The 72089-nt window shown below is 42.0% G+C and overlaps 2 protein-coding genes across 2 annotated transcripts; both read left to right on the top strand.

The window, feature by feature from the left end:
* Window positions 1-1584: 1584 nt before the first annotated feature.
* On the top strand, window positions 1585-7621 carry cnga1a (cyclic nucleotide gated channel subunit alpha 1a; the record flags this gene model as incomplete). The annotated part of the gene is made up of 9 exons (XM_084155650.1): window positions 1585-1619; window positions 4400-4453; window positions 4561-4701; window positions 4863-4967; window positions 5297-5403; window positions 5541-5845; window positions 6062-6367; window positions 6588-7199; window positions 7379-7621. The coding sequence occupies exons 3-9, from the start codon at window positions 4691-4693 to the stop codon at window positions 7619-7621; spliced, it is 1689 nt and encodes a 562-aa protein (XP_084011776.1). The 5' UTR covers window positions 1585-1619; window positions 4400-4453; window positions 4561-4690.
* Window positions 7622-26806: 19185 nt separating this feature from the next.
* Window positions 26807-57951, top strand: tacr3a (tachykinin receptor 3a; the record flags this gene model as incomplete). Its single annotated transcript, XM_084155031.1, has 5 exons — window positions 26807-27180; window positions 32886-33074; window positions 35725-35875; window positions 54057-54253; window positions 57511-57951. 5 exons carry the CDS (start codon window positions 26807-26809, stop codon window positions 57815-57817), a joined length of 1218 nt encoding a protein of 405 aa, XP_084011157.1. The 3' UTR covers window positions 57818-57951.
* Between the last annotated feature and the right edge of the window lie 14138 nt (window positions 57952-72089).

Raw genomic sequence — 72089 nt, 5'->3', positions numbered from 1 at the left:
TGCCCTGACTAATTGAGGCTGTTCTGGGGGCAAAAGGGGGTGAAATTACAATATTAGGAAGGTGTTCCTTATGTTTTGTACACTCAGTGTATGTTAGAATTGAAAGAAGAGTAATCTGATCCTAGATCTGTGGTTGAAGGCAACTTCTACCCAGCTGGCTTGTTTTAATAGGATCATGGGGATAGAATAGAAAGTGCTGACAAAGCAGGAGAGAGGGTAAAAGCCGGCCCCTACTGAGACTAAATCCTACTCCACTGTCTGTTCCCCACTTTTCAGGGACTCAAGGTGAGCTAACCAACACACAGGTGTGGTATAGTAGGAGGCATGTAAAAGCAACCCGACCGTCTGGTTTGAATCAATTGTAAAGCCTGTGGTTGCATCTCAATACTCTTGTGTCCTCCTCTTGACTCCTTTCCTTCATCTGCTCTAAAATGAACTGGGGGAGCTAAAAGCACAGGCTCACCGACGGTATCCGACACACGGCTTTACCTTCTTTGTTTTCAGACAAGGGATGGGGATAGGATGCCACTTTAGACTATTGAGATGCCCCCTGTGTATCAGCAGCAATCCCAGAGTTTCCAAACATCACACCCCCACTGTTGTGTTATTATGACAGCGTGAGAAGCTGTGAAAGGCAAGGTCAATTTCTGTGTATTGTTGGATGGATGAGGCAACTTTATATGTATATTTCTTTACATTGTAAAATAAAATGCATTCATTCTGTAGAGGCGCCGTAAAGGTCCCTGAACATAGAAAGGGAGTGGAGGAGGGAGACTTTGCCACCACAGCCACTTTCAATCCATTTCCATAATCCTCAAATCCCACTCAGGGTCAGGAGGATGCCAATGATACCGCTACTGAACCATGCTTATTTTGTATCCATTCATCAAATTAGCTGTATTTCGGTGTGATATATCACTTTATAGGCTGTTTATATTAAGTGTCTGTGTGGAGTGGGGACTATAGGACTGCTTATCTTGAGATCTATGAGGACTATGGACAGTGCACTACACTGACTAGAGGTAAAGGTAAGGCTACATGAAACTGAATGTAGTATTTTATTCAGTAAACAAAGTTGTGTTCCTTGTAATTGTGATATTTTTTGTCTGTTGTCAAGATAAAACCATAACAACATTATCAGTAATGTATGGATATCTATTATGCCTCTATAATTCATAAAATTCTTTTTTTGATCTACATTGTTGTCATTATGTAAACCCTGTTGTATTGAATATATTCATATCTAAACATGCAGTTTTACATTGCAAGAACATTGATGTTTTTGGCATAAGGACAATATGTCTCCACTTGCTTTGTGTTTGACAGGCTACACAGATTGGCTGCCATGATCAGCACATCAAGCACTCGTCCGTTCTTTGTGGTTGTGCCTCGCATTGCCCCAAATATGGCCACAGACACAGAGGAGGACAGCGAGGATGAAATGTAAACAATACATATATAGCTACCTGTTGGTCCAATCCTAGTTTGATACTGAACTTTATTGATGTCGTCATGTTTTTATTGGCTGTATTGTAAATATTGTTTGTTGTTTCCAGAGATGAAACCCCTCCTGGCCCAGGACGTCTGTTCAATGTGAACAACAGTAACAACAATGAGGAGTGAGTCGGTCCAGATATACTGTGTGTGTGTAGTGTGTGTAGTAGTAGTAGTAGTAGTTTTATTACATTACCTGTAGACTGTACTTGGCAGCTAAAAGCTGAATTAGATACACAGCACATACAAGTGAACACAAATAGTATCAGGAAGTCAGGATGGGAGCTGAAGCAGTTAAACCTCGATCACACCGACAGCATCGACAGCGTCATTGCGTTTTGGTACACCAGAATTACATTAACTTCTAATGGAACGCTGCGTTTGCCTTGCAGCATTGCGTTGCAGAGGCAGTTGCAGTGCGTTTTGTGTGGTGCGTACATTGGATTTATCTAACGTGTGCGTCAAACTGTATGCGCAGACTGCTTGACAGAAATGGTAGCAGAAGATGAATGTTGAACTTTTGTTGCACACATATCCAGATGCATACCATTTTGTGCAATGACGCTGTAGGTGTGATCGAGTCGTTAGTTTTGTAAAGTCAATGGCCTGAGTGGTGGGAGGCAGCATCACAGTCAGAGGGATAAAGCATGACGGCCACAGCCAGGAGGGAATCGTGGGACAGGATCAGATAGATCCGGAGTCGTTTAGCAGCGCACTTCACCGTCCCCGCCGTCCACAGCCGTCCACAGCCGTGCGTAGCGTAGCCGCTTGACTACTCCTCCACTACCAACAAGTAGCACCCACCTGGGTGATGTCCCGGCAGCCGCACGAAAGCTCACCGCTCATCAGTAGTCCAGAGTAGGCTATTACAGTCCTCAAGCCTCTGCCATCACCGCAAGCCATCTCAACTGTCCTTCCGCTTCAGACTTCTCCTCAACCTCAAGCCCTGGCATTTTAAAACAAAATACGGCTACTTAGTCAGTTAGCTAGCTAGTAGCTACCCAGGAAATGTCCACAATGGCACGATGTGGGCCCAATGCAGGCAAAAATATTGGCCCCACTTAGGTTACCCACATTGGGCTTATGCACCTTTGCTCAGGCCCAGTGTGGGCAGTCCATTTCTGGTGGGGGCATCTTTTCTCAGAAAACATTAGAACGATGTGGGCCCAATGCGGGTTAAAACATTGGACCCATGTAGGCTGACCACATTGGACCGATGCGCCTTTGCTTATCGGCTCCACATTGTCCCCAAGGCAGGTGGCCCCAAGGGAAACTCTCACTTTGCCTGAAATAAGTCCACCCTTTTGGATCTCCTGTCTGTTACATTGTTTCAGAAATAATTTACAGAGAGACAGCAGCCCAGGTTGCTAGACATTATGGCTGCCATGGCAACTCTCAGTAGGAGGATGGTCAGTGGCACCACTGGTTTGGTGCGAGGAGCAGGCACGGGCCGTACCGGGCTGTGGACATGCACCACTGGTCTGGTGCGAGGAGCAGGCACGGGCCGTACCGGACTGGAAACACGCACTACTGGTCTGGTGCGAGGAGCAGGCACGGGCCGTACCGGACCGGACACACGCACCACTGGTTTGGTGCGAGGAGCAGGAACGGGCCATATCGGACTGGAGACACGCACCACTGGTTTGGTGCGAGGAGCAGGAATGGGCCGTACCGGACTGGAGACACGCACCACTGGTTTGGTGCAAGGAGCAGGCACGGGCCGTACCGGACTGGAGACACGCACCACTGGTTTGGTGCGAGGAGCAGGCAAGGGCTGTACCGGACTGGAGACAAGCACCACTGGTCTGGTGCGAGGAGCAGGCACAACCCATCCTGGCTGGACGCTCACTTTAGCCTGGCAAGTGCTGGAGACACAGTGCGTATCACAGCATAACAGGGTGCCTGAACGGTCCCGCGCTCCTTAAAACGAGTGCGGGGAGTTGGCTCTGCTCTGAAACCTGACTCCGCCAGCCTCTGCTCTAAGGACTGAGCTCTCTGCTGCTGTAGGGTTAACTCCTCTCTCAGCTCCTCCTGTTGCCTGGCCAGCTCCTCTCTCAGTGCATCCACTGACCCCTTCTCCCTGTGGGCCTCCTGCAACGCCTCCCTCTGAATGGAGATCTCCTGCTCCCTCTTAGCTATCAGCCCCCGTAATGTGGTGGTCTCCTCTCTCAGAGTGCCGAGCTGCAGGTCTTGGAGGGCCTCTATCATAGCGGCCTCCTCCTCCTCCACAGTCAGCCCTTTCAGGGCCTCCTGCTGCTTCGCCAACCACCCGTGTGCCCCCCCAAATAATTTTATTGGGGCTGCCTCTCGGGCTTCCTTCGTCGTCGTGAACTTCGGAGTCGCCGTTTATCCTCCCTCGCTGCCTCCGTCTGCTCCCATTAAGGCGATCCATTCCTGCCTGGATCTCCTCCCAAGTCCAGGATCCCTTACCGTCCAAAATATCCTCCCATGTCCAGGATGTCTGCTCTTCCTGCCACGCTGCTTGGTCCGTTGGTGGTGGGATCTTCTGTCACGCTCGTTGATAGACGGATCAGACCAAGGTGCAGCGTGGTATGCGTACATATTCCTTTATTAACTGAATACAGAATCAAAAAAACCAAATACAAACGAACGTGAAGTTCAACAGGCTACACAAACACAAGACAAAACAGAAACAAGATCCCACAACGAAGGTAGGCAAAAATGGCTGCCTAAGTATGATCCCCAATCAGAGACAACGATCGACAGCTGCCTCTGATTGGGAACCACTCCCGGCCAACATAGAAATACAAAATCTAGAATTCACGCCCTGACCAAACCAACTAGAGAAAACAGGGCTCTCAAGGTCAGGGCGTGACAGTGTGTGTGTGTGTGTGTGTGTTTGTATGTGTGTGTGTGTGTCATAAGATGTGTCTTTTTACCCCAGGGAGGAGAAGAAAAATAAGAAAAAGGAGAAGAAAGAGAAGAAAGAGAAAAAAGAGTAAAAACCTAATTTACATTGTCCATCATTTCCATGAATGCTGCATAGTTAGATAGAAGAGAGGATACATGCACAAAAGCTTCGAAAACGTTTATTTGTTTTCTCAGGAAAAAGAAAGAAAAGAAGAAGCAAAAAGAGCAGGAGGAGAAAGAAAAGGAGGAGAAAGAAAAGGAGGAGAAAGAAAAGGAGGAGAAAGAAAAAAAGGAAAAAGAGGAAAAGGAGAAAAAGGAGAAAGAGATGAAGGAGGGGTGTGTATGATAGTAACATCTCACCCGAAGCAATATATCTATCAGTATTGATATCTGTATATGACTCTGATTAAATGTAATATTAAGTATATTATAATAATGAAGTATAATATATTAAGAGTAAGTATTACATTGACTTCTCCATCCTCCTTTCCTTGCAGGCCCAAAGAAACGTTTATCATCAACCCAGCGGGGAGTCTGTACTACAACTGGTTGTTGATCATCACAATACCAGTCATGTACAATTGGACCATGATAATAGCCAGGTAAAAATTAACTCTTTAAAATATATAGTTTTAAAAAATATATATAGTTAGTTAGTGGCATGGCTTTGATTCTGAGGTTATAAAATAACCAAGTTTCCCTTTTTATATATAAACGAAGTGTCATACTAAAATTGCTTTTCCAGTAAATTCTTCTTTTGTCTAACTTCATATTATCCTCTTACTCACCTGCAAGTAAATTCCCACTCTAAGTACTGAGTGCATTTCCTTTTAAAGACGGTCACAATGCACATAATGGGTGTAAGAGATGCTTGTATTAAAGCATGATTGAGCATCTAACAGTTTGCTCTGCTCTGTCTCCTGTGTGTCAGGGCCTGCTTTGAGGAGCTGCAGGATAATCACCTAGTCACCTGGTTGATTCTGGACTACACCTCTGATGTCCTCTACCTGGCTGACATGGCCTTCAGGACCAGGACAGGTGTGTGTGTGTGTGCATGTGTTTTATTTCCCTTTCATTTAATGTTTATGTCCGCTCATTCAAATTGATACATCACATGTCGCAGTTCTATTATTACGCATGATGTTTTTATTATTTCTTATAATATAATTTCTCAGGCTACCTGGAGCAAGGCCTGCTGGTCAAAGACGAGAAGCTGCTGCGGGAGCGTTACATCAGCAGCCTCCAGTTCAAGCTGGACGCCGTCTCCATGCTGCCCACCGATGTGTTTTACATCTTCCTGGGAATCAACTACCCCGAGATCCGTCTCAACAAACTCCTCCGAATCACGCGTATGATGGAGTTCTTCACCCGCACCGAGACCAAGACCAACTACACCAACCTCTTCCGCATCTCCATCCTGGTCATGTACATCATCATCATCATCCACTGGAACGCCTGCCTCTACTACTCCTTCTCTAAGGTGTTTGAGTTTCTCAGCTGCTGGAAGTATTTATTGTGATGTCGAAATCTGCTTATCATATGCATTTCTTAGACCTGTTTTGTCCTATACCCAGGACCACATTGGAAATAATACTTGTTTAACGCTTTCATTTATAATTCTCTAGGATTTCTTTGTACTTTTATGTTGTACATTTATTATACAAAAATCAGGTAATCAATTAATCAATTAATCCAGTCCATCGGCTTCGGCTCTGACCCCTGGGTCTACCCGGACCTGAATGACCCGGAAGAGCCAGAGTTCGGCGAACTGGGGAGGAAGTACTCCTTCAGCCTCTACTGGTCCACGCTGACGCTGACCACCATCGGCGAGACGCCGTCACCGGAGCTGGACTCAGAGTTCTTCTTCCATGTGCTAGACTTCCTGGTGGGTGTGCTTATCTTCGCCACCCTGGTGGGCAACATCAGCTCCATGATCTCCAACATCAGTGCCGCGCGGGTCGAGTTTCAGGCACGCATCGACAACATCAAGCAGTACATGCAGGTGTGTGTGTGGGGTTCGGAAAGGCTACTGACTGTCTGGAGCCATCAAAGTACTGAGGATTTGTTGATGCAAATGTTGGTGCGCTATTACCCTTCATAGAAATTATGTTAGCGCCCATTGTGGGGTTGGGGTTGGAGGGGCAAGCGGTGCGTCACAACAGTAGGTAGTTGTCTTACATATCATGAATACGAGTCAATTTCTCCCTATAACACCTCTACAGAAGTGGAAGGTGGACAAGGAACTGGAGCTGCGCGTCATCACGTGGTTCGACTACCTGTGGACCAACGACAAGGCTCAGGACGAAAGGGAGACGCTGCGCTACCTGCCCGACAAGCTCAGGGCCGAAATCGCCATTAACGTCCACCTAGATACTCTCAAGAAGGTCCGCATCTTCGCTGACTGCGAAGCGGGCCTTCTGATTGAGCTGGTGCTCAAGCTGCAGCCCCAGGTTTTCAGCCCCGGCGACTACATCTGTAAGAAGGGCGACATCGGCCGTGAGATGTATATTGTCAAAGAGGGCAAGCTGGCGGTGGTGGCTGACGATGGCGTCACGCAGTTCTGCGTGCTGGGAGATGGCAGCTACTTTGGGGAGATCAGTATCCTAGCGATAAAGGGTTCTAAGGCAGGGAACCGGAGGACAGCCAACATCCGCAGCATTGGCTACTCAGATCTCTTCTGCCTGTCCAAGGATGACCTGATGGAGTCGTTGACCGAGTACCCGGAAGCCAAGGGCATGCTGGAGGAGAAAGGTCGTCAAATCCTGCTGAAGGACGGCCTGCTGGAACTGGACCCTTCCAAAATTATCCCCGAAACCACAGAAATCGAGGAGAAGGTGGGATCTTTTAAAACTTGCTTTAAAATGCATTACCTTTACAGAACTGCCTTTATGTAGCGTTAGCTGTGTTCCTTGTTTTTAGTATTTTAATGCACAAACTGTAGGACTTTAAGATTGTTGTACAATGGAAAGTGCATTCTAAATGTGATGTTTTATTATAATTATTTTTATTTAAGGTGAACCGCATGTACAGCAACCTGGAGCTGATGCAGACCAAGCTGAAGAAGCTGCTGGGAGACTACAGCACCAGACAGAGGGCCTCGAGGGAACGCATCGCTGAGATAGAGCGGCTGACTGGAGAGGATGTGGCAGAGGAGGACCTAGATGAGGAGGAGAAGGAGATAAGGGAGGAGGAGAAAAAGGAAGGGGAGGCAGAAGAGAAAAAGGAGGAGAAGAAAGAGGAAGAGGAGAAGAGGTAGACAAGGAGGTTTTGTGAAGAAAAAACATTTTGACCCCAGATAAATATTTTTTTGCATATCCCAAAGTTAGTTTATTAAAATCTTCAAATATTTCATGACTTTTTCAATCAATGTTTTCTTAATAAATCTATATCATTGGTTAGTGTTTCTGTATCAAAATGGACTTTCAAATTTCAAGTATTTTGGGGTCATTTTGACCCCAGCCATAAACAGCTAATTCCACTTATATTAAATTGATTAATAGGACCTTTCTTGGAAACTAGGTTTATCCGGAGACATAATAACAAGTTATCAATACCACCAGAGGCTGGAGGGGGACCTGTATCAGTGATTTTGACCAGATAGACAGATCATCTGCAGAGATATAGCTCCCCATGTACTCACCTAAGAATGTACTTTTCTATACCACGTATCATATGACTGTGTACAAAACCAAAATTATCATATGGTATACGAAGTCTTCCAATGGTATACATACTTTTTCCCAACCTACACTGTGAATGTTTAAATTATTCAATATAGACAAGAAAAATACAACAATTTGTATGCTATTAGTTTAAGCACACTGTGTTTTTCTATTGTTGTGACTTTTATGACCAATTTATGCAAAAATCCAGGTAATTCCAAAGGGTTCACATACTTTTTCTTGCCAGTGTATATTATTGATAGAACTGCAATACAGAACTCGAATATGCTCTGAATCTACACAGAAAGCTGTATTGATGTGTATTCTCTGAAAACGAGTTATTCTAGGGCAAATCTAAAAAAGTGTTTATTTGAATCCAGGTTTCTTTGGAGACATAATATTAAGTTATACATATCCTCAGAGGGTGAAGTGGGATCTGTTGGAGTGATCTCGACTTGATAGACAGATCACCTGCACAGATGGAGCATCTTATGTACTCACCTATAGTTATAATTAGGTATGTTCAAAATTACCTTAGAAATATGCTTAGTTGCAGTCAATGGCCTAAATACTTGGTAGAACTGTAATATAATAACTATCTACTCTCTGAATGTGCGCATAGTGCTGCATTGGTGTGTATTCATAAAATAAATACCAGAATTCCTATTACCCTTCAATATTCTATATGTGCAACTTGTTGTGGTATTTTGGTTGCTATAACATTTGGTTTAAAGTGACTTTGAGGATTTGGGCATGCTTTTTGAAGCATCCTGCCATAGACCCTACTACTCCCATTGTTTCACTAGCAATAAAGAAAACTAAGATATATATTTGGTCATTGTCTTGAGGGATTAATCATTTTTTTACATTTTGGTGTACCGCTCCTTTAAATGGCAGTCGATTTTACCACATAAATATGACAAAATGTGTATTTACATCACAATTCTAAAAACTAAATGATGATACAATCAAATGATGGTAAATCTTTTTTTTTTGTATTTACGTGGATTGAGGTTTTTAGAAATGTTTGTAAATGAATTACAAATAAAAAACTGAAATGTCACATTTACATAAGTATTTAGACAATTTACTCAGTACTTTATTGAAGCACCTTTGGCAGCGATTACAGCATTGAGTCTTCTTGGGTATGACGCTAAAAGCTTGGCACACCTGTATTTGGGGAGTTTCTCCCATTCTTCTCTGAAGCGATGGTGCCAGGTTTCCTCCAGACGTGACACTTGGCATTCAGGCCAAAGAGTTCAATCTTGGTTTCATCAGACCAGAGAATCTTGTTTCTCATGATCTGAGAGTCTTTAGGTGCCTTTTGGCAAACTCCAAGTGGGCTGTCATGTGCCTTTTACTGAGGAGTGGCTTCCGTCTGGCTATCTACCATAAAGGCCTGATTGGTGGAGTGCTGCAGAGATGGTTGCCCTTCTGGAAGTTTCTCCCATCTCCACAGAGGAACTCTAGAGCTCTGTCAGAGTGACCAGATGTTTTAAGGTATCTGGGACCAACAGATGCATATCTGGCTAATACTTCATATGTCTTTTCTTTTGTGTCTAAATTATATTTTTGTTAACAAGAAAATACATTTAAACAAGGTTTCAACCCTATCTATCTCCATGGATTGGACGCCAGTGTCATTATCCTTCATTCTTTTCAGCTCAATGCTGCATTAGGAAGACCTGACCTGCTCCTATCTCTGTAAATAGTCAGTTGACGTATGCATTATGCAGACCTCCTTTTTAGTATTTTCCCTTTCAAGCTCAACATTATCATTCATATGATCCCAAATAAAAATAGTTCATATGGAGGCCACCTTTAGATTGAGTGTATGTGGTTCCTGGAAGACCCATATGCCTCCACTGAAAAGAGCAGGGTCATGTTCAGTAATGCACACGTAGCAAAACTTTTTAAGAACAAAAATGAAAATGAGCGTTTCTTGTTAAGTCCAGGTAGTCCCTCCCTATTTCAGTCCACTTTCTTCTGTTTGGTGCCTGATGAACACAACCCTGATGCTTGACTACCTCTTTAGTATAGGACCAACGCTATCATAGATACTGTATGTAGGCCTACAACTGGGCTATACAGCATACATGCCCACATACAGTACACACAAAATAGAAAGAGGTAATTAGCTGGCTCTGTTCTAGCCTATTTTTCAGCCCTTATTCTCATCAAGCTAAACTACTTTTTCTCAGCCCTATGATGCAAAGGACCCAAACCATTTATATAATTTTGTTTGTTGGTTAGTTAGCTAAAAAATGTTTTGTTCACATACTCCTGAGTGGCGCAGTGCATCGCAGTGCTAACTGTGCCACTAGAGATCCTGGTTCGAATCCAGGCTCTGTCGCAGCCGGGCCGCGACCGGGAGACTCATGGGCAGCGCACAATTGGCCCAGCGTTGTCCAGGGTAGGGGAGGGAATGGCCGGCAGGGATGTAGCTCAGTTGATAGAGCATGGCGTTTGCAACGCCAGGGTTGTGGGTTCGATTCCCACGGGTGGCCAGTATAAAAAAATATGTATTCACTAACTGTAAGTCGCTCTGGATAAGAGCGTCTGCTAAATGACTAAAATGTAAATGTAATACTCCTTGTGGAAAGGAACTGTAGCCTTTGTGTTGGTAATAGAGAAATGCCCCTGTAGACCAGCATCTATCTAACCCATGGTGAGTGAATCATGGCTTTTCTAGAGTGTGGATAGGATAAATGGTATATACAAGGTGATTTCCCAAAGGAGACCTAATCGCGTTCTCCTACAGTATGGATATGATTGGGTTTTGAGAGGGTGTGTTGGGTCTAGAGCAGTACCACAATATTGGCAATTTTCATTGAGGTAATACAGTATTTAACATCACATATCCAATATCCATTGAGGAATATCTGTGAGAAAACCATAGTTAACACACACCACTTCACAATATGGCCTTGGGTGTGTTATCTGTCTTACATGTATTGAATGAATATAACATGACCGTAGCATTTGGGAAGTGAACTTGTACTGAAAATCTGACCTTTGCAGTGGGGTGCAAGACCTGTAGTTTTAATGGTATCTCAAGACCAGATAAGCCTTGTTCACACTGCAGGCCTTAATGCTCAAAACAGTTTTGTTTTTCAAAAACGTTTTGGAATACTGACTGTCCAAACAGCAAGTTACAAGTGACCAAATCGGATTTGTGTGTGTTCAGACAGCAGTAATTTGCTGACATGGCTACGCTAGTTGTCATAGTAACAACGGGTTTGTGTGCAGTGGTGTAGGCTGATTGGTGGTGGTGCTCATGCTTCCTATCACACAGAAGTTATGTAGCAAGCTAAGGTGACAACAATGCCTGCCAATGTTTCCCAGTTGCTTTGTATGTTCAAAATCATAGTGTAAAAACACTTTTAAAGCCTCAAAGTATAAGATGATACAACTTTCAAAACAAGTCCTTTTGGGACAGCCACAGCAGTCAACTAGCTATCTAGGTAGCTGTTTAGCTTTCTAGCACATTCACTTATTTGTTTGTAAACAATTAACAAGCTAGTTTAGCTACCACATGTTCTTATCAAAACTGTCAACAGAGTAACTAGGAAGAAACAAGATATGCTAAAAACCACTTGAGGGCAAATAAATCAGATTTGACTGTTCAGACACAAGTCATGTGGCCAGGAATCAGATTTGTATGAAGGTGGTTTGAAATGTGGCTTGAAATATCGGATCCTATGTGCTGTTCAGACCATAGGAAAAATAACAGATTTTAATCAGATTATTGTATTGTCCCTGCTATACGCAAATACAGCATGGCTTCTTCCAAGGGACCTGGTCCTTTATGGACTACACATTGACCCTGAAGGCATGGGTTCAAACCCGACTGCACCACTGCAGCAAAGTAAGTGGATAATAGATCAGGAGGATTTAAGCAATTATCCTCCTAACTCCCCTCCACTTTGGCGATATCCATTTTGGGCAGTCAGTGCTTAACGAACAAGACAGAGAGGGAGAAAACTCTTCGCCTCATCAGAACCCCGAGTGACAGCCATGAAATCTCTGCCAATGCCGCTGTCACTTGCATTTACCAGAGCGTTTCAGAAAGGAGGGGAAGTTCCCGACGCGCGCTGCTCGGCATAAGCCCTTGCTCACAGGTCGTCATGGCGATAAACCTTCCACCCAGCTAGTCCCGGGCAGCGCAGATGCGCTGCTTTACTAAAGTGCTTGATGATTGGTTTTCCTCTTACAAATCATGTAGCTCATGGTTCAAATCATTACCATCAAACTGTTCCCCAGCAATTACTTTGGATACTGTTCAAAAAGGCAAAAAACATTGATCCCTCTTGTGTAATCATTAAATTCATGTGAGCGTCACTCCTGGTATGCTGAATGTTAGATTGTAATTATGGTAGGCTACTCAGTATTGCATTAGAAAACAGCTGATGCATTTTTTACGAATTCATTAAGTAATCAATTTATTGGTTCTGACCTGTTACGCCCTCTATAAACACTGTGATTATTATTTGACCCTGCTGGTCATCTATGAATGTTTGAACATCTTGAAGAGCAATCTAGCCTTAATGACCATGTACTCTTATAATCTCCACCCGGCACAGCCAGAAGAGGACTGGCCACCCCTCAGAGCCTGGTTCCTCTCTAGGTTTCTTCCTAGGTTTCAGCCTTTCTAGGGAGTTTTTCCTAACCACCGAGCTTCAACATCTGCATTGCTTGCTCTCTGGGGTTTCAGGCTCGGTTTCTGTATAAGCACTTTGTGACAACTGCTGATGTAAAAAGGGATTTATAAATACATTTTATTGACTGATTGATTGGTGGGGAGAGAGAAGGCGGGAAAAAGAGATGGAAGTAATGGAAAACATAATAGGCTTGACTTCAGACACAGAGATTATTATATTTTTTCTTGTGAAACAAACAAGGAATAAGACAAAAAAACAGAAAACTTGAGCGTGCATAACTATTCTCCCCCCCAAAGTCAATACTTTGTAGAGCCACATTTTGCAGCAATTACAGCTGCAAGTCTCTTGGAGCTTGGCACATTTTATAGCTCACCAACTTTCTTCTAATTTCTAATTGTCTTTTTGGTAACACTTTACTTGACAGCCAGCTTCATAACATGTTATGACACGTTCATAACACATATATTTAGCCCTGTTGAGACATATATTGCGTTATTTTATGGCTGGTTATGACACCTACATAAGAGTGTAAAAACTAACAAAACCTACCATGGTAGTTATTTTACGGCTGGTTATGACATATACATAAGAGTGTAAAAACTAACAAAACCTACCATGGTAGTTCTTTTACGGCTGGTTATGACACCTACATAAGAGTGTAAAAACTAACAAAACCTACCATGGTAGTTATTTTACGGCTGGTAATGACATCTACATAAGAGTGTCAAAACCCACAAAACCTACCACACAAGGCAAAACATTCCATTACACCATAGCCTACTTGTCAACAGTATGTTTATGGTATATACAATTTAATGAAATGTACCATATTAAATTATCATTGTAATTGCACACACATTGAAGGTATTCTGGATTAGTACCTCTTCTATTAGTGAGAAAGCCATTTGAATAAGTACGCTGGTAGAAGTACTTAGAAAAAAATATGTTCTTGTTCTTAGGCTAGGCTCCTTAATGTCACAACTCCTCAGAGAGAAAAGCAGGAGATTCAGGTATGAACAGGGAATAGTATTACTTTCATCGTAAATGTACCTCAAAGTCACGGTGTTGTTACTGTAATATACTATATTGTCTATAGGAACAGATAACATTCATTTAGTGGAGAAGCGCCATACTGTGTCTGGACTGGTGTACATGTTATGGAATTCTACAGTACAAATGCATTATCTGTTTTCAGAGGGAACAATTATGTTATTAAGTTAACTGCACCAGTTAATTGCAGTAATTGCATAGGCCCACAGGTTTTTGGGACACTAATGTGAAGTGTGATTGAAATCCACAGTACAAGAAGATTCTGCTCTTTCAAAACCAGATTCCAGAAACTTCACATGCACACACGCACACACATGCATGCACACACACTTTCCTCACCTGGCATAGTTGCACTACTCTTCTAAGGATTACTCTTGGATGAGTTTGTGTTCAGTATTCACATACCATCAAATGTTATTTTGGGTTTCGTTATCAGGCAATTAAACAGCAAAACCCCATTCATTCTGTAAATCATGAACAAATCTTCTGGCATCAACTATTCCTATGTCTAAACCTGGGTTCAAATAGTTCTTATTTTCTTTCAAACACTTTATCTGTGCTTTAATTGGTTTGGCCTCTTTTTGAAGGCCTCAGGGTCAACTTGAGGGTTAAACTAATGCATTCTGGGAAATTTAGTATTTTCCCCATATTGAACAAAATTGAAGCAATTCATGAAATATAATAACTTAGAATATTCACATGCAGGTTTTTTTTTCCTTGAACATTCATTTTAAGAGTTTGTCCTGCAAATCAATTGTTTCAACAATATTTTATGTGCATGTATATAACGACGTTTGATGTTTTATTTCCAAGATGTTTGTCTGTATAGACTACGCCTAATAAAGAATAGAAGAGGCATTTAAATTTCATTGAATTTCACTGAATTCAATTCTATTTCATTTAATTAAAAATTGAATTGCAATTCTGTATACTGTTTACTACTTCAATTCAAATTCAATTCAACACTATTTCGACCCCACATGTGAACTTGCAATTTCCCATGTGAAAGTTATATTTTCACATGTGAATGATTCTTACATTATTATTTATATCCAATGGCAGGTTGTGAACATGTTGAGAAATATGTCAGTCTTAGTTTTATTATCCTTATACAATAAATACGTAGGACAAATCATCAGAAATAGGGGTATTGGAAAGCAGTTGGCTACTGTAAAAACATAACACTGTGTGGTATTCCATTTCTGTCCCGTGCAACATTGTACAAGATCACCTTTTCTATGTGATGTGTCAACTGATAAACTATCGCTTGTCTCTGTTTGAAGTTAATCAGCTTACAGTGTAACGATGAAATTCAGAAATTGAGTGGAATACATTGTTAAATACAACCCAGGTGTTTCAGCAGTGCATTGTACACTACACAATAATTCCAACATCATCTGGTCTCCCATCCAGGGACCAACCCTGCTTAGCTTCAGAGGGAAGCCAGCAGTGGGATGCAGGGTGGAATGCACCCGGAATATACTGTATGGATGTTGTATTTACTGCCTAATCCATATATGATTTAGTTTTACCTTCCAAAATAAATGTCAAATTGATACATTTATGAGGTAAAAATATAGACATTTACAGTGTTCAGCAGTTATCAAACGATATATGTTAACTAGGCACTACATCATTTTGGTTCAGTAGTTATACATTTTGAGCAGTTTGATTAAGTGATAGCTAATTGCATTGTTAATATATCAAAAGTAAAGTAGATATTGCATTTTGAAAAGCAGATACTTAGGCTGTGTTTATACAGGCAGCCCAATGTTCATAATTTTTCTCACTAATTGGTCTTTTGACCAATCAGATTAGATATTTTGCCAATAATTGAACAAAATATCAGAATTGGGCTTCCTGTGTAAACACAGCCTTTGATTGAATATATATCCAAATTGAAAGAGTGATTTGGTGCAGTGAACAAGTGACTTTGTGAATTTGTTTGTTGTACTCAGTCAATTGAAAATGTGCTTATAGTTTTGAAACATGAGCCATTTTGATGCTCTGTTAAGATCTTTGTGCTTAGAGTGGTGAAAATGTACCACATACTTGTAAAAATTGCACCAAAGTGATTGAAAAAAACTGTAAGATGTCTAAACCTGGGTTCAAATAGTTTTGGTTATCTTTCAAACACTTTATCTGCATTTGGTTGAGCATGCCTCCTGCAATTTAACCAATTGAATCCTCCCAAAAGTGCAAAGCCCTCCCATCTGGCACTCCAGGCAGGCTCAATGAAACTCTCTCAAAGTATTTAAAAGAAAACAAATAATTGCTTGAACCCAGATCATATTCATCACGTGCACTCAAACCTTGTGAACCTAAATCAGTCCCCCCCCATCCGCTCTGTTGGACTTCTTGACGATGTTGGAATAATGCTGGGTAATTGACCCACAACCCAGCGGGTTTGACCGGTGGCATGCAACCAGGCAGACAGTGAGGGAAATGCATTCCTGTGATACACAAACATTTCAGTTTCTCTGAACCTTATTTAGCCTCCAGTATCTAAGCTGCAAAGTGGCCTTGGTTGTGTTGTGTTGAGAGCCAATCAAAGGCCAACTGGGAAGTACTGTAGACACTTGATAGACAGGTGGACTGTCAACTCAATTCATAGTTTGAGTTTTATGTGTTTCGGGGGCTGTGTATGCACTGAAATGTGTTTGATCTATGTGTTTTTAATTGAGCTGCCCTCTTGGCCAGGTCTCTCTCATAAAATAGGTATTCTGACCTCAATGTGACTTAGTATGCATGCCTATGCAGACCTGTATATACAAGGGGAGACTCTCAATTGCATTTCCTTGTTTCCATGCGTCCTCTCTCCTCATCTCCTCAAAACCCATTGGATAAGAAGGTCAAAGGTTCCTCCTGTTTGACCTTTTCATCCAAAGGGTTTTGAACAAGAGGCAAGGAGAGAGGACGCAAGGAATGCTATGGTGGATATTGGAACAGAGCCACAACAGTTAACATCCTTCGTAGCAAATTTGGGTGGTAGCCCCGGCCGGGAAATGATCCCAGGTCCAGCGACCGACAGTCAACCCAACACCTTGGCCCAGGGAAATCATTTTTCAAACACCGAAACCCACTTTTTCCAGCATTAGAGCCATAATCATTATGCTGAATCCTATGTCAGAAATATGTTTATTTTTCTGCATATATAAGCATACCTCTTGAGCGTACCTATCTAAGACTACCTATTTAAGCATACCTCTTAAACAGATGCTCTTATCCAGAGTGACTTACAGTAGTGAGTGCATACATTTTCTAAAGTCTACCAGCAGGTATGCCAGCTAAGATAGTTAGACAAGCTAGCTACAGTACTCTAACTTGATTGATAGCCTGAAATTACTTTTTGGTAGCTACTTATGAGGTTGGGAGATTGGGACCCTATCTGGGCTAGCTACAGCCAACTTCATAAAATTGCTAGGTGGATAGTCATATTATGCTAGCAGTATTGCAGAGAAACAACAATAACAAAGAATTACAATTACTCTGTGAAGCATTTATTTGGGCTGCAATTTCTGAGGCTGGTAACTCTGAACTTATCCTCTACAGCAGAGGTAACTCTGGGTCTTCCATTCCTGTGGCGGTCCTCATGAGAGCCAGTTTCATCATAGTGCTTGATGGTTTTTGCGACTACACTTGAAGAAACTTTCAAAGTTCTTGAAATGTTCCATATTGACTGACCTTCATGTCTTAAAGTAATGATGGACTGTTGTTTCTCTTTGCTTATTTGAGCTGTTCTTGCCATATTATGGACTTGGTCTTTTACCAAATAGGGCTATCTTCTGTATACCCCCCTACCTTGTCACAACACAACTGATTGGCTCAAACACATTAAGAAGGAAAGAAATTCCACAAATTAATTTTTAAGAAGGCACACCTGTTAATTGAAATGCATTCCAGGTGACTACCTCATGAAGCTGGTTGAGAAAATGCCAAGAGTGTGCAAAGCTGTCATCAAGGCAAAGGGTCTCTATTTGAAGACTATCAAATATAAAATATATTTTGATTTGTTTAACACTATTTTGGTTACTACATGATTCCATATGTGTTATTTCATAGTTTTGATGTCTTCACTATTATTCTACAATGTAAAAAATAGTAAAAATAAAGAAAAGCCCTTGAATGAGTAGGCGTATCAAAACTTTTGACTGGTAGGGTATATATCAATCAATTCAATCCATTTTATTTTATATAGCCCTTCTTACATCAGCTAATATCTCGAAGTGCTGTACAGAAACCCAGCCTAAAACCCCAAACAGCTAGTAATGCAGGTGTAGAAGCACGGTGGCTAGGAAAAACTCCCTAGAAAGGCGAAAACCTAGGAAGAAACCTAGAGAGGAACCAGGCTATGAGGGGTGGCCAGTCCTCTTCTGGCTGTGCCGGGTGGAGATTATAACAGAACCATGCCAAGATGTTCAAAAATGTTCATAAGTGACAAGCATGGTCAAATAATAATCAGGAATAAATCTCAGTTGGCTTTTCATAGCCGATCATTAAGAGTTGAAAACAGCAGGTCTGGGACAGGTAGGGGTTCCATAACCGCAGGCAGAACAGTTTAAACTGGAATAGCAGCAAGGCCAGGCGGACTGGGGACAGCAAGGAGTCACCACGGCCGGTAGTCCCGACGTATGGTCCTAGGGCTCAGGTCTCTCAGTTGGCTTTTCATAGCCGATCATTAAGAGTTGAAAACAGCAGGTCTGGGACAGGTAGGGGTTTCGTAGCCGCAGGCAGAACAGTTGAAACTGGAATAGCAGCAAGGCCAGGCGGACTGGGGACAGCAAGGTGTCATCATGCCCGGTAGTCCTGACGTATGGTCCTAGGGCTCAGGTTCTCAGAGAGAAAGAGAGAACGAGAGAATTAGAGAGAGCATACTTAAATTCACACAGGACACTGGATAAGACAGGAGAAGTACTCCAGGTATAACCAACTAACCCCAGCCCCCCGACACATAAACTACTGCAGCATAAATACTGGAGGCTGAGACAGGAGCGGTCCGGAGACACTGTGGCCCCATCCGAAGAAACCCCCGGACAGGGCCAAACAGGAAGGATATAACCCCACCCACTCCGCCAAAGCACAGCCCCCGCACCACTAGAGGGATATCCCCAACCACCAACTTACAATCCTGAGACAAGGCCGAGTATAGCCCACAGAGGTCTCCACCACAGCACAAACCAAGGGGGGGGCGCCAACCCAGATATACATATCTACCTCAATTACCTCGTACCCTGGCACATCGACTCAGTACTGGTACAGCACCTCGTGTGTAGCTCAGTTGGTAGAGCATGGCGCTTGCAACGCCAGGGTTGTGGGTTCGATTCCCACGGGGGGCCAGTATGAAAATGTATGCACTCACTAACTGTAAGTCGCTCTGGATAAGAGCGTCTAGTAAAATGTACATTGGCAAGTTATCGTTACTCGTGTATTTATTATTTCTCTCTGCACTGTTAGTCTGCACCTGTTTTTTACAAAGCATGTGACAAATAACATTTTATTTAATTAGAAACCATGTATTTTTTTAAACACTTCACATGTGATGATATTTCACACGACGTTTCACATGTGGATTTTCATATATGAAATCAGGTGAACTAAGTGTTTTTGGAACACTTCACATGTGATGATATTTCACATGAAGTTTCACATGTGGATTTTCATATGTGATCATATAACCTTTCACATGTGGATTCAAATGTTCAATATATTTCACAGGTGATGCCCTGCAAACAAAAATGAGTCGTTGGGATACACACACAAACAGTGCTTTTAACATACAGTGTTTTCAACTTACATACTGTATTTGACACATTTTGACAATCATGATTACATTGTGTATGTTTATTTATACAATCATTATCATTCAGCATGTCCTCACCTGGGATTGGAACTCACAATCTCTTGGTTCACGGCATAATGATCTTCTTGCTACTCCACCATGTCTGTGCCAATGATTGATTTCACCTGGATTCCTACACTTTGGACGTAAGTAAAGTAAATCTCATCTTTGTTCAAATACACTCAAGAAAAACTATTATATTTATCATGGTGATTCAGGACTCATATTAAAACAGAATAATATACCCCACCAGTATTAGACAACTATGCAGAAACCCCCTCAAATTTCTGAAATAAGTAAATGAAATCAATGATGAGAGAATAATCAGTCCAGAGATGTATTATATATCATTAATGTGTGGAGGAATGCTTCAGACTTTGCGGCGAAGCAGAAAAATCAGCATTTTCCAAATCCAGAGGTCGTGAGTTTGAATCCCAAGTAGGGTCAAATTTGAAAAATCATGTCAAATGTAATTAGTAGGGTATTGCAAAATTTTAGCTGAACAGCGTACCACTTACTTTAAACACCCCATATAATTTAATTCCGTTACAAAAAAACATGACATTTGCAGTTTCACATGTGAAAATCTAATTTTCTCAATTTGGAGTGTGTGGCAGGTTGTGGCTAGAAGCAATGAATAATGTATTAGAATGGCAGCGGTGCATTTTGAACCCACAACCCAACCCCTCCCTGTTTTTCAAACTGGTTGTTCAGAACAGTACCGTTTCCGTTTAATTGAACGTTGCATTACGCTATTTTGTACTGAACGCAGCCTTGGTGACTTTTCTAATCCCAAATTAATTAAATAAAATGATAGTGACACCATTCAAATAAAAATGTCATTCCCAAAAATGAGCCTAACAACATAATGGTCCATATTATCAGGCTCGTGTGTTATTTAGCAATAAGCATTATCACCTGTAGCCCAACTAATGGAGCATAGTGGCTATAAATAAATAGGCTGGAGCATGGGGTTGCCCATCTGTATTTGTGCTAATCATTAGCTAGACCAGTGCTTCCCCATGCTCCTTTTTATCATACGGGAGCATCCTAGGGGAACGCTCCCCCATGCCCCCTCACCTCCCTCAATTGAATGAACTGCTACAATTGTTAAACAAAAATATGATTTAAGAATACCTTTTCAAGAAACAATACATACAAACACTGGTACCTGGTTTCCCTTACGTATTGAAATCAATAAGAAAAGATTCATGAAGGAGAAATGAACCAGCTTACTGCTGTGCAATGTCACATGCATCTCTATGAAAAAAGAATAATTGAGTAGTACTGTGTAGTGTAAAGCCACAGAAAGCCAGTGGGAAATTAATTTCCAATCTATAAAATTCATCATGGTATATTATTGAGGGGATCAAATTGAGGGGATCATGACCCACCTGTCCCCCCGCAAGTTACATGTAAGTTATTGATTAAATGAACCGCTAGGTGGTTGTGTAACCATTAGAGGTGTGAAGTAACTAATTACAACTACTAGATTTTTATTTTTTATCCTATGCTACAGACGGCTATATCGGTCCGCTATTACAGAACTAGTAAAAGCCCAGTGCACTACTTTTGTAAAAAAAAATATATATATATATATATATATATATTTTTATATTTTTTACAATTATTAATACTTTTTTTATTCTGATTTTTCAGAGGGTACTGCAGCACCCTACTTCCCGTGGCTATGCTAGTGGAATGGGAAGCAGTTGGACATAACATACAACATATTAATATGATTGAACTATTGAACTATATGTATCTTTAGATACTCTCGTGCCAGAAGAGCACATAATTTACAGTGCCGTGAAAAAGTATTTGCCCCTTTCTGATTTTCTCTATTTTTGAATATGTTTATACGGAATGTTATCTGATCTTTAACCAAAACCTAATAATAGATAAAGGGAACCTGAGTTTACAAATAACAAAAAAAATGGATACTTATTTTATTTATTTCATTAACAAAGTTATGCAACACCCAATTCCCCTGTGTGAAAAAGTAATTGCCCCCTTACACTCAATAACTGGTTGTGCCACCTTTAGCTGCAATGACTGCAACCAAATGCTTCCTGTAGTTGTTGATCAGTCTCTCACATTACTGTGGAGGAATTTTGGCCACTCTTGAATTCAGAACTGCTTTAACTCAAATCAAATCAAATCTAATTTTATTGGTCACATACACATATTTAGCAGATGTTATTGCGGGTGTAGCGAAATGCTTGTGTTCCTAGCTTCAACAGTGCAGTAGTATCTAACAATTCAAAACAATACACACAAATCTAAAAGTAAAAGAATGGAATTAAGAAATATACAAATATTAGGATGAGCAATGTCGGAGTGGCATTGACTAAAATACAGTAGAATAGAATACAGTATATACATTTGAAATGAGTAAAGCAGTATGTAAACATTATTAAAGTGACCAGTGATTCCATGTCTATGTATATGGGGCAGCAGCCTCTAAGGTGCAGGGTTGAGTAACCGGGTGGTAGCCGGCTAGTGATGGCTATTTAACAGTCTGATGGCCTTGAGATAGAAGCTGTTTTTCAGTCTCTCGGTCCCAGCTTTGATGCACCTGTACTGACCTCGCCTTCTGGATGGTAGCGGGGTGAACAGGCCGTGGCTCGGGTGGTTGATGTCCTTGATGATCTTTTTGGTCTTCCTGTGACATCGGGTGCTGTAGGTGTCCTGGAGGGCAGGCAGTGTGCCGTACCAGGTGGTGATACAGCCCGACAGGATGCTCTCAATTGTGCATCTGTAAAAGTTTGTGAGGGTCTTATGGGCTGTTGCACCTTCTTCACCACACTGTCTGTGTGGGTGGACCATTTCAGATTGTCAGTGATGTGTACGCCGAGGAACTTGAAGCTTTTCACCTTCTCCACTGCGGTCCCGTCGATGCGGATAGAGGCATGCTCCCTCTGCTGATTCCTGCAGTCCACAATAATCAGCTCCTTCATTTTGTTGACGTTGAGGGCGAGGTTATTTTCCTGGCACCACTCCGCCAGGGCCCTCACCTCCTCCCTGTAGGCTGTCTCGACATTGTTGGTAATCAGGCCTACTACTGTTGTGTCGTCTGCAAACTTGATGACTGAGTTGGAGGCATGCGTGGCCACGCAGTCATGGGTGAACAGGGAGTACAGGACGGGGCTGAGCACGCACCCTTGTGGGGCCCCTGTGTTGAGGATCAGCGAAGTGGAGGTGTTGTTTCCTACCTTCACCACCTGGGGGCAGCCCTTCAGGAAGTCCAGGACCCAGTTGCACAGGGCTGGGTTCAGACCCAGGGCCTCGAGCTTAATGATGAGCTTGGAGGGTACTATGGTGTTGAAGGCTGAGCTGTAGTCAATGAACAGCATTCTTACATATGTATTCCTCTTGTCCAGATGGGATAGGGCAGTGTGATGGTGATTGCATCGTCTGTGGATCTATAGGAGCGGTATGCAAATTGAAGTGGGTCTAGGGAGTCAGGTAAGGTGGAGGTGATATGATCCTTAACTAGCCTCTCAAAGCACTTCATGATGACAGAAGTGAATGCTACAGGGCGATAGTCATTTAGTTCAGTTACCTTTGCTTTCTTGGGTACAGGAACAATGGTGGACATCTTGAAGCAAGTGGGGACAGCAGACTCTGATAGGGAGAGATGTAATATGTCCGTAAACACTCAGCGACATGAACTGCTCGTTTCAAGTCCTGTCACAACATCTCAATTGGGATTAGGTCTGGTCTTTGAATTAGCCATTACAAAACTTCAAATGTGTTGCTTTTTAACAATTTTCATGTAGACTTGATTGTGTGTTTTGGATCATTGTCTTGCTGCATGACCCAGCTGCGCTTCAGCTCACAGACGGATGGCCTGAAATTCTCCTGTAGAATTCTCTGATGAAGAGCAGAATTCATGGTTCCTTCTATTAAGGCAAGTCGTCCAGGTCCTGAGGTAGCAAAGCATCCCCAAACCATCATGCTTGATCGTTGGTATGAGGTTCTTACAGTGGAATGCAGTGTTTGGTTTTCGCCAGACATAATGGGACACATCTCATCCAAAATGTTTACTGAAGTTTGACAAAAAGCACCTGGATGATCATCAAGACTCTTGGAAGAATGTTCTATGGACAGATGAGTCAAAAGTATAACTTTTTGGACGACATGGGTCCCATTATGCCTGGTGAAAACCAAACACTGCATTCCACAGTAAGAACCTTATACCAACGGTCAAACATGGTGGTGGTAGTGATAGTTTGGGGATGTTTATCTCGCGTCCTCTGTCTTGTAATCACGTGACTGCCCGCTTCACAATGTCTTAGCCACTAGCCAGCTGTGCCACCAAAAAGCTAGGAATTCCATAGCACAGGAGGAGACATTTCAAGCTGGGGAGTGAGGTTACGAATCCTGACTCCTAAAGATTCTCTGTTCCAATGGTAAAAAATTATTGGTAGCACTTTACCAGATAGCCTACGTGAGACTTAGTGAGCCCATAATATTCAAACCTACCCGGAATTCAAAACGTATAATCACAGTCTTGGTTATCATATTCATAATCATCTCCCCTCTTTTTTCCATTATTTAAATCATTCTAATCATACACTTTTCAAACAATTATGACAACCTGAACCAAACTGTGCTGGCTTGGGTAATTTCTTTTCACAGTATACTTTTGTTGTATCCCTGTGTTTTGTCTGTTATACTGTATGTCACACAGGAAGACAAGCTGCGGCATATAACCCAATCCTAATTAAATCAGCTAATTGAAGCACCTGTTGCTCATCTGTTGTGCACTAGTTGTCTATATCAAATGTGCTGTTTTACCAAACTACTATTGAACCTACACACTGAAGAAGACTTGTTAGCCGAAACATCTGTGTATGCTATCCCCCTGCAGTAAAAAAGTATTTTACAAATCGAAAAGGAACAAAGAGCTTTGTAAATCTGTACTCGCTGGTTTTACTAACCCTTCGGAAGATTATGATGGTTTACTTTTGATTAAAGGCTACATTATCTTTTTCAGCACGGTTACCGCAACTATGGTGGATGCATAACCAGGCCAGGTCATAGGCCAATTATTACCTTAGTATTACAGTACAAACTGTATCTTCTTTATGTGATCAGTCTATGTGATGGAAAGAGCATCTTAATGTTTTGTACACACAGTGTATATGCAAATTATATTCAGTTCCAGCTGTCACTGTGGTGTCATCACATATTACATTTGTTTTAGGCCTATTTGATGACTTTATTATTTCATTCCAAGAGCTGCTGCCTATGCTGTCTGACAAAAATCTCCTATTTTAGTAGTTCTTTAAAGTAAATAAGGCATACTTTTATGACTGCTGAATACCAACTATCAATCTTAGATTATGTATTTTCAGGCAGAGATACCTCACGAAGTAACTATTCTATCCCTCTCGATCTAGCATTCTTCGGCTTCTTCTCTCCGTCTCAGACTGGACAAGTAGGGGTGCAATGGGTTATGGTCATTGTAATTAATTACCATGTTTTCTGCGTTACTCTATGTAGAATATTGGCCTGTTAGAAACTACAACTCCCTACTACATCGCACAGTTCGGGCTTGATCTGATTGATCTCTAGAGAAACTGTGCATTGCGGTCACAGAAAAAAAACGAGCGACATGGAATTCAAATAATAGAACTGACATCGGTTCATTAGTTGTTTAAAAACCTAAAAATAACCAACATTTCAGGTAATTGCTCAGCACTACATTTTTGTGCACTCTTTTTGTTGTTGTTGTGATTAATCGCATGGTCTGAAAGCATTCAAAATACACTGAAAACGTCTAAAATACATAATCTATACAGCAAAAAACAACAATGCAATGTCAAAACAAATTGACATTGAGGTTAAAGAAAGTGTGCTTTATCAATTTACCAGATTTCGCTAACCCTTACTTCAAACAAAGTCAAGATGTCAATATTATTGTAATGTTTTCATATACAATTTTTTAAAATTACGCTCATTTCGAGCTAATTCTGAATTTGCGATTAATTGTGATTAATTACAGCAAATCCTGCGATTAACTGAATTTAAATATACATTGGAAGAGAAACCCATTGTTGGCCCCCTTGGTCTAATGGTCAAGACATTGACTTCTCCAGTGGGAGACCTGGGCGCTAATCCCGCCATTTACAAAAGTGCACATAGAATATCACATTTGAAATGTTGGGAAAGCACCTCTGAGTCATGTGAAACTTCACAGGTCTCTGAAAACCATGTCTTTTTTTTCACATGTGAAATTTTTCATGTGATTTGTTAATGTGAAAAATAAATGTGAAAAATGTACATGTGAAAGTCCATGTGAAACTTCACGTGTCCGAAACTCGTGTCTGATTGGTGACATTTTTCACGTGATTTATTCAAACATGTGTCTTCAAAACAACATGTATTTTTTTTCACGTGATTTTTTTGTTGACGTTTTTTTTGTAAGGGTTGGGCTGCATCAACCTAACAGGAGATGCATGCAATGGTGTAAACATTTAAGGTATATGACTAACAGGCTACTGTTTTCACTTTGATTTGAACTTTTAAACATCAATATCTATGCAAAGTAAATATTTGCAGAAATATCAGTAGCAAATCAAAGCTATAATTGTTTGACAGAATTAATAAAATATGGTAAGAAGATAAAACATGAAAAATACGGATATGCTGTCTGATATTTGAATGGATGCGGAGTGATTGCAGAGTGATTCCCAAATACTCAAACATCATCTTGTCACTCGGGATTGTGTTTTTTGCTTCACTGAGCGTAGGCAGACGCCTGATCCGACCTATTTGTCACTCACCGAGTTTAAAAGCAGCAGTGCCAGAATCAATCGAGCTTTCTAGCCTATTTGTGCCAGCTGCTACTGGTGGTACGTCATTATGTGCGCGCACAATTTATACTGTAGATGCTTGGGACAATCGCGCTCACATTCAACAGGAGGCAAGTGATGGATGTGGTTGGAAACTTCTACTTCGCATCTTGCCATCTTCACCGAAGTAGAGGCATGCACTCAAAGCTAAAATTCTAAATGGGATGCCCTCAGGCGACTGCGGTGGAGTAGAAGCTGACAAGTCGTTTTATTCAAAGTTGAGAGGATTTTTACTGGTGTATTGCGGAGAGGAGAGGTGCGTTCCGCGCAGTGGTGCAGATATCTACTCTGTTTCTCTAAACATTTCAAAGACACAGACTGAAATAACAACTTGTTCCACAGTAGGAAGTGAACAATATAGTCAGAATGGCAGCTGTGGCACTCAATGGATCGAACATAACTACGGGGAACTTTACGAATCAGTTTGTTCAGCCGCCATGGCGCATTGCACTGTGGTCGGTCGCCTACAGCTCCGTTTTGGCGGTGGCTGTGTTCGGAAACCTCATTGTCATATGGATAATTCTCGCCCACAAACGAATGCGGACAGTCACCAACTATTTCCTTTTGAACTTGGCATTTTCGGACGCATCCATGGCTGCCTTCAATACTTTAATTAATTTCATATACGCTGCCCACGGAGACTGGTACTTCGGAGAGGCTTATTGCAGGTTTCACAACTTTTTTCCCGTCACCTCCGTGTTCGCAAGCATCTATTCGATGACTGCAATTGCCGTTGATAGGTAGGCAACTGATGCTGATCATGCTTACTTTTTAAATCAATAATGGTATTTATTTATTATTAATTATTATGATTATTATTCAGCACTTGTCATGATTCTTTACATGCATTTTCCACCTGTAAAAAAACCCCATAGGATTCACTCTATCTACATGGTGATGCTGATGAGGTTGTAGGGGATTGGTATTCTATCCAGGCAGTAGGTTGTGTGTGTGTGCATACCTGCGTGTGTAGGATGACAGTGTGTTGTGTGAGTGCATGCCTGCGCGTGTGTGTAGGGTATATATTGGGTGTAAGCGTGTGTCTGTGCATGCATACATGCGTGAATGTTAATTTGTGTGTGTGTGCATGCCTGCATGTATCTATGCTGGGGAGGGCAGTATATTGCGTGTGTAATCATGAGTTTGCGTGTGTGCGCATGCGTGTGCCTGTTTGTGTGTCTGTTTGTGAATGCCTGCATACATGCATGTGCACACATTTATGCCTTTATGTGTGTGTGGAGTGGATGAGTGTCAGTGGAGGGGTTCAAAGCAGCACCAACCACAGAAGATAAAGAAAATATTAAAAAGATGAGTAACCGTGAAATTAGCAATGTTTTTCATCTTATTCATGGCAGTCATATCAAGAGACATGGAATATCCAGACTACTGATGTCAATCCAGACCACCAGAGCACAGCTATATTACAGGTTCTATGCTGTGAATGTCCTTGTGATTCAAACTGTACATCTAGATGGAGCTGGTGTCAGACTTCTGTAGCATGTTCTGGCATATCAGTAACTGCAGGTTTGTCATCATTATGGCCCTGCTACACTATAGCCATACGGCATCTGGCATTGTCGTCAGTCATCAGCCATTGAGGGAACACTTCTTTGAAATCAATGAAAGCTGCTATACTGTCCATCTTGTGCTCACGTTGCATCACGTCCAATGGCAGCGTCCAAGCTCAAGAATCTCTGAGGTTCAGTTCTCGATGGATGACGCACGTGTTAATTCTATCTTGTGAATTTAAATAATTATAAATAAAGTTGATTTTGGTTGCATATGGCCTCCACTAGACACCATTGGTTATTTTACTAAGATTTATGAAACCAAGAAGATGCTAGTGAGAAGAAACTCTAGCTAGGTAGCTACATTGATTATTTTCACATTGAATACAAAAGCAATTTGTGTAATTAGAGGATCATTTAGTACAACCACTAGCAACAATTTAATGAGTACTTGCGAAAAACTGGACTAAAGCTATTGTACTTACGCATAATCGATTAATATGGTACAGTAGGGAAAAATACAATAAGGACCCTTTTCCCCTCTGCTCCTCCACTCTCAAAACAACACGCTCTGTGTAGCAGGTAGAATGTCACATTGACACTACGCTGATGACCTGCTTGCATGTGGGGTGGCAGAGTGTCACAAGAATTTCTATCTCAATGTTTCAAACTGAACTCTTATATTACTCATCTGTATCCCAGAGGTTGTAAATCTCTAATAAACAGACAGTCTCCCAGTTTACAATTATCAGGTCTTTATTCAGAGAGCGCTCTGCCCCAAAATGGGTGCACAGTCTTTTTATACTCACTCACACACACACACACACACAAGTTCTTATCATAGGCTACTCCTTGCTCAGGCAGGCTGCATTTTTTCACTATTCCCATACATAGTTATCGCGTTCTCACAATATTCTGCAAGCCTCTCACTCCCCCTCTCTGTGTGGGGACATCTGTTTTTGAAACCAGTCTCCTGTTATTGGTTTCAAAGTTTGCACTTCTGCTTGCCTAACTACAAGACACAAATACTTTGTTGTTGGGCAAATATGCATCTTATATAAGCATATGATTAACTCTCTAAGCTCTAGTCTTCTAATAGTCATACATTATTAGTTTAACTGAGGGTGTGACTTTTTAGTCATATCTTACTCACACATTTCTTTAGCACAGAGTATTATGTGTGTGTGGGTGTCTGCGTGCGCATGCTAGGAAATGCTTGCATCTGTGTAGTGGGTGGCAGTGTAGTGTGTGTGTGTGCGCACATGCTCATGAGTGCGTGCGTGTGTTTGTGTGTGTAGGTATACACTCATATGACCAAAAAGGAAGAACACATTTTTGAACACAGAAACACCAGTATCCACTCTTCGCTGGGCTTTACTTATACTCAAGGAAACCAAAACCTACATTTGGAAAACGCCCCGCCAAGACAGCTTGGAAATAGCTAATTACAGTCGTTTGACAAATTGGCGCAAGCCAGCAATATTATTGCTAATTTTCAGACGCTAATAACTTATTAATGGCGTCTTCAGGGGGTGTCACTGGGGAAGCCTACACACATCCATTCCTGTGATGGAGGTACCTATGAGGGTTGTGTTATTGTGCTTCCACTTCACATCAGTTGACCATGCAGAGAAACACTGCCCCTTAGGTAAATGGGTAGTTAAATATTTATAGTATGTTTGGATCTGTGCTGTCTTGCCAACTCCTATGGTCATTGTTATACCTTGTCATGCAAAACATGGCTTGATTATGCTCATAGGAGCTGGCTATAGCGCAAACGGATCTGGTGTTAAGTATGAAGTGCATTGATATACAGTGTATGCACCGAGTCTCCCGAGTTGCGCAGTGGTCTAAGGCTGTGCCACTAGAGATCCTGGTTCGAATCCAGGCTCTGTCGTAGCCGGCCGCGACCGGGAGACCCATGGGGCGGCGCACCATTGGCCCAGCGTCGTCCAGGGTAGGGGAGGGAATGGCCGGCAGGGATGTAGCTCAGTTGGTAGAGCATGGCGTTTGCAACGCCAGGGTTGTGGGTTCGATTCCCACGGGGGGCCAGTATGAAAAATTAAAAAAATAATGTATGCACTCACTAACTGTAAGTCGCTCTGGATAAGAGTGTCTGCTAAATGACTAAAATGTAATGTAAAATGTATACACAGAGAGTAATCTCGTCTCTCCTCTTATTTCTATAAGAAATTGATTGGTTGGTTGATTGGTTGCAGTGAATTTAAATTATTCCCTCATTTGACAGCAGATTGATTGGAATTGGCATTTTAACTGAATAGTATTCAGTCAATGGGGTGTCAGTCAAACACTATGAGTTGCTGTTCTACTGCTGACACCATTCTCCGATGGTCTGCTAAAGAGATGAGACAGACAAGACAGGACTTGTTGTTTTGACCTCAAAGTGAATTGTTTCCCGACACCACAGGCCTAAAGCGTTGTTTATACCCTAGCCAAAGCCAGATGCCAGGCTTTGCTTATAAAAATAACACACACACACGCTTGCACTGACTACACACACATACGCACAGGCACACACACACACACCCACACGCACTTCCATCAAAGGCATGCACACACACGCACCCTTGCATCAAACACAAGTGGCTTGGCTTAATGAGATTATCATATCAAATGGGACCCGGGCTGATTTGATATTGATCAATATCCCCATGTTACATCATATTCTGTAGAGCTATGGTGTGATAATGGAGGAGAAGTAGTGAGTGTGAGGCACTGGTATCTCCTGCAGCTCTGCGACAACACAAAAGGAGCACCCTTTAGGCTCTGCTCTCCATAATGACCTTCCTACAGCCGAGACAGACGAATTCCATATTTTAAAGTGTCCCTTCGATTTCATCCCCCAAGGCCAGAGATAAAGAGAACAAGAGGACAAGAGAACATAGACTTGACCCAGATTGAAACACATAACCTCCAGTCCTACTTGTTGCATGGCTGAACTGATGCGCAGCGTAATCCAGACAGTCTGTCGCCTTGGAAATGTCACAGGGTTGCAATGTGGTGGCCAACCGTAAATGTGCCCCCCTTCCACCCCTCCATCCCTATTTCCTGTGGAAGTAAAACACATTTCCTGTGTGAACAACACTTCAGGAAAGACTCCTACACACACACCTTTGATAAAAACGGCAAGACATCCTTCCACACACACACACGTTTGGCGGGAAGAGTGTGACAAGAGGTGCCAGTCTTGTCAGCGAGTGTATTGTTTTGAGATGGGACTGATTAGATGTACCATTGTTGGTAGTTGACACTCTTCAAGCAAGTCCCTCACTTCATTATTCTTCGTTATTCTTAGATGGTAATGTTAGGCGCAGTACCACATAACTGATGTTACCGGCTGAGACTATGCAAGTTACAACTCTGAGAATTGTTAAAGATCCAATGCAGACATTTTTATCTCAATATCAAATAATTTTTGGGTAACAATTATTTTCAATTAAAATGGTCAAAAAGAAACAAGAATAGCTTCCTAGCAAAGACCAATTTCTCAAGCAAGTTAGCTTTTATTGGCAGATAGCTGGTGTCACCAGGCAGACCAAAACTCCATCCCACCAAACCAGGCTGATTTCAGGCGGTCTTTTCAAACAGCTCTTACACTTAAAGGTAATTATCATAATTTTCACAATTTCACAGTATTATTCCAACCTCATAGTGTGGAAATATATATCAAACACAGGAAAATCACGTTTTTGACTGCACTGGGCCTTTAATGAATGGAATGCTCAAATTCGTTCATTGCTAATGCGAAGGGAGAGTAACACATTTTGGAAGACTGATGTGTAGGCTAATGCAGTATTTTCACCCTCTACCCTTCCCATGCATTACTTCTACCCTTTACCCCTTTTATGCCTAAAGAAATGACGAAATGTCTCATTGCAAGTATCTATTTTGGTCTTGTCTTGCTTTGTGGTACTTTTTACCTCACCTAAGAAAAGGACCTCAGGAAAACACCATAATGAGATTTCTGTGATGAAATACAATGAAGCCCTGAAAGAGCAGCCCCCTGTGTGGTTTGGCTCTTTTAATCAACCTGTAGCACTGCACACACACACACACACACACACACACACACACACACACACACTTCATTCACCTGTACTGCTACTGAAGCCCAAGTGCCACTCAGACTAAATGCCAAGTGATTACAGATGAGTTGAGGGACTGCACGGACTGCTCTCTGGCGACGGCTCTTTGGGGGATTTCCGACCGCCATTGAGATGGCAGCCAAGGCTCTGAAAGTTATCAGAGTCCGGAGGGGAACTTGTCTGTTAGCGAGGCGCTTCATTCAAGGAAAGGAGACGCTAATTATCATTAGCATCAACAAGCCGTGGCTCTCAGTAATGGACAGTCATAAAGTGAGACAAACCAGAGGACATAGCAGCATAATAAAGTGTGTCCCCAGGCTTACAGCGTGTTCAGAGTAATCTCCTACTAATTTGGACGATCCATTGTTTCAGCTTTGTCCGTGGCTTTGTCCAAAAAGCCTCTTGTTTGATATGAATGAATCCATGTTATAATAGAAACCGCCAGACCACAAGTGGATTTCTGAACGTCTTTGTGTTTTGGAAACACAGGAGACAAAGACAGGAGCAAGGTTGCAGTCAATTCCTTCTCAATTCAGTACAGGAATATACTTAAATAATTCAAATCAAATGTAAAAAAATTAAAATAACATTCACACATTCATTTATGTAATTTGCCACTACAAAAACTAAATTCATGAATGGGACTTCCAATTTATTCCTTGACTCCACACACCCTGAAAGAGAGGACTTCCTCTGATTCAGAGGGGTTGGGTTAAATGCAGAAGACACATTTCAGTTGAATGCATTCAGTTGTACAACTGACTAGGTATCACCCTTTCCCTTTTCTTATGTTTGACCTTTGACCCCATTTCGACGTCTTGACCCCTGCAGGTACATGGCCATTATCCACCCTCTGAAGCCCCGGCTGTCAGCCACGGCCACCAAGGTGGTGATTGTGTGTATCTGGGCGCTGGCCGTGGTGCTGGCCTTCCCCCTCTGCTTCTACTCCACCATCCGCATCCTGCCCCGCCGGACCATCTGCTACGTGGCCTGGCCCCGCAAGGAGGACGACCCCTTCATGTGAGTAACGACACCTTTAGCCCAGTAGCCTCCTTTGTAGACTAGCCTCCTTCAAGCCTTAAAAAAAATATATAGTATATATCTTTAAAGTATTTTGTATGTTTATTGGCTAGAGAGAAAGAGGTGAAAGGTAGGAGAGAGAGTGCTGAAAGAGCAGTAGGCCAGATTTGAACCCCATGCTGGTAGCGGTACATTGTACCAGGGCATCTCATTCTAGACTTCTATATGACTATTTCATGAGACAATTCTATCACCCTAAGCTTCTTTCATCATCATAAGCCTCTTTATTTCACTCAGTTTTACATGGTTATAGTTTGTGGCAGCTTATGTATTATGGGAACACTGCCTCTACCTCGCTCTCCAACCAAGGTGCATGAATTGAGGAGCAAACTAAAGTGAGGAGGATATTCAGCAACTCTTGGACGACAGTGGAAGTTCATAAAAAAGCATATTTATTGTTATTTCAGCTCGTGGCCTTCTTCAGGGTTGCATTATGGCAGCATTATGATGCATTATGGCAGCCATATTGTGCCAGAGCGCTCATCACACATTGGCTGTGGCAATGGAAAGATGTGACTGTACCAGTTGAGATAGAGATGATTAGCTTGCCCGCTCTAGGCCAGCTTAGCATAGACCTTCTTTTCACTCCTCTCTCCACAAGTCAATGTGTTATCTCACCTCACTCCTTTTGTTGTGTTACAGTATACCGAGGGGAAAAAAAGTATTTAGTCAGCCACCAATTGTGCAAGTTCTCCCACTTAAAAATATGAGAGAGGCCTGTAATTTTCATCATAGGTACACGTCAACTATGACAGACAAATTGAGAAAAAAAAATCCAGAAAATCACATTGTAGGATTTGTAATGAATTTATTTGCAAATTATGGTGGAAAATAAGTATTTGGTCACCTACAAACAAGCAAGATTTCTGGCTCTCACAGACCTGTAACTTCTTCTTTAAGAGGCTCCTCTGTCCTCCACTCGTTACCTGGATTAATGGCACCTGTTTGAACTTGTTATCAGTATAAAAGACACCTGTCCACAACCTCAAACAGTCACACTCCAAACTCCACTATGGCCAAGACCAAAGAGCTGTCAAAGGACACCAGAAACAAAATTGTAGACCTGCACCAGGCTGGGAAGACTGAATCTGCAATAGGTAAGCAGCTTGGTTTGAAGAAATCAACTGTGGGAGCAATTATTAGGAAATGGAAGACATACAAGACCACTGATAATCTCCCTCGATCTGGGGCTCCACGCAAGATCTCACCCCGTGGGGTCAAAATGATCACAAGAACGGTGAGCAAAAATCCCAGAACCACACGGGGGGACCTAGTGAATGACCTGCAGAGAGCTGGGACCAAAGTAACAAAGCCAACCATCAGTAACACACTACGCCGCCAGGGACTCAAATCCTGCAGTGCCAGACGTGTCCCCCTGCTTAAGCCAGTACATGTCCAGGCCCGTCTGAAGTTTGCTAGAGTGCATTTGGATGATCCAGAAGAGGATTGGGAGAATGTCATATGGTCAGATGAAACCAAAATAGAACTTTTTGGTAAAAACTCAACTCGTCGTGTTTGGAGGACAAAGAATGCTGAGTTGCATCCAAAGAACACCATACCTACTGTGAAGCATGGGGGTGGAAACATCATGCTTTGGGGCTGTCTTTCTGCAAAGGGACCAGGACGACTGATCCGTGTAAAGGAAAGAATGAATGGGGCCATGTATCGTGAGATTTTGAGTGAAAACCTCCTTCCATCAGCAAGGGCATTGAAGATGAAACGTGGCTGGGTCTTTCAGCATGACAATGATCCCAAACACACCGCCCGGGCAACGAAGGAGTGGCTTCGTAAGAAGCATTTCAAGGTCCTGGAGTGGCCTAGCCAGTCTCCAGATCTCAACCCCATAGAAAATCTTTGGAGGGAGTTGAAAGTCCGTGTTGCCCAGTGACAGCCCCAAAACATCACTGCTCTAGAGGAGATCTGCATGGAGGAATGGGCCAAAATACCAGCAACAGTGTGTGAAAACCTTGTGAAGACTTACAGAAAACGTTTGACCTGTGTCATTGCCAACAAAGGGTATATAACAAAGTATTGAGAAACTTTTGTTATTGACCAAATACTTATTTTCCACCATAATTTGCAAATAAATTCATAAAAAATCCTACAATGTGATTTTCTGGATTTTTTTTCTCATTTTGTCTGTCATAGTTGACGTGTACCTATGATGAAAATTACAGGCCTCTCTCATCTTTTTAAGTGGGAGAACTTGCACAATTGGTGGCTGACTAAATACTTTTTTTCTCCACTGTAAACATGTCATCCTACTAGCACCTACAGTAGGCTCTTCTCTCTTCCCTTCTGCTTTTCTTCTCTCTGGAAGTGCACACTGGTCTTCTCTCTCTCTCTCGGTCTCTCTCCTCTCTCTCTCTCTCTCTCTCTCTCTCTCTCTCTCTCTCTCTCTCTCTCTCTCTCTCTGAGATTTGAACTGCTCTAGTTTACCTCACTCTTATTTTTGTCCCTCCTCTCATCCCTTACTTCTCTGTCCACATATCCCCTTTAAAAATGGGCCAGTGCCATTTTGTTCATTGTTGTTTCTAATCAATCATCTTTGTTTACATTCTGGTTTTCTTCTTCTCCCTGTCGTGCCCAGGTTTCATATCATTGTGATGATACTGGTCTACCTGCTGCCCCTAATGGTAATGGGCATCACCTACACCATCGTCGGGGTGACGCTGTGGGGGGGAGAGATCCCGGGGGATTCATCTGACAACTACCACAGCCAGCTCTGGGCCAAGAGGAAGGTAAATCCAGAGCAGACCTGGGATTATACAGTGGCTTGTGAAAGTATTCATCCCCCTTGGCATTTTTCCTATTTTGTTGCCTTACAACCTGGAATTAAAATTGATTTTTGGGGGGTTTGTATAATTTGATTTACACAACATGCCTACCACTTTGAAGATGCTAAATATTTTTTATTGTGAAACAAACAAGAAATACGACAAAAAACAGAACTTGAGCATGCATAACTATTCACCCCCCCCCCCAAAGTCAATACTTTGTCGAGCCACCTATTGCAGCAATTACAGCTGCAAGTCTCTTGGGATATGTCTCTATAAGCTTGGCACATCTAGCCATTGGGATTTTTGCCCATTCTTCAAGGCAAAACTGCTCCAGCTCCTTCAAGTTGGATGGGTTCCGCTGGTGTACAGCAATCTTTAAGTCATACCACAGATTCTCAATTGGATTGAGGTCTGGGCTTTGACTAGGCCATTCCAAGACATTTAAATGTTTCCCCTTAAACCACTCTAGTGTTGCTTTAGCAGTATGCTTAGCATTGTCCTGCTGGAAGGTGAACCTCCGTCCCAGTCTCAAATCTCTGCAAGACTGAAACAGGTTTCCCTCAAGAATTTCCCTGTATCAATTCTGACCAGTTTCCCAGTCCCTGCCGATGAAAAACATCCCCACAGCATGATGCTGCCACCACCATGCTTCACTGTGGGGATGGTGTTTTCGGGGTGATGAGAGGTGTTGGGTTTGCGCCAGACATAGCATTTTCCTTGTTGGCCAAAAAGCTAAATTTTAGTCTCATCTGACCAGAGTACCTTCTTCCATATGTTTGGGGAGTCTCCCACATGCCTTTTGGCGAACACCAAACGTGTTTGCTTATTTTTTTCTTTAAGCAATGGCTTTTTTCAGGCCACTCTTCCGTAAATCCCAACTCTGTGGAGTGTACAGCTTAAAGTGGTCCTATGGACAGATACTCCAATCTCCGCTGTGGTGCTTTGCAGCTCCTTCAGGGTTATCTTTGGTCTCTTTGTTGCCTCTCTGATTAATGCCCTCCTTGCCTGGTCCGTGAGTTTTGGTGGGCGGCCCTCTCTTGACAGGTTTGTTGTGGTGTCATATTCTTTCAATTTTTTAATCATGGATTTAATGGTGCTCCGTGGGATGTTCAAAGTTTCAGATATTTTTTCATAACCCAACCCTGATCTGTACTTCTCCACAACTTTGTCCCTGTCCTGTTTGGAGAGCTCCTTGGTCTTCATGGTGTCGCTTGCTTGGTGGTGCCCCTTGCGTAGGGGTGTTGCAGACTCTGGGGCCTTTCAGAACAGGTGTATATATACTGAGATCATGTGACAGATCATGTGACACTTAGATTGCACACAGGTGGACTTTATTTAACTAATTATGTGACTTCTGAAGTTAATTGGTTGCACCAGATCTTATTTAGGGGCTTCATAGCAAAGGGGGTGAATACATATGCACACACCACTTTTCCATTATTTATTTTGTATAATTTTTTTAAACAAGTAATTTTTTTCATTTCACTTCACCAATTTGGACTATTTTGTGTATGTCCATTACATGAAATCCAAATAAAAATCAATTTAAATTACAGGTTGTAATGCAACAAAATAGGAAAAATGCCAAGGGGGACGAATACTTTTGCAAGGCACTGTAACCCATGACACAACATCACAACGTACTTACGAAGCTCTGTCAGTACCACTGACCCAGAAAAGGCATCTCTGCTTCTGGGGTGACAGCGCTTCAGGTCTCAGGAACTTTAAGGCAGTAGCGATGCTATATAAGCCATCCACTAGGATTTTCACAGACAGAGAGATTGATTATTGTGTAATGGGTTTTTGACTGTATATTCAAAGTGCCCAAAGATCTCTAAAGTGAGTTGGCTGAGGGTTAGTGTACTACGGGGACATACAATACATCAAAACACACATACTACACACATACTGTACTATGGGGACAAACTCGGAGTGTGTTTATAACAAGATAATGGAGGATTTACTGTGTCTTTATGTGTTTTGACGTTCACAATAACTATTACGTTACAGTCTGGGTCACCTAATCCAGCACATTAGTCAATCTCTGCAGACAAAAACCTATCAACACAAACTGATCGCCAAAACACAGCACAGACCTTTAAGTCTATGAAAAACGAATTTGAGACGTTAGTTTTTTCTGACTTGTGGTCGCCGTTCCTCCATCGACCCTGTTTTTTTGACATAGTGGCTTTTTGACATGAAGCGCTAGCTCTGAATGCTAATGGCCTCCTGAGGCACTGTGAGCTTGGCCCTCCATCTCGTACCGATGTGAAAAGTCAACACTTGGATATACTCTCCGGACTGTCTACTCTGTGAGTCACAGGCATACTCAGACAGTCAGAACAGGTGACTTATCAGTGTTGTTTTCTGGTTTTGAGAATAAAACTTGCTTCCTAAGAAAGTAGTCGTGTTAAACAGAAACTGGAAACGCAGCCTGGGCAGAGTTAATTGGAAACTGGCCCAAAATCTCGGTACACACTCCATATAACAGATTACATTTTGCTTTGGATTTTGACCCATTTTGTCCCTTAGAAGCCTGTGCAAATGGGATTCAGTATCGACAACAGTGGGTAGGTCGGGCCCTGTCCATCCTGGCAGTAAGATTAAGAGGCTCCTTAAAGGGGCAATCTGGGATTCAAACAACAACAAAGCTGGCACCATGCCACTATTTTGCTAAACAGCTAAGGTATGGGGCTGGATAAATGTAACCACTGTCAAATTCATAGATGAAGAACTGGCCATCCATTTGAGTTAAAACATGTATGTACCAATTCCAGATTGCCCCTTTTAAAGTGGGAGCTCTGCTGGATAAATAACCTTAGGCCGACAGGAAAAATGGGCGATGCACCTCCACTGGGAATCAATATGAGTGATAAGGATTGGACTGGAGGCACTAGAGTGTCCACACTCTACAGACCATAGAGACAAGAGAGATGGAGTGTGAAGTTGGCTAAAACACGAACGGACTGGAGCACCAGGCTAGGCTATTGTATGTGAAAATATCTTTCTATGTATTAGAACAATACCTCTGGATAAACCATATAATAATTGGTCTGATTACTTTGATATTCTACTATATCAACCTTATTACTTTGGACTGTGCGGCAGTTAGATCCCACATTTAATCGGAAATAACTACACTTGGACTACTACACTTTTATACACTCTGCTACTAGGATACCACAGTATGTGCAAACTGTAATAATAGAGCACAGAAGACAATGAGGCATTGTTGACGTTTTATATAAATCAACTACATTTCTTCACAACGTATTTGGATGACAGTGAAGTCCTCTCTAGGCTGGAGGGAGATCAGTGGGAAGAGGGACCCACTGGCCGGAAAAGGGGAACCCCTTCCCTCTTAGCACCTTTAAACCCAAGGGGCACACACAAGTTAACTGAGCATAGCATGCATAGGCCCCTATAAAATCTATGTATTTTCCCAAATTCCGTTTTCTCCACTTAGTTTTTCCAGGTTTAATTTCTTCCCCCGTTTTTTGTAGGTTTTCACTCTCAAAACCACACTTTTTAAATAGAAAAACAACAATTTGATGTTTTATGTCCACAACAATGCTTAAACCACATCAGGGGCCAATTTTGAGGTCTGGGAAAAATAGAAGAAATTTAGATTTTGGGTGTGTTTTGCATGAGTTTGCAAAACAAATGGCCATTAGATTGATGCAAATCATCATGATATCATTCTAGCAGGTATGCGTAGGCCACTTCGTAGTTAACATTTAATTGAGAAGGTTTTGGGAAAGCCTTTCCATCTCCACCAGAAGTAGTTTATCATTAGCATCATCGCTAACGGCTACACAAAGTGTAGACATATTTGCACACTGCACACACACACACACACACACACACACACACACACACACACAGACAGGGACATTCCTGTGCCGTTGCAGGAAAATACAAATCACTGATGCTGACTGACTGAACTGAATAGGCTACACAACTCTCCTTCATATTAAAATGTCTATGTTGATGCGTTTAAAAACTGAAATAATTTTTCACACGTAATTTAAAAAAAAATGTTTCCCCCTTTAGCCTACATATTGAATAGGCTACACAACTCTCCTTCATATTAACATGTCTATGTTGATGCATTTAAAAACTGAAATAATTTTTCACACGTAATTTTTTTTAAATTGTTCTCCCCTGATATGTAGGCTAAAGGGGGAAACAATACTCGGATTCGTAATCGTATCCATAAATGAACAGTTAATACTCGTGAATGGGGCCAGTATGAAAAAATAAATAAATAAATAATGTATGCACTAACTGTAAGTCGCTCTGGATAAGAGCGTCTGCTAAATGACTAAAATGTAAAAATGTAAAATGTTTTATTATGCCTAAATAGATGTTGGCAAAATACCTATCTGCAGGTTTATAGAACAGAAAAGCTGCAGATTAGGAGCAGCGTGCGGAGGTGTGTGTGTGACTGTGTCTTGTCTTCCAAACTTGGAGGACAAGCTGGCAGACAAGTTTGCTGTCACTCAGTCAGAATGCGCATCAGCGTTTCTTCTTCTTTCCCTACTCTCACTTCGCTTGTTAGACGTACAGTAATTCACATTGATAGCTGCTAGCAAACGTCCTCACCTATTGATTTATCATAGTAGCAGGCTAACAGGAGGCTGCAGTAATCTAAATGATTAGACCGAAACATCCGATCAGAAGTGATTGGGTGAAATATGAAGCGAGTGAACGGAGACGGCTTCGCTCTATCCAACAGGGCAGCAGGATCAATGTACAACCCACCCTTCTCTAAACAACTAGCCAGTTGAGTTATTTAGAGCATGGTGCACGATACTGAGAAGGAAGACAATGCGATCTTGGCTTGGCTGCCTCCTTGTAGCTTCTTTCTTGGGGTTCACAATTCTTCATCATTACACTATTGTTCTAAATTCAATCACCCTATTCACCCTCCTCATCATTTTTCCTCTATTCCTCTATTCCGTGTCATTCTATAGCTAGAGGACTCCTGATATCTCCAGGATTGATAAGTATAATTTTTGTCTTTATATGTTGTTGTCTAGTACTGTATTTTTGCTAGTTAGGGCCATCTACTTTAAGTGCTGCCTGTCTTCCCAGTAGCCTACTTGGTGTGTTAACTGCTGACTGCTATTAAATTGCAGATGATTGTTTTCACATCAACCAGGACTAAGGGGCAGGGCAATTTGTGACTGTTGTTGTTTTGCGAATCAGTGGTTGTATTGGACGGGGAGGGGTTTCTCCTCTCCTAGGCAATTAGTACTGACCGGGAGGCGTGCGCTTCACCTTTGCAAGGCAATTAGCAATTAGTATTAGTACTTCAGTCTCCCCTGTTTTCTCAGTGGCAGCTGAAACCGGCGAGCTCGTCACAAAACAAAGAACGTTGCCGAAACAAAGACGGTTCTGCCGAGTTGTTCTGCAGAGTTATTCAAGGTAGGAAAGAGAGGAAGGCTCCACACCAGTCTCTCACCTTAGTATCTTACCTAGTTCTTTTCAGATTATCTCATTTTTCTCTTTTGTAGCTTTGGCAACTATGTGTGTGTTTTTTATACCTGTCCGCTCCTCTCCCTGTAAGCTTTACAGATGCTCCCCACCCTTGGCTGGTCTCTGCCGATCTGCGGTCAAAGTTCATCTCCACCTATGCTGCCCTGCAGTCCCTTGACTTTTTGGCCCTGACGGAGACATGGATCCACACAGAGAACACTGCTACTCCAGCTACTCTTTCTTCATCTGACTACGTTTTCTCTCATAGTCCAAGAGCATCTAGTCATTTCTCCTAAGTGGAGGTTTTCTCTTTTCGCTCACCTGTCCATCTCCTCATTTGAATGCCATGCTGTCACTGTCACTTGTGCACTCAAGGTTAACATTGTTGTCATCTATCGCCCACCAGATGTCCTTAGAGAGTTCCTCAATGAGCTTGACACCTTGATAAGCTAATTTTCTGACAATGGCTCACAGCTCTTCGTACTTGGCGGCTTCAACCTCCCGACGTCTGCCTTCGATTAATTTCTTTCCAACTCTCTCTTTCCCCTCCTTGCCTCTTCTGACCTCACCCTTTCCCTGTCCCCTCCCATTCACAAGGCAGGTAATACGCTTGACCTAATCTTTACTAGAGGCTGTTCGCCTACTAATCTCACTGCAATCCCCCTCCAGGTCTCTGATCACTACTTTGTTTCCTTTTCTGTGTCCCTTTCCTCCAACCCTAGCCAATCAGCCCCTACCCAGATGGTCATGCGCCATCGCTATCTTCGCTTTCTATCTCCCACTACTCTCTCCTCTTCTATCCAATCAGCTCTCCCTTCTGCTAAGTCCTTCTCCCTCCTGTCTCCTGATTCTGCCTCTTCGACCCTACTCTCCTTCCTTTCCGCATCCTATAACTCGCATTGTCCCCTTTCCTTACGGCTGGCTCGGCCCTCCCCTCCTGCTCTGTGGTTGAGTGACTCATTGTGAGCTTACTGAACAGGGCAGCTGAGCGAAAATGGAGGAAAACTAAACTTCCGGAGGACCTATCAACCTTTCACTCCCTCCACTCTACCTTTTCTTCCTCTGTATCCACTGCTAAAGCCACTTTCTATCACTCTAAATGTCAAGCTTCTGCCTCAAACCCTAGGAAACTATTTTCCACCTTCTCCTCCCTCCTTAATCCTCCAACCCCTCCCTCCTCCCTCTTTGCGGACGACTTTGTCAACCACTTTGAAAAGAAGGTTTACGACATCCGCTCTCGTTCTCCCCTCTCTCTCCAGATTAAATCCTGCGACTAGTGTGGTCCGGCCGCCTGACAACATGCCCGCTCGACCCCATATCCTCCTCTCTTCTCCAGATCATCTCTGGAGACCTTCTCACATTCCTCACTTCACTATCAACTCATCTTTGACCACTGGCTGCGTCCCCTTGGACTTCAAAATGGCCCGATTCACTCCCTTCCTCAAGAAACCAACACTCCACTCCTCTGACGTCAAAAACTACAGACCAGTATCCCTTCTTTCATTTCTTTTCAAAACACTTGAGCATGCTGTCTCTGACCAACTCTCTTGCTATCTCTCTTAGAACGATCTTCTCGACCCTAACCAGCAGGCTTCAAGATGGGTCACTCAACCGAGACTGCTGTTCTCAGTGTCACAGAGGCTCTCTCTCCTCTATTCTCATCCTCCTAGATCTATCTGCTGCCTTCGACACAGTGAACCATCAGATCCTCCTCTCCACCCTCTCAGGCCCGGCCGTCTCAGGCTCTGCACTCTCTTGGATTGCATCCTACCTGGTGACGTGGAGAGGATCTGTGTCTGCACCACGTACTCTCACTGCTGGTGTCCCCCAGGGCTCGGGCCTAGGCCCTCTCGTTTTCTCTCTATACACCAAGTCACTTGGCTCCATCATATCCTCACATAGTCTCTCCTATCATTGCTATGCAGATGACACTCAACTACTTTTTTCCTTCTCCCTTCTGACACCCAGGTGGCGACACGCATCTCTGCATGCCTGGCAGATACAGTGCATTCAGAAAGTATTCAGACCCCTTGACTTTTTCCACATTTTGTTACGTTGCAGCCTTACCCCCCCATCAATCTACACACAATACCCGTTAATTATAAAGCACATTTATAAAAAACGGAAATATTACATTTACATAAGTATTAGCCTCGAGTATTCTTGGGTATGACACTAAAAGCTTGGCATACATGTATTTGGGGAGTTTCTCCCATTCTTCTCTGCAGGTCCTCTCAAGCTCTGTCAAGTTTGATGGGGAGTGTTGCTACACAGCTATTTTCAGGTCTCTCCAGAGATGTTAGATCGGGTTGAAGTCCGGGTTCTGGCTGGGGCACTCAAGGACATTCAGAGACTTGTCCCGAAGCTAGATACTTGTCATTCAGAGACTTGTCCTGTGTTGTCTTGGCTGTGTGCTTAGGGTCGTTGTCCTGTTGGAAGGTGAACCTTCTTCCCAGTCTGAGGTTCTGAACGCTCTGGAGAAGGTTTTCATCAAGGATGTCTCTGTACTTTGCTCCACTCATCTTTCCCTCGATCCTAACTAGTCTCCCAGTCCCTGCCGCTGATAAACATCCCCACAGCATGATGCTGCCACCACCATGCTTCACCGTAGGGATGGTGCCAGGTTTCCTCCAGACGTGATACTTGGCATTCAGGCCAAAGATTTCAGACCAGATAATCTTTTTTCTTATGGTCCGAGAGTCCTTTAGGTGCCTTTTGGCAAACACCAAGCGGGCTGTCATGTGCCTTTTACTGAGGAGTTGCTTCTGTCTGGCCACTCTACCATAAAGGCCTGATTGGTGGAGTGCTGCAGTGGAAGCCTACTTAATTTACCTCAGCAGACACGAGAGGCTGTTCGTGTGTTCTACCATTGAAAGGGAGTGTACAGATAATAGGCATTGGTACAGGTAATAGGCATGAGAGTTCAAGATCTTCCAATAGGGTCCCTGAATGGACATCTTTTGACAGGCCTACTCTGTCATATTTTTGTTTATCATCCCTCAGTTATATAGCAAACCAAGTGGGTGTGCTACCGTCTTGTTGTTGGCCTTTGTTTTTAGAGGCATTCCATCGCCATCGCGAGGACATGAGAAAGGTGAACGGTATATACAGTGAATGAAATGCTAATCTTGAGTCTCAGGTTGCCAGTAGCCTAATTGATCTTTCTCGCTTTCTCAGCGAAGTGAGATGGACAGGTTATTATTAATGTGAGCACAGGTCGGAAGGGTGCCGGGAGAAATGTAATAGCTATAAAAGCCATAATTATATAAGACCCATGGGGCGGCGCACAATTGTCCCAGCGTCGTCCAGGGTAGGGGAGGGAATGGCCGGCAGGGATGTAGCTCAGTTGGTAGAGCATGGCGTTTGCAACGCCAGGGTTGTGGGTTCGATTCCCACGGGGGGCCATTATGAAAAATAAAAAAATAATGTATGCACTCACTAACTGTAAGTTGCTCTGGATAAGAGCGTCTGCGAAATGACTAAAATGTAAATGTAATAATTCCCTGACATTCATCAATATTATCTCCCGTCATCTCCATTCAACTGAAATGACGTTGGAGGAGGCTTGCATCTCCTTTTGTTGCTTGAATCTCCACTGTGCAGACCAGGCCTGGAACTCCAGGTTATATTTGGTCCCTGTCTGGTGGCGTACATACAAAAGCTCTATCTCTGGGAAAAATGGGTTTTGGACAAATGCCTCGTAATGACACCTGCGAATCCAGTACCCCATCTGGGTATAGAGTGGAGTCGCTCGAAGCATTATCAATTCAGAGTGTCTGTCAGCGAAGAAGGATTTGAAAGCGGTTGGATGCATGTTGCTGTTGACATGTGGGTGGTGGATAGATGGATTACCTGGATTTTAGCCTTTTAAAAAATCCAATAAGACTGTTTGGTAATCCCCATGGTACACACGTGTGATACAAAGGCTCCTTCTGAACTGGGCAGATAGGAGGGCAGGAGCAGCAGGTGTAATCCTCCCAGTCTGACTGTGTCTGCATCCCAAATGGCACACTATTCCCTATACAGTGAGGGAAAAAAGTATTTGATCCCCTGCTGATTTTGTACGTTTGCCCACTGACAAAGACATGATGAGTCTATCATTTTAATGGTAGGTTTATTTGAACAGTGAGAGACAGAATAACAACAAAAAAATCCAGAAAAACGCATGTCAAAAATGTTATAAATTGATTTGCATTTTAATGAGGGAAATAAGTATTTGACCCCTCTGCAAAACATGACTTAATACTTGGTGGCAAAACCCTTGTTGGCAATCACAGAGGTCAGATGTTTCTTGTAGTTGGCCACCAGGTTTGCACACATCTCAGGAGGGATTTTGTCCCACTCCTCTTTGCAGATCTTCTCCAAGTCATTAAGGTTTCGAGGCTGACGTTTGGTAACTCGAACCTTCAGCTCCCTCCACATATTTTCTATGGGATTAAGGTCTGGAGACTGGCTAGGCCACTCCAGGACCTTAATGTGCTTCTTCTTGAGCCACTCCTTTGTTGCTTTGGCAGTGTGTTTTGGGTCATTGTCATGCTGGAATACCCATCCACGACCCATTTTCAATGCCCTGGCTGAGGGAAGGAGGTTCTCACCCAAGATTTGATGGTACATGGCCCCGTCCATCGTCCCTTTGATGCGGTGAAGTTGTCCTGTCTCCTTAGCAGAAAAACACCCCCAAAGCATAATGTTTCCACCTCCATGTTTGACGGTGGGTATGGTGTTCTTGGGGTCATAGGCAGCATTCCTCCTCCTCCAAACACGGCGAGTTGAGTTGATGCCAAAGAGCTCCATTTTGGTCTCATCTGACCACAACACTTTCACCCAGTTCTCCTCTGAATCATTCAGATGTTCGTTGGCAAACTTCAGACGGGCATGTGTATGTGCTTTCTTGAGCAGGGAGACCTTGCGGGCGCTGCAGGATTTCAGTCCTTCACGGCGTAGTGTGTTACCAATTGTTTTCTTGGTGACTGTGGTCCCAGCTGCCTTGAGATAATTGACAAGATCCTCCCGTGTAGTTCTGGGCTGATTCCTCACCGTTCTCATGATCATTGCAACTCCACGAGGTGAGATCTTGCATGGAGCCCCAGGCCGAGGGAGATGGCAGTTCTTTTGTGTTTCTTCCATTTGCGAATAATCGCACCAACTGTTGTCACCTTCTCACCAAGCTGCTTGGCGATGGTCTTGTAGCCCATTCCAGCCTTGTGTAGGTCTACAATCTTGTCCCTGACATCCTTGGAGAGCTATTTGGTATTGGCCATGGTGGAGAGTTTGGAATCTGATTGATTGATTGCTTCTGTGGACAGGTGTCTTTTATACAGGTAACAAGCTGAGATTAGGAACACTCCCTTTAAGAGTGTGCTCCTAATCTCAGCTCGTTACCTGTATAAAAGACACCTGGGAGCCAGAAATCTTTCTGATTGAGAGGGGGTCAAATACTTATTTCCCTCATTAAAATGCAAATCAATTTCTAACATTTTTGACATGCGCTTTTCTTGATTTTTTTGTTATTATTCTGTCTCTCACTGTTCAAATAAACCTACAATTAAAATTATAGACTGATCATTTCTTTGTCAGTGGGCAAACGTACAAAATCAGCAGGGGATCAAATACTTTTTTCCCTCACTGTATAATGTGCCTAGCAAAATTCTAAACACCCGTTGCACAGTCTTCACATCTTGCTGCCTTTCTACCAACTTTGCACAACTCTTAGGGCAACATATATCCATTATTTTTGTCAACATTGCTTAAACTCAGTACATTTGGTTGGGAATCATTGATGGACAGCAATATTCTAGTCTTGTCTCAGATTTTCAGGCAGATTTAAGTCAGGACTGAAGCTGGATCATTTAGGAACACTAAACACCTATTGGAAAGCCATTCTGGTGTGTCTTGTATTTGTGTATGTATTTGTTCCACAGAAGAATAAAACTATCCCAGGGTTAGATATTCTGAAGACTGAGGCAGGGTTTCCTCTAACTTTTTACCTGGGCTTTGCTCCTTTCATTTTTCTTTTGATCCTGAAACTCACTTTGCCGGTGACAAGCATACCCATAACATGATGCTTCCACCACAAAACTTTAAAATGCTCTTTCTGTACCTCTCTCTTTTTCTCTTGCTATTTCTCTCTCTCATCATTGTCAGTCGCCCTACATACTCCTGTTTTCCTTTAGTCTAACTTATTGTTAGTCACTTACCGGCATTACGATGCAATATCAATCTGATGTCAGGGACGACTTGCCCTAAGACCGTTCAGCTCTCTTACATGAATAATTCAATATCCATTACCCACATTTAAATGATCATTAACATTCAGTATTTATAAAACAAGGTTTCTCCCCCGGTGTTAGTTTAAATCAGCATTGTTTTCTATCTGTTTCCAAGTGGTTATTGTGAAATGTGAAGTCTTGAGGGCATGATATGGTAATATTGACAATAAAAGGAATAAAAAGAAAGGCTAGACAGACTTTATTCAGTGTAGCTTCTGGGTGTATAAATATGTATTCATATATTCTCTGGTTATTTGAGTAGACTATATATTCAAATCAGTAGGTGTTCTGTAGGACTGAATTCAAAGGATTTGTAGCTTATTTGGGTTGAGCCAGGGTGAATTAAATACACTGTTTTTGTTTTGGGCTTTTGAAGGATTTCATGTCCTCACCAGGACTTGTCTTGGAAATGAATTGACCCCACTTTAAACAGTACATTTGTTTGACATACAGTATTATTTTCTAAAAGTTGCTATTTTCTCCTATTTGCTTGAAGCTGTAATCGGCATGCCACATTCATAAATGTCTGTCACGACGTCACTCGAAGAGCAGAAAGTACTGTACAGTCTTTCACATCAGTTCCATAGACGTTTTTGAAAGAACATTTTTCAGTTCAGTTTTTTCTTTGAACAAATCAGCCTTTGAAAGCAAAAATACAAAATTGGTCAGTTGCTATTGAAGGCCTCAGGGAAGGAGAGTTGGCCATTTTATTTTCTTAATTAAATTCAATAATGACTCTTAGTTATCTTATGTGCGAAGGAAAGAAAAACAAGAAAATAGACTGCACTGAACATTCCTCTCTTAAGAGTTTTCTAAACTCTACAAAACAGATGGCCTGGAAAGTGCTTATCTCAACAGAAGTCTCCTTTTTGAGGTTTGAAAACACCCTTTAACTTACCCAGCTTACAGTGATGAGGTTGGTATTGTTTTTGAACTCGCAATCAGTGGACCCTAAAACCACAAAGTCTCTTCCTTCAGAGAGAATTGCATGGAAAACGGACCATTAAACACTATTTCCGAACATTTTCATCAGAGTTCCGGAGGCAGCAATAGAGGCCATTAGAAGTGCACACACTGGTTGAATCATAGTTGGAGTGTCATGAGATGGGCGGTGTTTGGGACTACTCCATTGGTTCCATTGTTCAAGGCTCAAGCTCAAGCTCAAACAAGTGCACCTGAAGTGCTCTATTTGAAAGTAAACAAATACTATTTGAACCCAGGTCTAGCAGAGAGAAAACCCTGTATGGGGCAGTGTGTGTGTGTGTGTGTGTGCCTGCCTGCAAGGGGTCATACGGTCCAGATAACTGAGTCACCACCAACACTAGTGATTGCTGACAGCAGGCGGTTGCTTCAGATTGCGTAAATGGGGAGGGCAACAATTGGGCATAATCAACCCACCTCATCACCTACCTAATCAGACAGTTACTCTTTCTGCGGAACCCATCGCTCCTTCCCTGCCACCCTACGGCGAGTGGCACTTATGAGTAAATACATCCCACTGCTCTCCCTATGAATGAATGCATACCTGATCCATTCTTGATAGCTCCGCAGGCTTGCAGGTTGTATTTATTCTCACTTGTTTTTGAGTCTCTAGCTCCCCTGCTCTTCAATGTGTGTGCTCAAGTGTTGAGCGAGATGCCAGTTCATTTGCTTTTTACTAGGATAGTCATTGTGATTAATGATTCGTGGTTCATTCAGCTGGTTTGGGGTTATATTGTACTTTCCATTTAGTTTTGAGCTGCTGTGTGTGTGTGTGTCCGCATGCGTGCACATTTGTATGCATTCGCATTTGTGTGTGTGTGTGCGTTTGCATGTGTTTGTTGCTGTGACTGTGTCTGTGTCTCTTTTACCCAGTGGTCGATAGATCCCCTAGCTCTTTATTTTCATAGCGTACAGTTGAATAACAGGGAACCAACCCACTTAACGCAGACAGACAGAATCCATATTGCCCCAGCTAACCAGCCCAGCAGTAGGGTTACAAACAAACACATTATGTGACTGCTCTAGTCCCCCCCAAGTCATGCTAAAGACCGCATCCATATTGCCCCAGCTAACCAGCCCAGCAGTAGTGTTACTAACACATTCTGTGACCTCTCTAGTTTTCTCCCACCCACAGGCTTTTGTTTTATTGAGCTGTCCATTCATTTTAGCAATTTTAGCAACAAGTGTCCTCTAGCAAGTAAATGTCCTTTCTCCTTGTCAGAGAACAACCCCCCTCCATTTTTATCTCCACTTACTGACATGGAAAAGAAGAAAGAGAAAATAATTGAGTCTATTTATCTATATATATATATTTCCTGATATTTAAGTGGAAACACTTCTTTAAGGCGTGTGTTGCCTTAAAGAAGCCGACACCAAATTTGTCTGTGACATGTTGACTACCTGACCATTGTTTCTATTGGTTATTATAGGACATGACCTCATGTAGCCACGGACAATGACTGGCATTTGACTAGGTATGCTAGTATGGCTTCCTTATTCTCCCAAGAAACACTGAAAACAACACATTCCATGTACTGTCCTTTTGTACAATACCGTCGATATGCCAGCCAGACCTGGGTTTGAATAGCATTTGTTTTCACTGAAATACTTGGAGAATTTGATTGGGCATTGCCTGGAGTGCCAGGTAGGGTAGGGTTTGCACCTTTGGAATTATGCCATTGGTTCCAATGGCTCCATCAAGCCACACAAGCTCAATCAAGGACAGAAAGAAAACAAGTACAGCCGTGGTCAAAAGTTTTGAGAATGACACAAATATAAATTTTCACAAAGTCTGCTGCCTCAGTTTTTATGATGTCAATTTGCATATACTCCAGAATGTTATGAAGATGAATGATCAGATGAATTGCAATTAATTGCAAAGTCCCTCTTTGCCATGAAAATGAACTTAATCCCAAAAAAACATTTCCACTGCATTTCAGCCCTGCCACAAAAGGACCAGCTGACATCATGTCAGTGATTCTCACGTTAACACAGGTGAGAGTGTTGATGAGGACAAGGCTGGAGATCACTCTGTCATGCTGATTGAGTTAGAATAACAGACTGGAAGCTTTAAAAGGAGGGTGGTGCTTGAAATCATTGTTCTTCCTCTGTAAACCATGGTTACCTGCAAGGAAACATGTGCCGTCATCATTGCTTTGCACAAAAAGGGCTTCACAGGCAATATTGGCAATACAGGATATTGCTGCTAGTAAGATTGCACCTAAATAAACCATTTAACGGATCATCAAGAACTTCAAGGAGAGAGGTTCAATTGTTGTGAAGAAGGCTTCAGGGCGCCCAAGAAAGTCCAGCAAGTGCCAGGACCATCTCCTAAAGTTTATTCAGCTGTGGGATCGGGGCACCACCAGTGCAGAGCTTGCTCAGGAATGGCAGCAGGCAGGTGTGAATGTATCTGCACACATAGTGAGGCGAAGACTTTTGGAGGATGGCCTGCTGTCAAGAAGGGTAGCGAGGAAGCCACTTCTCTCCAGGAAAAACATCAGGGACAGACTGATATTCTGCAAAAGGCACAGGGATTGGACTGCTGAGGACTGGGGTAAAGTCATTTTCTCTGATGAATCCCCTTTCTGATTGTTTGGGGCATCCGGAAAAAAGCTTGTCTGGAGAAGACAAGATGAGCGCTACCATCAGTCCTGTGTCATGCCAACAGTAAAGCATCCTGAGACCATTCATGTGTGGGGTTGCTTCTCAGCCAAGGGAGTGGGCTCACTCACAATTTTGCCTAAGAACACAGTCATGAATAAAGAATGGTACCAACACATCCTCCGAGAGCAACTTCTCCCAACCATCCAATAACAGATTGGTGATGAACAATGCCTTTTCCAGCATGATGGAGCACCTTGCCATAAGGCAAAAGTGATAACTAAGTGGCTCGGGGAACAAAACATAGACAGTTTGGGTTCATGGCTAAGAAACTCCCCAATCCTTAATCCCATTGAGAACTTGTGGTCAATCCTCAAGAGGCGGGTGGACAAACAAAACCCCACAAATTCTGACAAACTCCAAGCATTGATTATGCAAGAATGGGCTGCCATCAGTCAGGATGTGGCCCAGAAGTTAATTGACAGCATGCCAGGGCGGATTGCAGAGGTCTTGAAAAAGAAGGGTCAACACTGCAAATATTGACTCTTTGCATAAACTTTATGTAATTGTCAATAAAAGCCTTTGACACTTATGGAATGCTTGTAATTATACTTCAGTATACCATAGTAACATCTGACAAAAATATCTAAAAACACTGAAGCAGCAGACTTTGTGAAGACCAATACTTGTGTCATTCTCAAAACTTTTGACCATGACTGTACTCTTCCACGTCATGGACATGAGAAATATAAGATTGTCTTGCCTTGTTTCAATTATTGCGCAGGCATCCGTGAACTTGTTTTCCTCCACTTATTTTTGTTATTTTGCTCTCTGCCTGTCTGGGCTCAGTCGTGTGGAGCGCTCTGAACTTTGGTCTTCTGAGCCTCTGAGCTTCTATGAAAATCCCTTCTGTTGAATCATCCACCGTGAGAAGACAGCCGACTCTTTTCCCATGCTCGTCCACCGTCCGCCGTCCACTTGATGCTGTCAGAGAGAGAGAGAGAGACAGACAGAGCAAGGTAGAAAGAGAGAGAGAGAGTTTGTGCGCTACCTGTATCCACAATGCGACAGGACGTGGGAAGATTGCTTTATTCAGGAAATCTACCTATCTTTCTACCTATATGCTTTTGATATTGAACAGTTTTCAGTATTCTTTTTGATTTGACAGTGACATTTGCTCATCCGTCTATTTTGCATTAACACTGATCCAGTAAGTCTTTAGGTGTAGATGTTCCTTGCTGTTATTCCGTTTTTTAACAAGTCCGCTCAACCTTGAACATGACCATATTTTCTTTTGCGATAACAACTCCTACCACCATCTAGTATCCACACAATTGTGCAGCCTAACTACACTATTAAATTATTAAATGCCATTTAGCAGACGCTTTTATCCAAAGCGACTTACAGTCATGCGTGCATACATTGTTTTGTGTATGGGTGGTCCCGGGGATCGAACCCACTACCTTGGCGTTACAAGCGCCGTGCTCTACCAGCTGAGCTACAGAGGACCACGAAGCTAAGGGCTTCGTCCCAAATTGCTCCCTATTTAACCTAACCCAAAGGGCTCTGGTCAAAAGCAGTGCGCTATATAGGGAATATGGTGCCATTTGGGACAAATCCAAGCTCTCTCTTCAGAAGATAAGCCATGTCCTGGGGATTCAAAGGGTAGCTAAGATCAAAGAAGACAAAAGGAGCGGAAGTCTTTTCTCAGCTTTTCCTGCCAGTCTCTCGGTAGGCCGAATGGTCAGCTTCCGTTTCTTTAATCTTAGGGGGCCACGGGTCCTTTTGAGGAGAAGAGAGATGTGCAATCATAATAGCAGTCTTTCCGCAGTGGACACACACAGACATACACGCACACACACATGCGTGCGCGATACACATAAAAAGAAGCTCTGTTATTCTCTCCTGCCTGTCGGATTTGACGCCCACCTGGAGCAAAGATCACCCCTTACTATGAAGACAATCGACCCTGAGAAACGTCTTCAGTCTCTGAAATACTTCAGGGACTGTGGTGCTGACTACAGAACACCACCAACTGGTGATAAGAGACTGAAAGCTGGAGTTCACTTCTTCCCATTTCAACCGTGCTGTAGTTGTTGATGTGTCTTTCAGAAACTGTGTTTTTGACACCAGTTTCTCCTTGAAGAAAATTATGGTTTAAATGGCCAGTGTGTGTGGCGTTAAAATTGTATTTTGCTTCGTCTTTGATCAAAGGAACTGGATCTGGAGTGTTTTTTTTTTAAGCAAGAAAGGCATTTTGATATCTAACCACAACTTTGATATACAGTAACATACATTTAGTTTTGAAAAGTGCAAAGAGCAGACACAGAGACAGGGCTTTTTCTCTCTGATGCACTTCTAATGCACATGTTCCCTTAGCCTGGCCTATTCTCTTTGATCACTGTAGCATATAAGTTTACTCATATACACTCCAGCTAGTCAGAGCTCCTACCAGGCTCATTAAAACACACACACACACACACACACACACACACACACTCACACACACTCATTAAAGCCAATGCAGCTAGGTGATGTGGAAGTAGGAAACCGCAGGCTAAAGCTTAATTTCCCTTCTCCAAATGAAGGAGAGACACCTCTCTCTGCTCTCCACAGAAAAATAACTGCAGAGTGCACTTTACAGGCTAATTAGCTCCATTTGTCTGGCTGATAGTGTGGCAGGAGAATTTGCCTCTATCAGCAGACGCCACACAGTGTCCAGACAGCTCGCCTCACTGGGTTGAACGAGAATTGAACTAATGTTATCTCATACCCCCACACCCCCGACCTCCCTCCCTCACCTCCAGGTGGTCAAGATGATGATCATTGTGGTGGTGACCTTCGCCCTCTGCTGGCTGCCGTACCACGTCTACTTCATCGTGACAGGCCTCAACAAGGCTCTGATGAGGTGGAAGTCCATTCAGCAGTTCTACCTGTCAGTGCTGTGGTTGGCCATGAGCTCCACCATGTACAACCCCATCATATACTGCTGCCTCAACAGCAGGTAAGGAGAATATACACATGTGCACTCAGACACACAGGCAGACAGGCAGGCAAGCAGAAATGGGAGCAGGCACAGGCATGCACAGGCGGAGGCACATATAGTACCAGTCAAAAGTTTGTACACACCTACTCATTCAAGGATTGTTCTTTATTTTTTACTATTTTTTACTATTTTCTATATTGTAGAATAATAGTGAAGACATCAAAACTATGAAATAACACATATGGAATCATGTAGTAACCAAAAAACAAATCAAAATATATTTTATATTTGAGATTCTTCAAAGTAGCCACCCTTTGCCTTGATGACAGCTTTGCACACTCTTGGCATTCTCTCAACCAGCTTCACCTGGAATGCTTTTCCAACAGTCTTAAAGTAGTTCCAACATATGCTGAGCACTTGTTGGCTGCTTTTCCTTCACTCTGCAGTCAGACTCATCCCAAACCATCTCAATTGGATTGAGGTTGGGGGATTGTGGAGGCCAGGTCATCTGATGCAGCACTCCATCACTCTCCTTCTTGGTAAAATAGCCCTTACACAGCCTGGAGGGGTGATTGGTCATTGTCCTGTTGAAAAACAAATGATAGTCCCACTAAGCCCAAACCAGATGGGATGGCGTATCGCTGCAGAATGCTGTGGTAGCCATGCTGGTTATGTGTGCCTTGAATTCTAAACAAATCACAGACAGTGTCACCAGCAAAGCACTCCCACACCATAACACCTCCTCCTCCATGCTTTACGGTGGGAAATACATATGTGGAGGTCATTTGTTCACCCACACCGCGTCTCACAAAGACACGCGGCTGGAACCAAAAATCTCAAATTTGGACTCCAGACCAAAGGACACATTTCCACCGGTCTAATGTCCATTGCTCGTGTTTCTTGGCCCATCCAAGTCTCTTCTTCTTATTGGTGTCCTTTAGTAGTGGTTTCTTTGCAGCAATTCGACCATGAAAGCGTGATTCACACAGTCTCCTCTGAACAGTTGGTGTTGAGATGTGTCAGTTATTTGAACTCTGTGAAGCATTTATTTGGGCTGCAATTTCTGAGGCTGGTAACTCTAATAAACTTATCCTCTGCAGCAGAGGTAACTCTGGGTCTTCCATTCCTGTGGCGGTCCTCATGAGAGCCAGTTTCATTATAGCGCTTGATGGTTTTTGCGACTGCACTTGAAGAAACTTTCAAAGTTCTTGACATTTTTCAGATTGACTGACCTTCATGTCTTAAAGTAATTATGGACTGTCGTTTCTCTTTGCTTATTTGAGCTGTTCTTGCCATAATATGGACTTGGTCTTTTACCAAATAGGGCTATCTTCTGTATACCCCCCTACCTTGTCACAACACAACTGATTGGCTCAAACGCATTAAGAAGGAAAGAAATTCCACAAATTAACTTTTAGTCACCTGTTAATTGAAATGCATTCCAGGTGACTAGCTCATGAAGCTGGTTGAGAAAATGCCAAGAGTGTGCAAAGCTGTCATCAAGGCAAAGGGTGGCTACTTTGAAGAATCTCAAATATAAAATATATTTTGATTTGTTTTTTGGTTACTACATGATTCCATATGTGTTATTTCATAGTTTTGATGTCTTCACTATTATTCTACGATGTGTCCAAACTTTTGACTGGTAGTGTACACACACATGTGCGTGCACAGGTAGGCACACGTGCACGCAGGCACACACACACACAAACACATACCCATGTAGCTATATTTTCATGGTCGATAGTTGAAAAGTGCATGGAAATTATATTTATGCTGTTGGCCTGCCTCTGTATAGGTTCATAAAAATCCTTGAAGAACATTATTGTCCCATTGTAACTAATGTGCATAAGGGTCTCGAAGCTTATGTCCTATTTGAATATCGTGTAATCCTCTGAACAGAGCACAAGAGGGATGTGCTTCAACAAAGGTCCAGGCTATGGCAACCCTGATAACATGTCCTTATGTGATTTTCATACCCTCATGAAAATGCAGACAAAATACCATATTAGGTATTTTAGGACTAAGGATTGAAAGTAAAGCTACTTCAAGGACATCATTGAGAAATTTAAAGCATGATTTAAATTGGTTACCATTGTATGCTTTTGAACATGTTCTTTAAACCCCTCAGTGCTTATGTGGGTAGTTCAGTACCTGTGTGACTCATTCTTTCTGCAAACAGGAACAATGCAGGTACAGAACCTGGAGGTATGACGTCAGGTGTAGGCCTATAAGACCCTCTCAGCTTCACTGCGTGTACACACACACGCACATTCACATGCACACACGCACACACGTAGCTGTATTTCTATGGTTGATTAATCCTAATGGCATGAAAAGAGCATGGCAAGCTTTATGCCTTAGTCTTTCCTTTGCCCGGCCTCGGAAATCTCATAAGCATATTAAACACAGAGCGAGACCTCCTTGAAGAAGCTTCAGCACTCTGAATCTGTAGTCTGAGCGTTGATTAATGCTAGCTTGTGAATGAAGCGCCCCAGTGCACTTAGGTACACGCAGGCAATTATCTAAAGCACATAGCACTCTTACCATCAACACAATCAGACTATTCAGGAAGGATGTGCTGTGTGGTTGCTTTGCCCCCTTCATGATGTACAGTATATATAAAAAAACATAATTAAATAATTCTTGGCCATTTTAAGTAAGCCTTGTCCTAGGCTCCTGACCTATGGGCCATTTTGGCTATCTCCTGTTTCAGTAGTGTGAGGCAGCTTGAAGTACACCCCTGGACAGGACTCTATCCTCATATACATTTTTTTATTTTATGTATTTATTTATGTACTGTATAGTTTTAAGTATGTATTTGTTGTTTATTATCTGGGTCATTAGCTGACTTTAAATTGATGGAAGACGCAGGGCTGTGTATGTTGCAGTCGATTAGATTTAGTTTCCTGTTTGATTGTTTATTTGTTTGTCTGTGTGCTTTCGGTTGATGTTTTATGTCATTATACAATTCTCCAACCTCAGTGCACTGTATAAATTGGAATGTAATTTGTTTACTCCTGTCTTATGAAAATCAGATCATCATATGAAAACCTGGATTGTGTTTTGAAACGTAATGACACAGGTACTGTGCTACTTGAACTCGTCCAATAAGAACACTGATTTTCCTTTTCCATTGCAAAACATTTCACAACAGCGTGCTCTTGAACACTATCCCGTTCGCAAAATCACGTGAGTCATTCTCGACCCATCTCTCCCCCCACCCCACCTCCACACCCCCGCCCCCCTCTCTATTCGCCCCTACTTCCCCCCAGGTTCCGGGCCGGCTTCAAGAGGGCGTTCCGCTGGTGCCCCTTCATCCAGGTGTCCAGCTATGACGAGTTGGAGCTGAGAGCCACACGCCTCCACCCGGCCCGCCAGAGCAGCATGTACACCCTGTCCCGCATGGATACCTCCATGGTAGTGGTTTACGACCCTGTAGACGGAGCGAACAACCAGAACCAGGCCAGGAAGAAGAGCTACATCAACCCTAGAGTGGAAAACGGGCTTGGTTGCAATGGGAACGGGGCCAAGACTAAGGCAGGCTGCGCCCCCAACGCTGAGGCTGAGGACTTCTCCTAAAGGAGGGCATACGGGGAAGCAGACACACACTGTCAGGCACTTGCAAACACACAGGCATGTGTTCAAACACACAGGCATGTATAGAGTGGTACCATATACTGTGTACAGTACATGCAAAGACAGGTACACAATGTCACAGTCAATACACACACGCAAACACACACACTTTTCAAAGAGTTCAGAGAAAACACATTTTAGATGAGAAGCAGGAATTAATTGTCAAATTTAACCATATTGTACGCTCTGTAATACTGTGAAAATCACTGGAGTGTACTGTATAGAAAAACATGCATACGAAAAAAGATATACAAAAAATGCCTGGCCAAGTAACATCATGAATGCAAAGGCTGCTGAGTGTACAAAACATTATGAACACCTGCTCTTTCCATGATATAGACTGACCAGGTGAATCCAGTTGAAAGCTATTATCCCTTATTAATGTCACTTGTTAAATCCACTTCAATCAGTGTAGATGAAGGGGAGGAGACAGGTTAAAGAAGGATTCTTAAGCCTTGAGACAATTGAGACATGGATTGTGTGTGTGCCATTCAGAGGGTGAATGGGCAAGACAAAATATTTAAGTGTCTTTGAACGGGGTATGGTAGTAGGTGGCAGGCTCACTGGTTTGTGTCAAGAACTGCAACGCTGCTGGGTTTTTCACACTCAACAGTTTCCTGTGTGTATCAAGAATGGTCCACCACCCAAAGGACATCCAGCCAACTTGACACAACTGTGGGAAGCATTGGAGTCAACATGGGGCAGCATCCCTGTAGAATGAATTCAACACCTTGTAGAGTCCATGCCCCGATGAATTGAGGCAACTCCATATTAGGAAAGTGTTCTTAATGTTTTGTACACTCAGCTCCAAAGGTATTGGGACAGTGACATTTGTTGTTGTTTTGGCTCTGCACACCAGCACTTTGGATTTTTTTACAGCACTGTTTGAATACGCACAAATATCATGCCCCTCAAAAATGCTAACCTCCCATGTTATTGTAATGGTGAGAGGCTAGCATGTCTTGGGGGTATGATATTTGTGCGTCTGTAACTTTCTCACTCATCATTATTCACGATTCATTCAGGATTATCCATAATCATGGTAGCATCCACATTAATGTAGAAATGTTTAGAAACCTATTCTTATTTACGATAGTGACTAAAAAATTACACAATACATTACATTGGCCACAAGATAATCTGAAACACAACCAAAACACAACCAAAACAGTCTGTCTATAGAGCTGCTGCCTATGCTGTCTGACGATATCACTATTTTGTAGTTCTTCAAAGTAAATAAGGCATACTTTTATGACTGCTGAATACCAACTATCAATCACTTAGATCATGTATTTTCAGGTAGCGATACCTCTGAAGCAACAGCTGCTCTCCATATCCCCTCATGACTGCACGTTCTTCTCTGACTTCCATAGCAGGTGTAGAAGAAACACAGACCGGACAAGTAAATGCGCAATGGATTATGGTCATTGTAGTTAATTACCACGTTTTATGCACTAAACTATGTAGGATATAGTGGCATGTTGGAAACTACAACTCCCTACTATATCGCATAGTTCAGGCTGGATCTGATTTATCTCTAGAGAAACTGTGCAATGTGCTCACAGAAACCCCCCTAAATAAATGGAATTCAAATAATTGAACTGACTTTGGTCAATTAGTTGTCTAAGAAACCGAAAAATAAGCAACATTTCAGTTAATTGCTCAGCACTACAAATACTAAACTTTTGACTGCCTTAACACGCATATAAGTGAATTTGTCCCAATACTTTTGGTCTCCTAAAATGGGGGGACTTGTACAAAAAGTGGTGTAATTTCTAAACGGATCAAATCAAACTTTATTTGTCACATGCGCCGAATACAACAGGTTTATCGTGAAATGCAACAGGTTTATCACCTTATCGTGAAATGCTTACTTACAAGCCCTTAACCAACAATGCAGTTCAAGAAAGAGTTAAAAAAATATTTACCAAATAAACTAAAGTAAAAAATAGTAAAATGTAACACAATAAAATAACAATAATGAGGCTATATACAGGGGGTACCGGTACCGAGTCAGTGTGCGGGGGTACAGGTTAGTTGAGGTAATTTGTACATGTAGGTAGGGGTAAAGTGACTTTACATAGATAATAGACAGCATGTAGCCATTTGATTAATTGTTCAGCAGTCTTATGGCTTGGGGGTAGAAGCTGTTAAGGAGCCTTTTGGTCCTAGACTTGGCGCTCCGGTACCGCTTGCCGTGCGGTAGCAGAGAGAATAGTCTATGACTTGAGTCTTTGACTATTTTTTGGGCTTTCACCTGAATTTAAAGCTGACAGTCTGCACTTTAACGGCATAGTCATTGTATCATTTCAAATCCAAAAATGTGTCACTGTCCCAATACTTCTGGAGCTCACTGTATATAACACATTGTATATTATGAAATACTGTATTATGATACATTTGAAACAGTGTTCATGTGAAGAGCTACAACAGCGACAGCATACGAAGTCATCAATGTATTGTTTACGCGATAACGTTGGCCAGTACTCCATTTACAATGATGTGCTGGGGTGAATCCGGCATAATGCCTCGCTGATGACGGTTCTTCTGTATGCATGGTCCTCATTGAGCTGAATGATCGTTTCTCATCACACGCGCTAACATGCACGCATGTGCACGCACACACACACACAGCACTGTGGGAGATTTACAATGAAAAGGTCTTGGAGGGGCTCCTAAAATATACATGGACACCTATGAGTACACCTAAACCCTCCTCCACTGAACAAGAGAACATTCCCTCCTTTGATCTTTTGTTTACGGAGCTATGATTAGAACATTGGCATTATGCTGGGAGACATGGCTTGCCATGTTAGTTTATGGGTCATACTATTGTAAACTGTATAGGCTAGGCTACTGTGTGCCAGATCTCCATCATCATGTGACGCTCTAACATCAGCACATTTGATTGACCTGTGTTTTAGATACCATAGAGAATACATTTTCTGGAGCGACCTACTGTATATCTTTAGGCAGTGTGCCCATAGTTACCATTTGTAGCAGTGGGTTTTAGCTGTAGTCTTACGTAATGTATAGAATGACTAGTCCCAGTTTAAAGAAACTACAACTTATAAAGGCTTCATATGGCATACATATTGTCTTCATAAGCACTACATAGATTCTACATAGTCTTACGTCATGTAGTTACATCATGTATAGAATTACCAAAGTATCCTCCGTTATGTCCCAATTGTAACCTCTATAGCCACTTAGTGATTTCCAATGGAAAACACTGTTGATTAAACTCGCCAGTAAGAAATAGCTTTGTTAATTGAGTTTGGGTGGCATGCCATCGCTGCAGTGAATCTGGGCTCCAGAGAAGTGTGGTTTGGTTACCTAATGGTCCCTCATCTTTTTTCCAATAGTCCCGTGTGTGTGCGTGTCCTTGTGTGTGAGTGCACGTGAGAGTGCGCGTTTGTGTGTGTGTGTTAGGTGATCGTATGTACATAGTTTTCCCCCCATAGTCATACATGGTCAACATTAGGTCACCATTGGCAAAAAAAGCAAATTAATGATTACACAAATTTGCACATAAATAACTAGCTAATTGTTTATTGAAAGCGGCGTCATTGATCTGAATCCGAATGCTTAGTACAGCGTAAATAGATGCCTATTTGTTACTGCTAATGTTTTAAAGCAGTGTCAATGTTTTTACATGTTTGGGTAGCTTTGTAGTTGATGCATGCTTTCAAATAAGAAAACAAGTGCAAGGAAAACGGATGTGGAATGGAATGAAAATAGCAGATTACATTTGCTAGTTTCTTTTTAGCTGGCCACCTACTTTTATTTTGCCTTCATATTCCCATTGAGAAGTGCGTCATCTCCTGCATTGTACTTACATATAGTACTGTAGATTTGAAATAAATGCCCACAATGAGGTGTTTATACAATCACAGTGCGTGTGTGTGCTTGTGCGTGAGTGTGCCCACGGAGCAGAGTTTTCATGATCACAGTGCGTGTGTGTGTGTGCGTCCACAGTGCAGTGTTTATATGACCACAGTGTTTAGAATCTGGATGTCAGGGAAACCCTTGGGCCATCAATTAGATAGGTGCCATACTGAAAGAGGGTTGCCATCCCATCAGACTTCCAGTAAGGGGTGGTATTTCTCCCCTGGGTGTGCGTCTGTGTGTCTGTGTGCTTGCGTGCATGTGTGCGTGTACTATATACTGTGTGTGTGTGCGTGAGTGTGTGGAATCCTCCAGGGTTGAAATCAAGTGCTGGCACTAGCACCAGGCGTCTCTACAGCCTTTGTCTTATTTGTTTTAGGGTATTTCTTCCCCTGACCAATGAGAGTGAGCCTTGTTATACCCAACAGCCCAGTGCAGTATAATGACATTACATGCCATAGCTCAGGTTCCACGGCTGTCTGATAGGGGTCTCTAGGGAGTCTCCTGCCAACTCCCTCAGGGGGCAAAGATAATTCAAAACCTGAGGCACTAGTCTCACCTTGGGCCCCCAAGGCCCTTGTAGCCAGTGAATTGTTGTATTTTGTCACAGTTTGAATTGAAGTGTAATGGATTTTTTTCCAGATGACAGACTACCCACCTGTGGCCCTCAGCTTGACTTAAAGACAACATGAAAATAACAGCTCTGTGAAAAATAAAAACACAGCCTTCCTTTTGCCGGTGGTAAGGTAACAAACTAAACACAACAAGTCACATTTGATAGCGTTCATATATTAGTGGGGTTGCATCGCTGTGACAGGTTGCATCACAAGTGATGGAATGTAGTTCTTTAGTTTAATACTTGAGCATGATGCCTAATTTTTAAGCAGTGCATTTGTTCAATAAAATGTGAGGATTGGAATGATTACAGCCAATGCTATAGTGATATAGCAATAGAGGCAGGAATTTGGCATGAAGTTGTAAAGGCAATGAGCAGGTTTATCAAAAGATAATAAGAGCATTATAACTTTGATCAAAGACATTTCTAGATGAGTTTTCATGACACGCACTTTCATTTGTTTGTTTTGATATGAGCTAATGTGACCATTCGATTTGATAGTGATGCAAATGCATATATTACAGTGAAATCAGGCTAGATTTAGTTTAATATTGCCATTCATCTTCTCTGTGAGGAAACCTTCAATGTTTCCTTACCCCAGACGTGAAGTCAACATGGTCTTACCAGAATATGTAAAGGTAGTGACGTTAAACCATTGTAGCTAAATGTCACTTAAGCTTACATATTAGTTGTATATCACTTACAGTGACATTACTTATGTCACTATAATGATGTATTCAACCATTGTAGTTATGTGTCACCTAATCTGATTTATTACTTGTATGTCACATAGGGTGAAATATTACTCTTATGTCATTGTAATGATATATTGGCTAAGATTAGGGACAGGTTGTCCTAATGTCCTATAATGTCTACATTCGGACATATTTCTAACGAGGTGTGTCTGGTGTAGCGTTGCTGGAGTATGCCAGTAGAATGTTCTAAGACTTTGTGAAAGAATGTTAAACTTTTGAGACATTATGATTCAAGAATGTAAAGAAATACTATATTTGCGTCATGTATTTCATTATGTGTTGTCATGATGTGTTTTAGCTACTGTATTTATCATTCAATACCAAATCAAGCTTTTCTTCGATACTCTATTTTTTTTTATACAACGTTGTTATTCATTAAGATATGGTTTGATACAACAAGAAACAAAATACAGCAAGAAAAGAAAACAGTTGTGATGTCAGTTGTATATGTGTGTTACTGAAGACAATGTTTAGGTTTAATGTATAACTAATAGTGCCTCTATCAAATGGTAGGTATTTTTGCTTTGCAGTTCTCCAGATGATCTGATTTGATAATACTTCATTGTAAAGGGCCCTGAATATGGATATACCACAGTGTAATCAGTCATAACACCTTCACAAACACTACATAAATGCTAATGGCAGCATACAGTATGTAACAAACTCCTAGTTGACATATGCTGTGTAGTGACATTGGCATAAGGTATTATGAATGTTCATGTAGTGCTTATGAAGTTGTAATGTGATGATTATACATGTGGTACAAAGTATTTCTGCATAACCTCTTCTAAAGTTTGGTTTTATGGCCAGTTTCATGGACCCAGATTAAGTTTATTCATGTGCTCAGATTTTCCTTTGAATAGGCTTAATCTGGGTATGTGAACCCAGCCTGTCCTAAACAGTATTGTTCTGGTATCAATGTACAAAATTCAGTCTTAGCTTAATGTCAAGGGTCTGTCTATGCTCTTATCATGAATGTTTACTTCTACACAACCAAAACTATTTGAGCACATGGTTTTACATACAAAATTGAATAAACATACACTTAGAAAATCCTGTTTGCTCAGATTGAAAAGTGTTTTATGTAGTTACTGTATATGTGCTACAGAACATGTACATTTACAAGAACCATATGAACAGTTTTAAGCAGCATATGAACAGTGATAAGCAGCATATGAACAGTGATAAGCAGCATATGAACAGTGATAAGCAGCATATGAACAGTGATAAGCAGCATATGAACAGTGATAAGCAGCATATGAACAGTGATAAGCAGCATATGAACAGTGATAAGCAGCATATGTATAACTTGCAGTGTTTCACAGTGATAACAGTAGCACAGGCCCTTCCAATTTAAGACGTTGAATCATAAATCAATACATTCAATTCTGTACATTGTGAACAGTTTTGTTTTAGTTATTTATGACCAACTGGTTGAGTTTTGGTTGAGTTTTGGTTGACTTTCCTCACAACGTGGACTTTGTCATTGTCGATGTAACGTGTTTGGTTTAAAGTGATCCTGTAAATAAAATAATTGTATGTTCTTTATTAGGTGGGCCTTCTAATTATTCTTGTTGATGCTGTGTCAACATTCTGTGGTATTTACATGACCATTGTGCAGTGGTAGAAAAAGTACCCAATCGTCATACTTGAGTAAAAGGAAAGATTCCTTCATAGAAAATTACTGAAGTAAAAGTGAAAATCACCCAGTAAAATACTACTTGAGTAAAAGTCTAAAAGTATTCAGCTTTAAATATACTTCAGTACCGAAAGGAAATGTAATTGCTAAAATATACTTAAATATCAAAGGTAAAAGTAAAAGTATAAATGTCAAATTCCTTACATTAAGCAAACCAGACGGCACTTTTCTTGTTTTTTATCTATTTGAGAATAACCAGGGGCACACTCAAAGACTCAGACATAATCTACAGTACAAATGAAGTATTTGTGTTTAGTGAGTCCACCAGATCAGTGTCCGGAATGTTCTCTTGATAAGTGCGTGAATTGGACCATTTTCCTGTCCTGCTTAGCATTCAAAATGTAACAAGTACTTGTGGGTGTCAGGGAAAATGTATGGAGTAAAAAGTACATTATTTTCTTTAGGAATGTAGTGAAGTAAAAGTAAAAGTAGTCAAAAATTTAAATAGTAAAGTAAATAACAGATGCCCCCAAAAATTACTTACAGTGCATTCGGAAAGTAATCAGACCCCTTGACTTTTTCCACATTTTGTTACGTTACAGCCTTATTCTAAAATGGATTAAATAGTTTTTTCCCCTCATCAATCTAAACACATTACCCCATGATGACATAGCAAAAACAGGTTTTTAGAAATGTTTGCAAAAAATATATAATTAAACTAAAGGAAATATCACGTTTACATAAGTCTTTACTCAGTACTTTGTTGAAGCACCTTTGGCAGCGATTACAGCTTTGAGTCTTCTTGGGAATTATGCTACTAGCTTGGCAAACCTGTATTTGAGGAGTCTCTCCCATTCTTCTCTGCAGATCCTCTCAAGCTCTGTCAGGTTGAATGGGGAGCGTCGCTGCACAGCTATTTTCAGGTCTCTCCAGAGATGTTCAATCGGGTTCAAGTCCGGGCTGTGGCTGGGCCACTCAAGAACATTCAGAGACTTGTCCCGAATCCACTCCTGCATTGTCTTAGCTGTGTGCTTAGGGTTGTTGTCATGTTGGAAGGTGAACCTTCACCCCAGTCTCTGATCCTTAGCGCTCTGGAGCAGGTTTTCATCAAGGATCTCTCTGTACTTTGCTCCATTCATCTTTCCATAGATCCTGATTAGTCTCCCAGTCCCTGCCGCTGACAATCATCCCCACAACATGATGCTGCCACCACCATGCTTCAGCGTAGGGATGGTGCCAGGTTTCCTCCAGACGTGATGCTTGGCATTTAGGCCAAAGAGTTCAATCCTGGTATCATCAGACCAGAGAATCTTGTTTCTCATGGTCTGAGAGTCTTTAGGTGCCTTTGGTAAACTCCAAGTGGGCTGTCATGTGTATTTTACTGAGGAGTGGTTTCCATCTGGTCACCTCCCTGACCACGACCCTTCTCCCCGATTGCGCAGTTTGGCCAAGCGGCCAGCTCTAGGAAGAGTCTTGGTGGTTCCAAACTTCTTCCACTTAAGAATGATGGAGGCCACTGTGTTCTTGGGGACCTTCAATGCTGTATAAATGTTTTGGTACCCTTCCCCAGATCTGTGCCTCAACACAATCCTGTCTCAGAGCTCTACGGACAATTCCTTTGACCTCATGGCTTGTTTTTTGGTCTGACATACACTGTCAACTGTGGGACCTTATATAGACAGGTGTGTGCCTTTCCAAATAATGTCCAATCAATTGGATTTACCACAGGTGGACTCCAATCAAGTTGCAGAAACATCTCAAGGATGATCAATGGAAACGGGATGCACCTGAGCTTAATTTCGAGTCTCATAGCAAAGGTCTGAATACTTATGTAAATAAGGTTTTCCTTTTTTTTTTTTTTTACTGCTTTTTGGTGCAAACATTTCTACAAACCTGTTTTTGCTTTGTCAATATGGGGTGTTGTGTATTGATGAGGATACTTTTTTACATCCATTTTAGAATAAGGCTGTAATGTAACAAAATGTGGAAAAAGTAAAGGGGTCTGATTGCACTGTAAGTACAACTTTAAAGTATTTTTACTTTAGTACTTTACACCACTGCCATTGTGTAGTAGAATTTAGCTACTGCAGTTCACCTACAAAGAAAAGTTCCTAAGGGGCTGTCTGGGATTCAAACAACAACAAAGTGTTCACCCCACCACTTTTTGGCATCCCTACTACTTATTGTGGATGCTCTGTCAACATTCTGTGATACAGTATTTACATTACCATGGTGTTGCAGAATTTAGCTATTGTGGTTTCCCTTGAATCTAAACTATTGTTAAAGTGGCGTGGGGAACAGTCAAAACAAAGCAGATATCTAACCAATTATCCTAAACTAAATTCAAACAGATGCTTTCCTACTAGGAAGCAGTCGTACATGTGGTCGTGGAAGGGAAATTAGTCAATCCCTTATCCAATCTGAACCCACTTAGACGTGACTAATCCTCCAACTCCCATGTGAACATTTTTGGGACTGGGCATTCCTCTATGGATTTGCAAGGAGGCATAGAATTGGATAGAGGGCTCATCTTTGCATCTTCCATATGCACTCTTTATGCAACTCTATGGAAGGACAGCAGACAAGCTGTGAAGGAAACTTTCTGACTGTTGTGTATTTACTTCCAAATACTTTAGCTGCAGTTTGCTCCATTGAGCTTGCCAGGCACAGTGGAACCAATTAAATAGCCCCAAAAGTGCAAATCCCGCCCCACTGGCACCCCAAACAGACTCAGTTAAAGTACAATATTTAAAAAAAATATTATAATAACCTTCGGTCAGTTTTGCCACATGGTAAAGCAGAAATATCATGTTTTTTGGTTTTGAAATGCCAGAGGTTAGGCTACTGTTGTACTGTTACTGTCTACCCTTTAGTTCAGAGACTTATGAATGTGCATTGATATTCAAGAAGCAGAACCAAGACCATGACTTGCCTTGCCTCGCAATCCTCACATGACAATACTGATAATTCACCTGTCTGCACTCCAAATGAAACCAGAACTAACTCAGTCATAATCGCCACTCGCTTCAAACCCTGTCTGTATCCCAAATGGAACCCTATTACCTATTAAGTGCACTACTTATGACCAGGGCCCATAGGTCTCTGGTCAAAAGTAATGCATTATATAAGAATAGGGTGCTATTTTGGACTCAACCTCAGCCTCTTCCTCAGACTATAAGCTTCCTTATTCAATTGTCTTTACTTAGAGAGCTATTTACAAGATCTTCAAGAAAGACTGACAGACAGACTGACAGACATGGATTTATGCTAATTGTCCACATATTTGCATGTACTATTACCACCCCGTAAAGCTATTGCATCATTTCCTTTTAGTACATTGTAGTAGGTACAGTGAGGGAAAAAAGTATTTGATCCCCTGCTGATTTTGTACGTTTGCCCACTGACAAAGACATGATCAGTCTATAATTTTAATGGTAGGTTTATTTGAACAGTGAATTGGACCAACAAAAAAATCCAGAAAAACGCATGTCAAAAATGTTATAAATTGATTTGCATTTTAACGAGGGAAATAAGTATTTGACCCCTCTGCAAAACATGACTTAGTACTTGGTGGCAAGACCCTTCTTGGCAATCACATTCCATTTGCGAATAATCACACCAACTGTTGTCACCTTCTCATCAAGCTGCTTGGCGATGGTCTTGTAGCCCATTCCAGCCTTGTGTAGGTCTACAATCTTGTCCCTGACATCTTTGGAGAGCTCTTTGGTCTTGGCCATGGTGGAGAGTTTGGAATCTGATTGATTGATTGCTTCTGTGGACAGGTGTCTTTTATACAGGTAACAAACTGAGATTAGGAGCACTCCCTTTAAGAGTGTGCTCCTAATCTCAGCTCGTTACCTGTATAAAAGACACCTGGGAGCCAGAAATCTTTCTGATTGAGAGGGGGTCAAATACTTATTTCCCTCATTAAAATGCAAATCAATTTATAACATTTTTGACATGCGTTTTTCTGGATTTTTTTGTTGTTATTCTGTCTCTCACTGTTCAAATAAACCTACCATTAAAATTATAGACTGATCATTTCTTTGTCAGTGGGCAAACTTAAAAAATCAGCAGGGGATCAAATTCTTTTTTCCCTCACTGTAAATTGACAGACTGAATTTCTAGGCATGCCTCACTTGGTATAAGCTGGGTGTTCACTGTTCATGAGCTGAGGTGGAAGCGTTTGTGTTGAATTCTTTTTTGAAAGAAAGGTAACTACACAGAAAAAGGTTGGAACAAGATATCATTTATGGTTTTTCTACTTACTTTTCCGACTTACATGACATTTCCTCCGACATTATTACATTTTCAAACGAGTTTGTGGTAATCAGATGTTTTAGTTTTCCTTGGACTCTCCCTTTCTCTCAGTTCTAGATGCTTTAGCATTGACAGTATCATTGTCCTCAAACATCATCATTTCAATATTTCTCTGTGTGGTGATTCCCTGAAGAGGGCAGAATGAAGCCACGGGATGATGCAGGGTTGATGGCGTTGCTCATTACATTAGTGCCATTACTGCAGTCTAAAGTCGCATGGTTACTAATGTAGCGAAGAGACATATTGTACTAGGGCCATCTTGTTTATCCCTTGCTGTCATTGAAGCAGATGTTGTTCTTGCTGAAGTAATGAAGCACAATAAACATATTTCTCCGACCTTCCATTCGCTCTCATCTTCCCACTCTTCAACCCCAGCGTGTGCTCTAGCTTGAGTATGTTCTTGGTTATATGCAAGTTTCATTTGAGCTCTATACATAACAGTGTCTAGAATTATTGCACCCCCCTTGGACTTTTTCCCAATTTTCTTGTTTTACAACATGGAATTAATTCAAATGGATTTGATACGTTTTTTGTTGTTGTCACTAAACGTACTCCATAATGTTATATTAAATAGGCTCTTTAAAAAAAAGATAAAACATTTCCCTCTAAATTGAATGTGTATTTCATAGGTCAGACATCTTCTTGGGTAGCGAGAAAAAAAGAAAACAAAATAAGAAACACATTTTCTTCTAAATTGAATGCAGTGGTGTAAAGTACTTAAGTAAAAATACTTGAAAGTACTACATAAGTCGTTTTTTGGGGTATCTGTACTTTACTTTGGGCTTCCTATTTCAGCTTCCTATTTCGCAACAAATCCTCCTTCACTCATGCTGCCAAACATGCCCTCGTAAAACTGACTATCCTACCGATCCTTGACTTCAGCAATGTCATTTTACAAAATAGCCTCCAACACTATACTCAGCAAATTGGATGTAGTCTATCACAGTGCCATCCGTTTTGTCACCAAAGCCCCATTTACTACCCACCATTGTGACCTGTACGCTCTCGTTGGCTGGCCCTCACTACATATTCGTCGCCAAACCCACTGGCTCCAGGTCATCTATAAATCTCTGCTAGGCAAATCCCTGCCTTATCTTAGCTCATTGGTCACCATAGCAACACCCACCCTTAGTATGCGCTCCAGCAGGTATATCTCACTGGTCATCCCCAAAGCCAACACCTCCTTTGGCCGCCATTCCTTCCAGTTCTCTGCTGCTAATGACTGGAACGAACTGCAAAAATCTCTGAAGCTGGAGACTCTTATTTCCCTCACTAACTTTAAGCATCAGTTGTCAGAGCACCTTACCGATCACTGCACATGTACACAGCCCATCTGTAATTAGCCCACCCAACTACCTCATCCCCATATTGTTATTTATTTTGCTCATTTGCACCCCAGTATCTCTATTTGCACATCATCTCTTGCACATCTATCACTCCAGTGTTAATACTAAATTGTAATAATTTTTCACTATGGCCTATTTATTGCCTTACCTCCATAACTTACTAAATTTGCACACACTGTATATAGATGTTCTATTATGTTATTGACTGTATGTTTTGTTTATCCCATGTGTAACTCTGTGTTGTTGTTGTTTTTATCGCACTGCTTTGCTTTATCTTGGCCAGGTCGCAGTTGTAAATGAGAACTTGTTCTCAACTGGCCTACCTGGTTAAATAAAGAAAACAAAATAATATTAATATTTTTGACTTTTACTTTTACTTCACTACATTCCTAAAGAAAAGTATGTGCTTTTTACTCCATACATTTTCCCTGACACCCAGAAGTACTCAATACATTTTGAATGATTACCAGGACAGTAGACTTGTCTAATTCACACACTTATCACGAGAACGTCCCTGGTAATCAAATCAAATCAAATGGTATTTTGTCACATGCGCCAAATACAACAGGTGTAGACCTTACAGTGAAATGCTTAATTACAAGCCCTTAACCAACAATGCAGTTCGAGAAAGAGTTAAGAAAATATTTACTAAATAAAAAGTAACACAATAAAATAACAATAACGAGGCTATATACAGGGGGTACCGGTACCGAGTCAATGTGCTGGGGTACAGGTTAGTCGAGGTAATTTGTACATGTAGGTAGGGGTAAAGTGACTATGCATAGATAATAGACAGTGGCTGGCAGCAGTGTAAAAACAAATGGAGGGGAGGTCAATGTAAATAGTCCGGCTGGCCATTTGATTAATTGTTCAGCAGTCTTATGGGCTTGGGGGTAGATGCTGTTAAGGAGCCTTTTGGTTCTAGACTTGGCGCTCCAGTACCGCTTGCCATGTGGTAGCAGAGAGAACAGTCTATGACTTGGGTGACTGGAGTCTTTGACAATTTTTTGGGCCTTCCTCTGACACCGCCTAGTATATAGGTCCTGGATGGCAGGAAGCTTGGCCCCAGTGATGTACTGAGCCGTACGCACTACCCTCTGTAGCGCCTTACGGTCAGATGCCGAGCAGTTGCCATACTAGGCGGTGATGCAACCGGTCAGGATGCTCTCGATGGTGCAGCTGTATAACTTTTTGAGGATCTGGGGACCCATGCCAAATCTTTTCAGTCTCCTGATGGGGAAAAGGTGTTGTCATGCCCGCTTCACAACTGTCTTGGTGTGTTTGGACACCAAGGAACTTGAAACTCTTGACCCGCTCCCTACTGCCTCTGATATGGCGGACTCACTAAACACATGCTTCGTTTGTAAATTATGTCTGAGTGTTGGAGCATGCCCCTGGCTATCCGTAAATCAATAAAAAACAAGAAAATTATGCCGTCTGGTTTGCTTTATATAAGGAATTTGAAATTATTTATACTTTTACTTTTGATACTTAAGTATATTTAAATCCAAATACTTTTAGACTTCTACTCAAGTAGTATTTTACTGGGTGACTTTTACTTGAGTCCATTTCTATGAAGGTATCTTTAATTTTACTCAAGTATGACAATTGGGTACTTTTCCCACCGCTGATTGAATGCGTAATTCAGAGA

The sequence above is a fragment of the Coregonus lavaretus genome, assembly GCF_964263955.1.
Source record: "Coregonus lavaretus genome assembly, chromosome: 38".
Taxonomy (NCBI): Eukaryota; Metazoa; Chordata; class Actinopteri; order Salmoniformes; family Salmonidae; genus Coregonus; species Coregonus lavaretus.
This window is presented reverse-complemented; position numbering and strand designations above follow the sequence as displayed.